This window comes from Stomoxys calcitrans, chromosome 2 (assembly GCF_963082655.1).
Source record: "Stomoxys calcitrans chromosome 2, idStoCalc2.1, whole genome shotgun sequence".
Taxonomy (NCBI): domain Eukaryota; kingdom Metazoa; phylum Arthropoda; class Insecta; order Diptera; family Muscidae; genus Stomoxys; species Stomoxys calcitrans.
In genome coordinates, this window is record NC_081553.1 from 10,472,782 (window position 1) to 10,544,870 (window position 72,089).

Genomic DNA, 72,089 nt, shown 5'->3' on the forward strand with positions numbered 1-72,089 from the left:
AAGTTAACTTTTTGAAATTTGAAATGGTTTGAGCTGAGGTGCAATCGAGATCATGTGCAAATTTTCAAGGCCGCAGGTGGTCCGGGCGCCACTGGCAGGGCTCTAAAATTGGTCCCCTCGGTGTTTGGGCTGCCAAGTCTTCACCGTAGCGCAGAGGTTAGCATGTCCGCTTATGAAGCTCAAAGCCTGGGTTCGAATCCTGGCGAGACCATCAGAAAAAATGTTCAGCCGTGGTTTTCCCCTTCTAATGCTGGCGATATTTGTGAGGTACTATGCCATGTAAAACATCTCTCCAAAGAGGTGACGCACTGCGGCTCGCCGTTCGGACTCGGCGATTAAAAAGGAGACCTCTTATCATTGAGCTTAAACTTGAATCGGACTGCACTCATTGATATGTGAGAATTTTGCCCCTGTTTCTTAGTGGAACGTTCATGGGCAAAATATGCAATTTGCAAATCTTCACTTTTGGTTCGATATTAATTTTTGGCTAATGTTTCTCGTATAGAGGTTCAAAAGTTTGCAACGGTTTATGCTGATATCAGCAAACTTATTTCTCAAAGGGTTCATAAAAAATTTCAAAAAAAAATATTCTAAAATTAAGTCTTAAGTATAAAAAATAATTTAAAATTTAGGTATGAAACAAAAATTGTCAGTCTTTAAAAATTGTGATTTTTTAATTATAATTTTAAATTAATTTTTTGTTTAAATATTTCGCTAAGAGATTATTAGATATTGTTGTACCTCACTTCAACCGCTTTGCCAACGTTTCACCCCCCCAAACATACATAAGTTGAAAACTATAAAAAATCTTATTTGTAATCTAAAAAGTAACACTATGACTAGAATTCATTCTATGAATAATGCAGGAGAGAAAAACTTTATTTGTTTATTTTTGTTGTCCTATGAATTTTTTTCATATGATATATAATAGATTAAAGGATAACTTATTCAAGTAAAAATATTCTATTTTACAATATCACTTTTGCGTTGCATGCATTTCTTTGTCTATGAAATTCCTCAACGATATGAGTTTGCCAGTGTGTCGGTGTGTGCGTTTGTGCATACGTGCAAGTCATTCATCCTTGAATATCGGCATTGGGAAAATGATTGATACAACAACTCCTTTTATGTAATCAAGTTTACAGGATATTCAATAAACTGAGAAATATTCGATACAGATTCGAATGGTTATAGCGCAATATTTTTTCATTGTAATTGGTTTAAAAATAATACAAATGTTGAAAATTTCGAATGAATGGAATGAACATGAATCAAGGATGACATTAAACTTGGAATCAGAAAAAAAAAACTATTAAGAGCGTTATATCATGAAGGTGCCAAAAAAAAGAGAAAATTACCTTCCTTGGAAGTCTCCGGTGCAGAAGAACAAAATTTGAATTCTTTAATGTCATCTGTTCTTGTGTCCCTACCAAAAACTGTTTCCAAATTGGGGCATAATAATATCCGCACCTTAGTTTCAACCTAACCTAACCTTAACAGGAATTTGAATTTTTATGTTTTTTTAAATATAGGTACAAATGACTGTAAATTACAGAACTCAAAACCAGACCCCATATTAATTAAGAACAAGTAAAAAGGCGTTAAGTTCGGCCGGGCCGAACTTTGGATACCCACCACCTTGGGTATATATGTAAACCACCTTTCGTCAAAATCCGGTGAAAAATGCATACCTTATGCCTCATAGCAGATATATCGAAATATGTTCCGATTTGGACCAAATACAAAATATTGGTCTTTTAAGTACCTATATCTAAAAATAAACCCATTTGAATCATATACGACACGGATGACGAAATGCCTAACATAAGTCACTGTGTCTAATTTCAGTGAAATTGGATTATAAATGGGCCTTTTATGGGGTCAAGACTTTTAATCGAAATCCCAAATTTCGGCGAAATCGGACAATAAATGCGCCTCTTATGCCAACAAAATCTTAAATCGAGAGTTTTTCCTCACGAATCCAACGGTGTCTGAAAAATTGTGAAGATTGCAAAACTAATGAAGTTACAGCACTTGCAAACTCACATAGTTTTTATACCCACCACCGAAGGATGGGGGTATATTCATTTTGTCATTCCGTTTGCAACACATCGAAATATCCATTTCCGACCCTATAAAGTATATATATTCTTGATCAGCGTGAAAATCTAAGACGATCTAGACATGTCCGTCCGTCTGTCCGTCTGTCCGTCTGTCTGTTGAAATCACGCTACAGTCTTTAAAAATTGAGATATTGAGCTGAAATTTTGCACAGATTCTTTTTTTGTCCATAAGCAGGTTAAGTTCGAAGATGGGCTATATCGGACTATATCTTGATATAGCCCCCATATAGACCGATCCGCCGATTTAGGGTCTTAGGCCCATAAAAGCCTCATTTATTATCCGATTTTGCTGAAATTTGCGACAGTGAGTTGCGTTGGGCCCTTCGACATCCTTCGTCAATTTGGCTCAGATCGGTCCAAATTTGGATATAGCTGCCATATAGACCGATCCTCAGATTTAGGGTCTTAGGCCCATAAAAGCCACATTTTATATCCGATTTGGATGAAATTTGGCACAGTGAGTTGTGTTAGGCCCTTCAACATTCTTCGTCAATTTGGCCCAGATCGGTCCAGATTTGGATATAGCTGCCATATAGACCGATCCTCCGATTTATGGTCTTAGGCCCATAAAAGCCACATTTATTATCCGATTTTGCTGAAATTTGGGACAGTGAGTTGCGTTGAGCCCTTCGACATCCTTCGTCAATTTGCTCCAAATCGGTCCAAATTTGGATATAGCTGCCATATAGACCGATCCTCCGATTTATGGTCTTAGGCCCATAAAAGCCACATTTATTATCCGATTTTGCTGAAATTTGGGACAGTGAGTTGCGTTGAGCCCTTCGACATCCTTCGTCAATTTGGTTCAGATCGGTCCAAATTTGGATATAGCTGCCATATAGACCGATACTCCGATTTATGGTCTTAGGCCCATAAAAGCCACATTTATTATACGATTTTGCTGAAATTTGGGACAGTGAGTTGCGTTGAGCCCTTCGACATCCTTCGTCAATTTGGCCCAGATCGGTCTAAATTTGGATATAGCTGCCATATAGACCGATCCTCCGATTTATGGTCTTAGGCCCATAAAAGCCACATTTATTATCCGATTTTGCTGAAATTTGGGACAGTGATTTGCCTTAGGCCCTTCGATATCTTTCTTCTATTTGGCCCTGATCGGTTCAGATTTGGATAAAGCTGCCATATAGACCGATCTCTCGATTTAAAGTTTTGGGCTCATAAAAAGAGCATTTATTGTCCGATGTCGCCGAAATTTGGGACAATGACTTGTGTTGGGCCCTTCGATATTTGTCTTCAATTTGGCTCAGATCGGTCCAGATTTGGATATAGCTGCCATATAGACCGATCTCTCGGTTAAACAATGACTTGTATTTATAAGCATTTGGTCTAAATCGGATGATATCTATAGAGCTGCTATGGGGCTTAAGGTATGCATTTTTTACTGGATTTTTACGAAATGTGGTTCACATATATACCCGAGGTGGTGGGTATCCAAAGTTCGGCCCGGCCGAACTTAACGCCTTCTTACTTGTTTTTTTTTTGTATTTTCTGGATATGAATTATGCGTTATTGAAGCAATACTCTAAAGTTTTTAAGGAAACAGAAAAGAGTATTGCTTCGTCCAGCACCATTACGGAAAGAGATTTTCTTCACGAATCCAACGGTGTCCTCAGAATTTTAAAATTCGCAAAACTAAAGATGTTACAGCAATTTCAAATGACCTTGATTTTTTTTTGCATTTTTCGGATATTAATTATGAGATTTTGAGCTTGTTTTTTGGAGAAAAAACGTAGGAGTTGCACTAATCCCAATTTTTTGCCATAACCTTCAATACTGTATACTCAACTCGAAAAATTTTTTCGCATCAAAAATAGAAAATTTTCATAATTTCCAAATCTGGACCTATCTGAGCCAAGTTGAAAAAAAAGTCGAGGGGCTTAACGTAACTTACTGTCCCAAATTTCGGCAACATCGGACAATAAATGCGCCTTTTATGGGCCCAAAACCTTAAATCGAGAGATCGGTCTATATGGCAACTATATCCAAATCTAGACCGATCTGGGCCAAATTGAAGAAGACTGTAGAGGGGCTTAACGTAACTTACTGTCCCAAATTTCGGCCACATCCAACAATAAATGCGCCTCTTATGGGCCCAAAACCTTAAATCGAGAGATCGGTCTACATGGCAGCTATATTCAAATCTCAGGCGATCTAGACCAAATTGGAGAAGACTGTCGAGGGGCTAAACGTAACTAACTGCCCCAAATTTCAGCAAAATCGGACAATACATAGGCCTTTTATGGGCCCAATACCTTAAATCGAGATATCGGTTTATATGGCAGCTTTATCCAAATCTAAACCGATCGTGTCCAAATTGAGGAAGACTGTCGATGGGCTTAACGTAACTCACTGTCCCAAATTTCGGTGACATCGGACAATAAATGCGCCTTTTATGGGCCCAAAACTTCAAATCGAGAGATCGGTCTATATGGCTATATTCAAATCTGAACCGATCTGAGCCATATTGAAGAGAGACGTCGAAGGGCCTAACACAACTCACTGTCCCAAATTTCGGCCACATCGGACAAAAAATGCGCCTTTTATGGTTCCAAAAACCTTAATTCAAGAGATCGGTCTATAGGCAGCTATATCCAAATCTGGACCGATCTAGGCCAAATTGAAGAAAAATGTCAGAAGCCTAATGCAATTCACGTTTTTTCAATTTTTAAAATTTTTTTTGCCTGTTGGGGCGAAGATCATTAAATTTTACAATTTTTGTTTGTTTCTCTTTCGAGACGAGGCTCAATGATCGGAGATGCAAATGGAAAAGGAAAGCCAAAGATAGCAACACACACCAACCACTATGGGACAGGTTTCGTCTTTGGTTAGAAGACTTTTCAACCGCATACGGTGTGATGGCTTCAAGGGCCGTGCGTTGGTATGTTATATTTGAATCGTATTAATAACGAGAACGCATCTATGATACAATTACCACATTAACCTTTCTCGACAACCCTGTCTATTAGCTGTAATTTTCCCAAGGCATGTGTTTTTGTGTAATGATAGACATTCTTTCTGTGACAAAATTACACTTCTTCTGTACTACAAATGATTTTGTGCATCTGTTGGAAGTTCTATTGATGGCTTCGAACGCTAAGAAAACGGCAATGACTCTCGCTGTTGCTCCGTGCGCCCAGGTTCGAATCCTGGCCGGGCTCTGCCGAATTTTTAATTTTTCAAGTTTTTTGCCTGTTATGGCGAAGATTATTAAATTTTACAATTTTTGTTTGTTTCTCTTTCGAGGCGAGCTCAATGATCGATGAGATGCAAATGGAGAAGGAAAGCTTTTGTCGAATAATAACAATGTGTCTTTTATGGGCCTAAGACCCAAAACGGCGGATCGGTCTATATGGGTCCTATATCAAAATATAGTTCATCTTCGAATTTAACCTGCTTATGGACAAAAAAAGAATCTGTGCAAAGTTTCAGCTCAATAGATTTCAACAGACAGACGCATAGACGGACTGATATGTCTACATCGTCTTAGATTTTTACGCTGATGAAGAATATATATACTTTATAGGGTCGGAAATAGATATTTCAATGTGTTGCAAACGGAATGACAAAATCGACTTTTAATTGTTATATTTTGGAATTTTGGCCGAGTCCGGCTTGGTACATTGCGTTTTACGAAAGCATTTATAGTCCGATTTACATAGACTTTGGTGCAGAAAGTGTCCACATCCGATAATTCTGTTAATAGTTATACAGTTTGAAAGTCATGTTTGGATAAACGAAGTATTGTTTATTCATGGTGTAGCCTTCATTGAAAATCCTTTAGCTGGTTTTACTCTAAAGAAGACATTGTAGATGTGTTTTAAGTGAAATTTAAACAACATATATCAACTAAACACTAAGAAGTAACATCGAAAAAGGAAATCTACATTTTGTTTGTAACAAATCGAAATATTGGTCTGAGACCCAACAAAATATATATATTTTTGATCTGACTCTATTTAGCCATATCCGTCCGACTGTTTGTCTTTCGAAAGCTCGCTAGCTTTGTTTGGAGTAAAGCTATGCACTTGAAATTTTGCACAAATACTTCCTATTATTTTAGGTCAGTTGGGATTGTAAATAGGCCATATCCAACCATGTTTTAATATCGCTGCCATATAAATCGATCTCGGATCTAGACTTCTTAAGTCCCTAGAGGACGCAATTCTTATCCGATTTAGCTGAAATTACGCATGAGGTGTTTTGAATGAAGAATTATCCAAATCGGTTCACAACTTGTTATAGCTGCCATATAAACCGATCTTGGCTGTGCTAAGTATGGTCTAAATCGGTTCATAACCTGATATAGCTGCAAGATTTGACTTCTTGAGCCTCTAGAAGGTGCAATTATCATCCGATGAGGTTAAAATTTTGCACGTAAAGTTTTGCCAACAGCCGAACCCAGTTTAGACCAAATAGTTTTGTAACCTGATATAGCTCCTATTTAAACCGATCACCTGATTCAACTTCTTGAGCTTCTAGGGGGCGCAATTATTTAAATGAAATTTGATATGTGATATATTTTATGATTTCTAATAGCCATGACAAGTACGGACCACCTGCATCTGTAGATCTATCTCTTGTAAACTTCAAAAAGTGATTCAAAGAATGTGTTAAAGGCGATCCATGGTGGAGGGCATATAACATATGGTGCGGCTTGTTTTTGCTTAATTTGTTTGCTAAACGTATGCTAAGTTACTGGATAATGCCGATGTGTTTTTGCACAGTCATTAACATGAAAATCGAACTACATATGCCTTCGTAAATAGCAAATAACCAAACCAGTGTCGGTGAAAATTCCAAAAAATAAAAATTAAAAGTCGAATATCTCCGAAACCAGGAGATATATCGTAGACCTCATGCAAACTTTTTTCCTTGCCAAGAGGTGCCGCACCACCTAAGACCTTCAATTTTTGCACTTGATCTCGATAAAACTTCATTTTCAACCATTCCAATTTTCAAAGAGTTATCTATCCGATCTCAAATAACAGATTTTTACTGTTATCGAAAACATATCTATGTGTGTCGTTTATATGTATACGCGAGGTGGTGAGTACACAAATTTCGTCCAGGCGGTACTTAAGTATTCGCCCACGCGGTGTTTACTACCTCGAAATATTGGTCTCCGATCCTATGAAGTATATACATATATTCTTGATCGTCTAAACATTTTAAGTCAATCCGTCTATGGAAATCACGACAGCGGTCGAACGAATAACGATATCCGATCGATAAATTAAAGATTCAACCCCAACGAGCTTAGTCAACTTGGGTTGAATCTTTAGTGCCCAACACCACTAATGAACCCAATTTATATTTAAATTATTTAGAAGATTTCAAATCGTTCAATCATTATACTCAACATCACTACTTAGTGAATTAGCTTGTAACACCCAAAAGGATGAGAGATAGGCCCATTGATAAGTATACCGATCGACTCAGAATAACTTTCTGATTCGATTAATGTCTGTCTGTCTGTTCGTCTGTCCATGTTAATTTGTGTACGAACTACAAGGCGCAGTTTTCATCTGATCGTCTTAAAATTTGGTACAGGCATGTTTTTTGGCCTAGACATGAAGCCTATTAAAATCGGAAAAAATCGGTTCAGATCTGGATATAGCTCCCATATATATGTTAGTCTGATTTTCAGTAATAATACAATAAAATAGTCATTTGTTAACCGATTCTCTCGAAATTTGGCAGGAAGGATTTTTTTACTACTCTCGATATTACTGGTGAATTTCATCTAATTTAGATATAGCTCTTATTTATATATATATAGCCCGATTTCCACTCCTAGAGCCATTGCAAGTGCATTTATTGACCAATCTTTCCAACATTTTGTACAACGCCTTCCTCATCGACTACCACAATATATGAGAAGTTTGTTTGAAATCGGTTCAGATTTAGATATAGCTCCAATATATATGTTCGTCCGATTTGCATTAATAATGTAATAAAATGGTCACTTGTTAACTCATTCTCTCGAAATTTGGCGGGACGGATTTTCTTATGACTCTCGGTGAATTTCATAGAAATTGGCTCAGATTTAGATATAGCTCTCATTTATATATATCGCCCGATTTTCACTTCTAAAGCCATTACAATCGCAGTTATTAACCAATCTTCCCAAAACTTTGTACAACACCTTGCTCGACGACTTCCACATTATCTGAGAAGTTTGCTCGAAATCGGTTCAGAATTAGATAAAGCTCTTGTATATATGTTCGTCAGATTAAAGCATTTTCAAATAATGTTGTCATTTGTCAACCGTAGTTATAACAGTTTGAACATATTTGCTCGCCGAGGTCGATCAAAATATTTTCAGAATTCGATATAGCTTCCTCATTGTACTTATAGGGTAGGTGTAGGGTATTATACAGTCGGCACCGCCCGACTTTTGCCCTTCCTTACTGGTTTTTTACCTATCAGTGTTTTTTGGAGGGCATTAATGTTTCAATTTCAAAATAAATTAATAAAAAATTCAAAAATCTTAAATCAAGCATAATGGAATCTCAAGTCGTTTGACTTTGTGCAACACATTAAATGTAATTCGCTTTTATTCATTTGTACTTTCCCACACCGTAAGACAATTTTATTTGCGTTGTAGAAAATACTCCGGAAAAGCGTATCTGCGTTATGACCCTACAATGAGAACAGAAATTAAATGAAGAAGACAGTAACAAGTATTCTTCATTCTCATTATTAGGCATATAGACATACTCGTACATTGGTAATGTCGATTTGCGCTGTTAATGTCGTCTGCATTTCTTTTTATGATTTATGACAATTTATTGTCCTTCTCTCTCAACGTAGCACTTCGTCTCACTCTCAATGTCAAGGACAAATGACTTGTATGGACACTTGGCTACACAGAACATATTGTTGTGTGTTTATGATGGTGGTAGTGGTTGTGATAACAACAGCGACAAGGACTATACTGAGGCAAAGACAACTCGACACATACACACACACATACTAGGCGTACACCATAACTCATAAATATATCCATTGAATTGGGCAAGTGCGACTTATTCCAGCTAGTCACATGCATATATCCTTCCATATGCACTTAATCGTTAGAATACAAACTATTGCAATTTGATGCACAGTGGTTGCAAAAAAATTAAGCAAAACTATTGGCATACAACAAATGAAATTTTCTCAAAAATACATTTTGATGCATTGCTCATAGTAAAGAAAAAGTTTAGAGGATTTTGTGTGAGGTTTAAATTTCATCTTGCGATGAAATTTTTTACGCAGCTTAACTTTTGTCAATAAATTTTGGAGCCAAAATACTCATCCAAAGCTATGTCATTTAAAAATTGTCTTTGAATTTTCTATTAGGAAAATCTATTTTAGAACAAAATCTCAAACTTCCCACCTTTTTATTTCCTTTTGTAACCACTGTGTAATCATTTTAATGTTTCACGCCCACTCTCTGAGTTATTTACTTAGTTAGTTAGATGTACCATGTGTCCTGTTGTTTCATAGTTTCTATAGTTTCGATATTTTCTTGTTTTATTTTGTTTTTTTTTTTTTTTGTCTACGGTATTTCATTTCTTACTTAATGTGTGTTCTTTTTGCAGTCTTATCTAAATTGATTCATTTCCAGTTCTTCTTCTATCTTCACTTTGTGAACATTTTCTTTGTTAGCTGCCACTAAGTCATGGGGGAAGGCAGAAGTCACGATAACATCGATACCACCTGCAGCTCTTGTGGTTCCTGCAATCTGGCCATGACACTCTGACACTCTCAGCAAAGAGAAATCATTGACATGTCATCATAAGGCATGAGGTGAGCGATAGCCCAGCGATGTGTCCGAATGATGTGGGCATGGGTGTTCAACACTACCAAGTCCTCCTACTACTCCGTTGCCATCTAGATCGGCTGCAGCTATGGGTGAGGTGGTGTAGACCACCTTCATAAGAGCCGTTGTGGGGGTCTTTGCTCCTGGACCCAGAGATTCGATTGCATCGAAAGAGTCTTTGGTGGGACTAGAGACTGCTCTCTTTTTGGAGAGTTTTCGTTTGGTGCGCCATTTAAATCTATCCGCCAGCGAATTGAGGGTCCGCGAGGAGCGTTCCATTTTGTAGTGTGGCTTCATAAGTTCCACTCGGGGTATGGATTGCACCACAAAGGCATCATCCTGGCGGCGGGTAATAATGCGCGATAGTTTTAGTCGCGAACGTGTGGGTCGATCCAGACTCAGCTCCGCTATGGAATTCATGGGTTGTATGGGCTGGGTGGCCACCAGTGTGGCAGCCATTATATGAGGACCCACAGGCTTCGAGTACAACTCGGTTTCGTGCATGGACACACTGCGCTTGTTGCTGTCCCGCCACAAGGGCGCATTCGCCTGCGAGGAGTCTATTGACAGGCAATCTTCATTGCCCCTTGATCTCTGGCGTCGTATACCCTTCAGGCGACAGTTGCCCGACGCCCCAGTGGCTATATCACATTCCAGCAGTGAGTTGGCATCACCCACCGACGAGAGTTGGGAGATTTGTGTCTGCAGCATACGATGATGGGCTGGGGTATTGGGACCCAGTGTCGACTGGGAGCCCATGGAAACACAACGACCACGATATTGGGAATTCCGGGAATTACCGCCGCCACCATGATGATGGGCCCCCCTGAGGGTAGAAGTCGCACTATCGCTACCTCCTCGCCCTCCTGTTCCAATGCCGGCGCCACCTCCACTTCCGCCGCTGCCACTGCCTCCACTCGCACTGTTAATGGTCGTCGTTGTTGTGGTCGTCCTTATGCTATCCTGTAGAGAAAGATGATGGCTTGGGTCACGAAATTGCAATTGCACAACACGATATGAGCTGTAGTGCTCAAGGGCATTATTATTCACCGTGGTATGATGCAGGCGCAGTGATCCATTACCATGCCTCAGCAGAGCGCTGTAGTTGTGGTGTTGGGCTTGATTTTTGCCGCTCGAGAAGAATTGGCGGGCCAGGGTGACCTGTAATGACATCGGGGAAAAGAGACAAAGGCAGAGAGAAAAAACAAACACGAACACACACATACACAATCATAAAAATCCAGCAAAATTGCCATGGGCCGAGAGTTGTCAATGAAGGAAAGGAAATGGGAAAGAGGTTGCGGAAACGGAAATTAGGCAAAAGCATTGTATGGAATTCGGTTGCACATGCCATTGATGTTGTTGGTAATGAGTAAAATTTTTGAATTAAATTTTATTGTTGTTGGATTTGTTTTATTTTTGTAGATTTTTGTTAAAATTGTCATGCCATTATTGTAATTCCAAAAGTGAAGTGCATAGTGAAAAGGGATTAGTAAGAGTGGAGTGGAGAAGAAAGATAAAGAAGAAAAAAATTGGAAAAAAAGAGAAAAACAAGTGTCTCATGTTAGAGATTTGCATGTTTTAGTGGGTGTAGTTTTCTCGCTACGCCATACCTTGAATGCTTCTCGGAACTTGTGGCTCATCAAATTGTACAGCAGCGGGTTAATGCAGGTCGACAGGAAATACAACACTGCCGAAGTGTAGTCCAGTATGTGGAAGATGTTGTTGAATATTTCCGATTGTATGCCTGATGTTGAGCCATACACCGCCATCAGTCGTTGCGCATGGAATGGAGCCCAGCACAGGAAGAAGGCAACAGCCACAGCGACTGCAATGAGAACAGAACAAACGAAGCAAATAAATAGCAGGAAATTAAATTTTAAAATTCTTTTTTGTTGATGTTGAAATGTGGATCATCCAACGCACAACAAATCAAATAATGGCAAATTTTAGTCGAATTGTACTACACTAGTGGTGTTTACGGTATAACAAATTTTGTGCATTAATGGGGGGGAGAAGAGATTGACCCCTTGTAAACTTGAAATATGGTTAAGATTCCACTTCGCCATGTTAATCTCTCTACACTTATTGTTATAGTCATAGTACAGATTTATTTTCGCATTGCTTTTGCTTTCAAACCACTCTAAGGTGTAGTGTATATACGATAATAAAAAATTAAGTCTATTATTTTATATTTTTGCCAAATTTGTTGTTTTTCAATTACCAAAGTGTTTTATTATTGGATAGTGTGAAATACCCTACAAAAATAGGTCATTTTGTGCTAAATCCTTCATACATCTTAAAATACAGGACAGGACATAGGCCAAAATTTCAAAAGAACTACATGCTAGTCAAAAATCTTTGAAACTTTTAGGGACATACCACATTGCCCAACGGTAATGAGATTCAAAATTAGGTAGACAATTCACATTTTCGAGCTCAAACAAAACTTCGAGGGACAAAAAATTCGTTCTCCCTTGGCCGAAAATTACATAAATAAAGGATAATTTTTTAAGATTTTTTAGGAAAGTTAAAAAAAAAACAATAAAAAGCCATTAAGTTCGGCCGGGTCGTACTTTAAATACCCACCACCTCGGGCATTTATGAAAACCCCCTTTCGGCACAATCCGGTGAAAATTGGATAACTTATGCACCCAAATTCGACACGGATATTGAGTGGGCTAATAAATATAATTCACTGTTGAATTTTGTATTTAAAATTTCAACAAAATCGGATAATAAATAAAGCTTTTATGAGCTTCAGACCCATAATCGGCATATCGGTCTATATGACAGCTATATCTTTACCATATTTGGGTCGGATAGCGGGTGGTACTTACTGTTTAAAATTTCAGCGAAATCGGATAAAAAATAAAGCATTTATGGGCTTCAGATCCTTTATCGACAGATCGGTCTGTGTTGCAGACATATCTAAATATAGTCCGATCTGAACTACTGAACTACTGCTACTACTGAAACTACTCAATTTTGAAAAATTCAGTGAAATCGGTTAAAAAACAAGTAAAGAGGCGTTCAGTTTGGCCGAGTAGAACTTTGGATACCCACCTCCTCGAGTATATATGTAAATCACCTTCGAGTATATATGTAAATCACAGATCGTCTATATGGCAGCTATATCCAAATATGAACCGATCTGAGCCAAATTAAAGAACAATGTCGAAGGGCCGAACACAACCCACTGTCCTAAATTTTGGTGACATCGGACAATAAATGCGACTTTTATGGGCCCAAAACCTTAAATCGAGAGACCGGTCTATATGTTAGCTATATCCAAATCTGGACCGATCTGAGCCAAATTGAAGAGAGACGTCAAAGGGCCTAACACAACTCACTGTCCCGAATTTCAGCAAAGTCGTATAATAAATGTGGCTTTTATGGTCTAAGACCCTAAATCGGAAGATCGGTCTATATGGGAGCTATATCCAAATCTGGACCGATCTGTGCCAAATTGAAGAATGATGTCGAAAGGCTTAACACATTTTACTGTTCCAAATTTTTGCAAAATCGGATAATAAATGTGGATTTTATAGACCTAAGACCCTAAATCGGAGGGTCGGTCTATATGGCAGATATATCCAAATTTGGTCCGATATGAGCCAAATTGATGAAGAATGTCGAGGTGCCTAACATGACTCACTGTCCCAAATTTCAGCGCAATCGGATAATAAATGTGGCTTTTCGGCCTAAGACCCTAAATCGGTGGGTCGGTCTATGTGACAGCTATATCCAAATCTGGACTGATCTGTGGCAAATTGAAGAAGGATGTCGAAAGGCCTAACGCAATTCAATGTCCTAAATTTCAGCAAAATCGGATGAAAAATGTGGATTTTATGGGCCTAAGGCCCTAAATCGGCAGATCGGTCTATATGGGGGCTATATCGAGATATAGTCCGATATATCCCATCTATGAACTTAACCTGCTTATTGGCAAAAAAACAATCTGTGCAAAGTTTCAGCTCCATATCTCAATTTTTAAAGACTGTAGCGTGATTTCAATAGACAGACGGACGGACATGGCTAAATCGTCTTAAATTTTTGCGGTGATCCAGAATATATATACTCTACAGGGTCGGAAATGGGTATTTCGATGTGTTGCAAACGAAATAACAAAATTAATATACCCCCATCCTTCGGTGGTGGGTACAAAACCTTGAAAGTACTTGATTTTAAGGTAAAAATTATTAATATAAAATCACAGCACAATGTTCGCTGATATAAACAAAATTATATTTCTGAGTTAATGGAATCGAATTTCGGCTTTATTTTCTTTCTTTCTTTTATTATGGTAAAAATAAATGATTTTAAGTTTATGATTGCGGTGCATAGTGAGCTGCAGGCAATTCCCTTTGTAAACCAATAAATATTAATTGGACATCTTAAAACATTTTTGCACAAGAAAGGATTTTTGAAAAACGAAATTTCTCCGAAAATCTTACATCCATAAATGCAAGTATGAAGAGCTGCTGTATATACAGTTTATACTGCGTATTTACCTCTATCCAAATTAGGTTACTGGAATTTGACAAGCATGTCTCAAGTTCCTCATAACCCAAATTTTTATTATTTCTAATAAAGTTTCTTAAGTATGACCAGTCATTGACCACAAAGACTTCCAAAAATATCTCGAGGAATTCTTAGAGAAAATATGAAGAAAACAATTTCCCCTTTAAATCCCCTAAGGCAATGTTTATCATATCTTAGAATCAATGACAGCCAACGTTTTTCAATAAACTTTTCATTATGAAATATTTATGTGGGTTATGTCAAGAGTATTTAAAAGCAGAATATCGTCAACATATAAAAGTTGTTAAGCTCTAGTTGACGTATCTTCCCAATTATGAGTTTATATTGGTTTTAATTGTGATTGTTTTTATACACTTCACCATAGGATAGGGGTATACTAATTTCGTCATTCTGTTTGTAATAACTCGAAATACTCGTCTGAGACCCCATAAACTATATATATCCTTGATCGTCGTGACATTTTATGTTGATCTAGCCATGTCCGTCCATCCGTCCGTCTGTCCGTCCATCCGTCCGTCTGTCCGTCCATCCGTCCATCCGTCCGTCCGTCCATCCATCCGTCAGTCTGTCTGTCGAAAGCACGCTAACTTTCGAAGGAGTAAAGCTAGACGCTTGAAATTTTGCACAAATATTTCTTATAAGTGTAGGTCGATTGGGATTGTAAATGGGCTATATCGGTTCACGTTTTGATATAGCTGCCATTTAAACCGATCTTGGGTCTTGACTTCTTGAGCCTCTAGAGGGCGCAATTCTTATCCAATTTGGCTGAAATTTTTCACGAGGTGTTTTATTATGACTTCCAACAACTGTGCTGAGTATGGTTGAAATAAATTCATAACCTGATATAGCTGCCATATAAACCGACCTTGGGTCTTGACTTCTTGAACCTCCAGAGGGCGCAATTATTATCTGATTGGAATGAAATTTTGCACGACGTGTTTTGTTATGATATCCAACAACTGTGCCAAGTATGGTTCAAATCGGTACATAACCTGATATAGCTGCCATATAAACCGATCTTGGGTCTTGACTTCTTGAGCCTCTAGAGGGCGCTATTATTATTCGGTTTGCCTGAAATTTTGTTCGATGGATCCTCTCATGACCATAAACGTACGTGTTTATTATGGTCTGAATCGGTCTATAGCCTGATACAGCTCCCATATAAATCGATCTCTCTAAATATTTTACTTCTTGAGCCCCCAAAGGGCGCCATTCGTATTCGAATTGGCTGACATTGTACACAGGTCTCCAACATATAATTTAATTGTGCTCCGAACCGGACCATATCTTCATATCGCTCTAACAGCAGAGCAAATCTCTTCTTTTATCCTTTTTTTAACTTAAGATGAGATGTCCGCAAAAGAACTCGACAAATGCGATACATGGTGGAGGTTATAAAAGATTCGGCCCGGCCGAAATTTTTTTAGACTTCAATGGCGTCTGATGTAATTGCGAGATGTATGTTTTCTTTTGTTTCTTGTATCATGTCCGTTTCATTTCATATTTTTCGTTTTTGGCATAGAGTTTTCTCAAATAATGGACACGCATTTCAATTTTTGTACCCTTCACCATACTAATTTCGTCATTCTCTTTGTAACACCTCGAAATATGCGTCTAAGACTCTATAAAGAATATATATTCTTGATTGTCATATCATTTTAAGTCGATCTAGCCATGTCCGTCTGTCTGTCGAAAGAACGCTAATATTCGAAGGAGTGATGCTAGCCGCTTGAAATTTTGCACAAATACCACCTATTACTGTAGGTCGGTTGGGAATTGTTCCATAACCTGATAGAGCTGCCATACAAATCGATCTTGGATCTTGATTTATTAAGCCACTAGAGGGCGCAATTCTCATCCGATTTTGCTGAAATTTTTCATGGGGTGTTTTGTTATGACTTCCAACAACTGTGCTAATTATGGCGCAAATCGGTACATAACCTGATATAGCTGCCATATAAGTCAATCTGGAATCTTTACTTCTTAAGCCTCTAGAGGGCGCAATTCTCATCGGATTTAGCATGACCTTCAACATACATATCCAATTTGGTCTTAATCGACCTATAGCTTCATAAAGCTCTCACATAAACCGATCTCCAGGCCCATACAGGGCCCAATTTTTATCCGAGTGAACTGAAATATTACACATTGACTTCTACAATGTTCAGCATTCAATTCATTTATGTTCCTAATCGGATTATAATTTGATATAGATCCAATAGAATAACAGTTCTTATTCATTATTCTTTGTTTGCCTTAAAAGAGATACCGCGCAAAGAACTCGCCACATTCGATCCATGGTGGAGTGTATATAAGATTCGGCCCGGCCGAACTTAGCACGCTCTTACTTGTTTCTTTTGTTTTTATTGTAGATTGGCAAATCCTCTGGGGAGATTACTAAACGAACTTAAAGAATGTTTGTTTTGTTTGTTTTTTCTAAATCATGTCTCTGCCTTGACTTTCTAATAAGTCATTGATGACATTATTTGTTCCAGCATTGGATAGATATTCTATTGGAGCTACACGCAATGTAAGCGATAATGGCATCAACTTTGCCACGTGCCATAGAAATTGAATTGCAAATTTTTGTCTTTTGTCTTTACATGTACAAAGTTTGGTTGTAATAATCAAAATATTTTTTTTTGTTTTTAACTTTTGCCAAGATAACAATTCAATTGTTTTTGCTATATTGATGCTTTAAAACAAACATTTTTGTTCTACATTTTTTTTTCAAACGTTTTGTTTGGATTTTAAAAGCAAGTAATAAATTAAAGCCAAGTAAGAATTTGATAAGTTCGGCAGAGCCAAAATGTATATACCCTTTAAGATGTCAAAGACACACTAAACTAATGAAACTTAAAATTTTACACTAATTTTGAATGTGACTTTCTATTATTACTTACATTCAAATATGGGTAAAATTGAGTAATAAGCTTGTATTGTCCACATGAAAATCGATTGGAGGTCTTGAATCACTAGAGGCTGTTCGATCTGAAACTGGGTATTCCTTAGCGATAAACGAAACCAATGTAAGATATCAACAAGTAAAATGCCATTAAGTTCCAGGGTAGAACTTACCCACATACCCACTACCAAAGTTCGTCAAAATATAATAGAAGTCACCCTTTGTAAAGCTCAGAAGTTTATTCAAGAAAAGCATTTTTGTAGATATTTATCTTTATTTTTATACCCACCACCGAAGGATGGGGGTATATTCATTTTGTCATTCCGTTTGCAACACATCGAAATATCCATTTCCGACCCTATAAAGTATATATATTCTTGATCAGCGTAAAAATCTAAGGCGATCTAGACATGTCCGTCCGTCTGTCTGTTGAAAGACTGTAGCTTCAAAAACAGATATTGAGCTGAAATTTTGCACAGACTATTTTTTTGTCCATAAGCAGGTTAAGTTCGAAGATGAGCTATATCGGACTATATCTTGATATAGCCCCCATATGGACCGATCCGCCGATTTAGGGTCTTTGACCCATAAAAGCCACATTTATTATCCGATTTTGCTGATATTTGGGACAGTAAGTTGTGCTAGGCCCTTCGACATCCTCCGTCAATTTCGCCCAGATCGGTCCAGATTTGGATATAGCTGCCATATAGACCGATGCTCAGATTTAGGATCTTAGGCTCATGAAAGCCACATTTATTATCCGATTTTGCTGATATTTGGGACAGTAAGTTGTGTTGGGCCCTTCGACATCTTCCGTCAATTTCGCCCAGATCGGTCCAGATTTGGATATAGCTGCCATATAGACCGATCCTCCGATTTAGGATCTGAGGCTCATAAAAGCCACATTTATTTTCCGATTTTGCTGAAATTTGGGACAGTGAGTTGTGTTAGGCCCTTGACATAGTTCTACATTATGGCACAGATCGGTCAAAATTTGGATATAGTTGCCATATAGACCGATCTCTCGGTTTTAGGTTTTGCGGCCAGAAAAAGCGCTTTTATTGCCCGATGTCGCCGCAATTTGGGACAGAATGCCGAAGGGCCTAACACAACTCACTGTCCCAAATTTCGGCCACATCGGACAATAAATGCGCCTTTTATGGACGCAAGACCTTAAATCGAGAGATCGGTCTATATGGCAGCTATATCCAAATCAGGACCGATCTGAGCCAATGTGAAGAAGAATGTCGAAGGGCCTGACACAAGTCACTGTCCCAAATTTCAGCAAAATCAGATAATAAATGTGGCTTTTATGGGCCTAAGACCCTCAATCGGCGGATCAGTCTATATCCAAATCTGAACCGATCTGGGCCAAATTGGACAAGGATGTCGAAGGACCTAACACAAGTCACTGTCCCAAATTTCAGCAAAATCAGATAATAAATGTGGCTTTTATGGGCCTAATACCCTCAATCGGCGGATCAGTCTATGTGGCAGCTATATCCAAATCTGAACCGATCTGGGCTAAATTGAACAAGGATGTCGAAGGACCTAACACAACTTACTGTCTCAAATTTCAGCAAAATCGAATAATAAATGTGGCTTTTATGGGCCTAAGAACCTAAATCGGCGGATCAGTCTATGTGGCAGCTATATCCAAACTGGGACCGATCTGGGCCAAATCAAAGAAGGATGATGAAGGGCCTAACACAAGTCACTGTCCCAAATTTCAGCAAAATCAGATAATAAATGTGGCTTTTATGGGCCTAAGAACCTTAATCGGCGGATCGGTCTATATGGCAGCTATATCTAAATCTGGACCGATCTGGGAATTGAAGAAGGAATTGAAGAAGGATGTTGAAGGGCCTAACACAAATCACTGTCCCAAATTTCGTCAACATCGGTTACCTAGGACCCTAAATCGGTGGATCGAACTTAACCTGCTTCTGGTTAAAAACAGAATCTGCGCAAAGTTTCAGCTCAATATTAAGCGTGATTTCAAAAGACAGACGGACGGACATGCCTAGATCGTCTTAGATTTTTACGCTGATCAAAGATATATATATTTTATAGGGTCGGAAATGGATATTTCGATGTGTTGCAAGCGGAAGTTTTTAGAATTGGGCTGATAGTCTAAAATTTTCCAAACTATTTAGAACTTGAATTCTTAATAGCTGCACTTCAGATCCGTAATATGTGCATTTGGAAAATGTTTATCAAATTAATCCAGAATTTGCATTCAAATGTCATTCGTTCTCTTTGTTCGAGTTCATTTGCAGTTTGTAGTTTAAATGTCCTTTAGGGATTGTGTTAGCAAATAATGTGTTGGAATTTTCTTTCTGCCCTCTATCCTATTCAGTAATGGAATTGTTTTCCACAGAAACTATTTACTATGTCATGCCATGACTATAGAAAATATTTCAATGCCATAATCACAGAAAAAAATGCTATGGCAAAAACTTTGCCACGTGTCATCGAAATCAAATTGGAGCTTTGTCCATTGCTGTTGTTTGTCAAGTAAATTTCCATACAAGTGCTTCAACATTTCATCTTTTGCAGCTTCTTTTTTTGGGGTTTTCCTAAATATTATAAAAATTGATTTCTATGATGACAGATTGTCTTGGAACTTTCTTCCTGTTGTACTCTTAAATAGTAAGTATGAAGATGACCTCCAGAAATAAAAAAAAAAAATAACAATCTATGCGAGGCAGTTGAAAAAGTTTGGCATAAGGATGCCTTATAGGTCAATTCTGATACTCCCCTTAAAAAAGCATATTAAGAGGAAGACTTTAAAGAGAAAATTGAAGGGAATTACAATATTTCCTAAGAAAAACATTTAATTAAATTTTTCCTTTGGAGAGTGATTGTCTTTAGAACAAGTAAGACGGCGATAAGTTCGGCCGGGCCAAACTTTGGATACGCACCACCTCGGGTATATATGTAAACCACCTTGCGTCAAAATTCGGTGAAAAATGCATACCTTATGCCTCACAGCAGCTATATCGAAATATGTTCCGATTTGGACCAAATACTAATAAGTACAAGTCATTGTTCATTTGTGTATAACAAAATATTGATCTTTTTAGTAGCTATATCTAAAAATAAACCGATCTGATCCATATACGACAGGGATGTCGAAAGCCTAACATAAGTCCCTGTGTCAAATTTCAGTGAAATCGTATTATTAATGCGGCTTTTTTGGGGCCAAGACTTTAAATCGAGATATCGATCTATATGGCAGCTATATGGAAATCTTGATCGATCTAGACCAAATTGCAGAAATATATGGAGGGGCTTAACTTAACTCTCTGTCCCAATTTTCGGCAACATCGGACAATAAATGCGCCTTTTATGGGCCCAAAACATTAAATTAAGAGATCGGTCTACATGGTAACTATATCCAAATCTGGACCGATCTGAGCGAAATTGACGAAGGATGTCGAAGGGCCTAACACAACTCACTGTCCCAAATTTCAGCGACATCGGACATTAAATACGCTTTTAATGACCCCAAAACCTAAAACCGAGCGATCTTTCTATATGGCAGCTATATCCAAATCTGGACCGATCTATGCCATATTACAAAAATATGTCAAGGGGTTTAACTTAACTCACTGTCCCAAATTTCTGCGACATCGGACAATAAATGCGCATTTTATGGGCCCAAAACCTTAAATCGAGGGATCGGTCTATAAGGCAGCTATATCCAAATCTGGACCGATCTGAGCGAAATTGACGAAGGATGTCGAAGGGCCTAACACAACTCACTGTCCCAAATTTCAGCGACATCGGACAATAAATACGCTTTTTATGACCCCAAAACCTAAAACCGAGCGATCTTTCTATATGGCAGCTATATCCAAATCTGGACCGATCTATGCCATATTACAAAAATATGTCAAGGGGTTTAATTTAACTCACTGTCCCAAATTTCTGCGACATCGGACAATAAATGCGCATTTTATGGGCCCAAAACCTTAAATCGAGGGATCGGTCTATAAGGCAGCTATATCCAAATCTGATCCGATGAAGGCAAAATTAAAGAAAGATGTCGATGGGCCTAACACAACTCATTGCCCCAAATTTCAGCAAAATCGGATAATAAATGTGGCTTTTATGGGCCTAAGACCCTAAATCGGAGGATCGGTCTATATGGCAGCTATATCCAAATCTGGACCGATCTGGCCCTAATTGACGAAGGATATCAAAGGGCCTATCACAACTCACTGTCTCAAATTTCAGCAAAATCGGATAACAAATGTGGCTTTTATGGGCCTAAGACCCTAAATCGGCGAATCGGTCTATATGGGGGCTATATCAAGATATTGTCCGCTTTATCCCATCTTCGAACTTAACCTGCTTATAGACACAAAAAGAATCTGTGCAAAGTTTCTGCTCAATATCTCTATTTTTAAAGACAAAGTTTTAGCTCAATATATACGGGGGCCACCGTTGCGCACAGGTTAGCATGTCCGCCTTTGACGCTGAACGCTGGGTTTGAATCCTGGCGAGACCATAAAAAAAAACATTTTTCAGTGGTGGTTTTTCCCTCCTAACGCTGTCGACATTTGTGAGGTACTATGGTATGTAAAACTTCTCTCCAGAGAGGTATTGCACTGCGCTTAAACTTGAAACGGACTGCACTCATTGATATGTGAGAAGGTTGCTCGTTTTCCTTAGTGAAATGTTCATTGGCAAAATTTGCATTTGCATCTCTATTTTTAAAGACTGTAGCGTGATTTCAACAGACAGACGGATATAAATACATTTCAATGAAATTTGTTTTCTGTGAAATCTTCCTTCAAGACAAAACATCATTGAAATATTGTGCTTTGAAATCTTTTCTGAAGACAAACATTTGTTAAAATGCTTTCTAAAAAGAAAATTTAAATGAGCATTTGATTCAATAGAAAGGTACAACAATAAATTTGTTCGGTATAGAAGTGGAACCTTATAGTGGTTTTTTCTGGGACTTAAATATGCTGCGATACCTGTAAAAGTTTTTTTTACCAAGTTAACCTTGCCACATTTAGCCTTATAGTTGGCCTAAAGTTTATGAAACACTTCTTTATATAGTTTCGGAAGTGTTGGCGTCATTGGCTTTCTTCATAGTCTTTGCTATTGCCTAAGAATTTTTTAGTGAATTCGGAATGCCTTGCATGTTTTCGTTTGAAACAAAAGTTTACCACATCCTTGGCAATAAATAAGGATAATGTTAAACATAACTGCAGGGCAAACAATGGTCATTTCTGTAGAGAACTTGTTTGCATAGCATGTGAACATTTTCAACATGGATTTCTATCTGGGATAAGCAAATCAAACGGAGGAGAACTATGCAAACATTCGTAGAGTTCTAAATGCTGCAAAATGGTCTTTAGGCTTAACACTTTCATGAAAACCTATCCATACCATTCTTAGTTAGTATAGAGTATATGTTGATGGGAAAACTTTTTTCTGAAACTAGATGGTCCTCCACATGTGTGGGAGCCAATGGGCAGATTGTGTTTACTGATGAAGTAGCCATGAAATGAAATGGAATCTAATTTCTTGGTTCCATTTCAAAAGGGAAATGGTTTTAGGAAATTCATATGAAAACCACATAGTTTTGAGGTTTGGAAACAGTTGCAAGATTACAAACTAAGTTGTAAATGTCTTTTTTTTTGTTGTTGAATGTTGTTCATTTTCTAGAAAAACTATGTCAACCATATCGAGATAGATGTTCATCCAAGATGGATGTTTACCTAACATAATTTCAACAGTTAATAGCAATTGAGTTGTCTTTGTCTTCTTCAAACTAGGATGAAATTTTGCATTTCTGCCTCTTAAATTGCTTAGATGGAATGACTTTAGGAAATCATGCATTTGGACTCGCAGCACAAGAGGTAGCCGGAAGGCTTTCAAAGTGATGCGTTAATTGAATTTTAGGGATTTGAAACTAAGTAGCTCTTAAATGAGTTTAAATAAGTAAAAGCGTACTAAGTTCGGCCAGGCCGAATCAAGTTTTTTGCAACGATTTATCCATATAGTCATATGAGCAATAAATAGATGAGAATTGCTTTCCGTACTTGCTTAATAGGTCTAATAAAGAAAAAAGTTATATGGGAGCTATATCAGGTCATGGACCGATTCAGACCATTCTTCGTACGAATGTTGGAGGTCATGCTTAAAAAATCGAATCAAGAAATAAGTTATATGGAAGCTATATGAGGTCATGGACCGATTCAGACCATTCTTCATACGAATGTTGGAGATCATATTATAAGACATTGTGCCAAATATCAGCAAAATCAAAATCCCCCAAAGAGGACAAATTTACGACAATAGCAATATGGGGCTCAAATGAAAGGTATTTGGGAGTAAAGAACGAATTGGATATCAATATTCGTGAAAAAGTATCCATGGGGCCACCCCACCCCCATAACACCAGCCATAAAGGACATTTTAACTGACCATTCCAATATGGGGATGTAGTAAGAGGTCCTTCAGAGCAGAACACGAATCTGAAATATATTTTCAAAGCCAAGTCACTTAACGACCGCCCCATCCCCCAAAACACCCCCCAATGTTTGCCGACTATGGATATATGGCGCTCCAATGAATTTTGGGAATAGACCGAGAATCTGATATCAACACTCGGGATCAAGTGCCTAGGGGACGTCCCAACCCAATAACAACCGCCCAAATAGGACGCTTTTGCTCACCATGACAATTTAGATCTTAAAAGGAGTGGTTCTCGATATTGATAGTTTTTAGGGTCCATAACCCAAACCAGAGATATTTGCTGACCTTTGCCAAAGGGGTTCAAATGAAAGATATTTGAGATTAGAAAAGTAATTTGAAATGCATTTTTGAGGCCAATGGCAATATGGGGTTCAAATAAATAATATACAGTTATATGAGAATAGCGAACGTTTCTGATGTACTTTTCGGGCTTAGTGTTTGGGGGACCACCCCAATCCCCAAAACACCCCTAAATCGGGCATATTTACTGACCATGTCAATGTGGAGCTTAAATGAAGGGTATTGAAGAATTGATACCCACTTTCGGGACCAATTTTTCCCAAAATACCCCACAAACAGCAATTTTTTACTGACAATCACAATATGGGGCTCAAATTAAGGTATTTGCGAGTAAAATACGAATTTGATATCCAAATATAGGACCATGTATTTAAGGCATCACCTCTTCCCCAAAACACCTCCCCAAAGGGTAAACATTTTTCGACCATGCCAATATGTGGCTCAAATAAAAGGTATTTGAGATTAGAAAACGAATTTGATAACCTATTTTGGGGCTGATTTAGAATATATTTATGGGGTCATAGACCAATATTTCGATGTTTTACAACTGTAATGAGGGTATATGAGGGTATAAAAATTATATGGTCAGATTCAAATTGGTCGAATTTATCTCATTAGATAAAACAAGCGTGCCTAGTTCGGCCGGGTCGAATCTAACCATGGATTGAATTTGTCAAGTCTTTTTCCGATATCTCTTTATAGGCAATCAAAGGATAATGGATAAAAATTGCCATGCTATTCGATCTATTTCAGGTTATCTACCCAAATTGGAAAAGAATTGAGTCCTACAGTGGCTCAAGAAGTAAAATCGGGAGATCGGTTTATATGGGGGCTATATCAGGTTATGGACCATATTTGGCACGTATTTAGAAGGTCATGGTGGAGAAGTCGTTGAAATATTTTTTGGCCAAATTGGATAATAATTGCGACTTCCAGAGGCTCAAAAAGTCAAATCAGAAGAACTGTTTTTGTTATATTTATATCAGGCTCTTATCCGATTTGGACCATAGTTGTGGAAAGTCAAAACAAAAGACTTCATGCAAAGTTTCAGCCAAATCGAATAATAATTGCGCACTCTAGAGGCTCCAGAAGTCAAGATCCGAGATCGGAATATATGGCAGCTAATTTAATGTTTTGAACCGATTTAGAGCATACTTTGCACATTTGTAGGAAGTCATAATAAAACACCTCATACAAAATTTGAGACAAATCGCATAAGAATTGTGCCATCCAGAGGCTCAAGAACTCAAGATCCAAGATCGGTTTACATGGGAGCTATATCAAAACATGAACCGATTTGGCCCATTTAAAATCAAAACCGAACAACACTAATGTTGTCGCTGTTGTAGCAGTGTGGCGCACACTAAGGCAGCAGCCCTTGCCGATGAAGGATTCCATAGGGTCAATCCGATACGTACAACCAGCTGCCATGGGAATGCCTACACTAGTATTTGTAAAATATTTCAAGCGGCTAGCTTTATCCCTTCGAAAATTAGCGTGTTTTCGATAGACGGACATCGCTCAATCGACTTAGAAAGTCAAGACGATCCAGAATCTATAATTTGTGTTTGTTTGTTTGTTCCGTATAGACTCAAAAACGGCTGAACCGATTAAATTGAAATTTTCACAGATTGTGTAGGTTCGTCTGGAAGGAAACATAGGCTATATAATTTTTTGATATCGGGAGGGGGGCGGACCCTCCCCCTTACCCCAAAAGTACTACCCAAAAATAAAAGTGGACCGATCGGGACAATATGGGATTCAAGTGAAAGTTATTCAAGAGTAGAGTACCAATTTCATAATAAAAGTTGGGTCCAAGTACATGGGGGGCCGCCCCAGCCCCAAAACCCCTTAAAATAGGTTTATTTGACAGTCATGACAATATGGGACTCAATGAAAGGTATTCGGGATTACATTACGAATATGGCCAGGAAATAGGATAGGCTTTATAATTTGATAACGGAAGGGGACGGACCGTTACCCCAACAACACCACCCAAAATCAAAAGTGGATGGATAAAAACAATATAGGTATCAAATGAAAGGTATGCGGGAGAATGAATCTGGCATACAAATTCATGTCAAAGTACACCCCCACGAAAACGCCCAAAATGGGCAGATTGGCCAATCACGGATATATGGGTCTCGGTTTGTTTGTTCCGTATAGACTAAAAAACGGCAGAACTGATTTTCTCGAAATGTTCGCATATTGTGTAGGTTGGTCTGGAAGGAAACATAGGCTATATAATTTTTCGATATCGGAAGGGGGACGGACCCTTCCCCCTCAAGCCAAAAACACAACACAAAATCAAAAGTGGACCGATCGGGACAATATGGGTATCAAATGAAATGTATTGGAGAGTAAAATATGAATATGGTATTAAAATATGAGTCTCAGGACCCATCGGTCCGCCCCAACCCCAAAACTCTCCCAAACAGACACATTGGATGTTCTTTTCAATATGGGGCTCAAATGAAAGGTATTCGGGAGTAGATTTCGAATCTGGCATACAAAATCAGATCGAAGTATAGGGGATCCCTCCACCCCTCAAAAACGCCAATAGGCCCATTATGACAATATGATACATGGCTGAACCGATTTTCTTAAAATTTTCGTAGATTGTGTAAGTTCGTCTGGAAGGATGCGGGTGGAGGCGGACCCTCCTACTTACCCCAAAAACGCCACCCACATCCGAAAGTGGTCCGGTGGGCACAATAACGGTATCAAATAAAAGGTATTGAAGGCTAAAAAACGAATATGGTTTTAAAATTTGGGTCCAAATAGCCAGCGGGCACACCCAACCCTAAACTCCTCCTTCTATATATTCGAAGTTCATGTCAATATGAGACTCAAATGAAAATTATTAGGCATTTGATTAGAAATATGGCATAAAACATTAGATCGAAGTAATGGGAGGTCGCCCACCCCCAAATACCCCCAAATGGGCATATAAGCCGACCTTGGCTATATGGGACTCAAATAAAAGGTATTTGGGAGTAGATTACGGGTATAACATTAAAATTTGCGTTTAAGTCAAGGTGGAACTTTTCCTCACAAAGGTACGTCAAATGGGTTTTTTGTGACATTATAACAATATGGGACTCAAATCAAAGGACTTGAGAGTAGAAAAAGAATTTGAGATTCAATTTTGAAGCCATGTGTTTTGGGGTACGCCCTAAAGCAACCCCCAAACTGAACTTCATTCCCCTTTGGAATTAAGAACAAATTTGGTATGTGTTGTCAGTGCAAAGTGCCGGTAGCCGCCCCAGCATTTGAAAGTTCAGCACGAATTTGATATCCATATTTGAGTCGAAATGTCTGATGGTGCCATCCCTCCCCTAAAAAGCAATTCTCATTTTTCTCAATTTTTGAAAACACCAGGAATCTAGCAGGGGCAAACTTCTCACACATCAATGAGTGCTTTCCGATTCAAGTTTAAACCCAAAGTTAATAGACCTTTTTTTATAACAGAGTCCGAACGGTGTCCCGCAGTGCGACACCTTTCTGGGGAAAATTTTTCAAATGATCATGTATGGCATTGTACCTCGCAAATGTCGCCAACATTAAGAGGGGATAACCACCGCTTTGTCCGATGTTCTCGCCAGGATTCGAACGCGTTCAGCGTCATAGACTATAATGGCACGAATTCGATATCCGCATTCAGGACAAAGTGTCCCAACCCTATAAGGATATTAGAGAGTTAAAGAAGGCGCAGCGAAGCGGGCCGGGTTCAGCTAGTACATATTTTGTATATTGTTTGGTCTCAGATGAATATTTCGATGATTGACGGACGGAATGGAGAGTATAATAAGATACAATTAGATAACATTTGATATAAAATTTGTTGAGAATTGTCAAATTTTTTTCTAGGGTTTTTATTTTTTGCGCGTAGTCCCAACACGATCAGAAATCCATTAAGTTATACCACTTTAAATATTTAATGGCTGCTTTAATTTCCTTTTTTGAGAAATTACGGGAGTTGTCCAAGTTTTCAAAACCAATTTTTTTCCTTTAGAAATTTAGTGTCACTCCATCAATTCCATTAATTCTATACATTTTGTTTCACGTTTCCAGCCACTTTGGCACTTAGTTTGAAAATGTCTACATTTTTTTGTGTACATCGTCAAATCGAAAACGCAAAACAACTAAAAAACGCTTTTAACAGTTTGTGTGGGATTAAACAGGCGATTTGTTTTTGTCCATTTTCCATAGCTACGTTGCTTTTGCGTTCTAGTAGTAATGGTATCGAGCATGGAAACCATGGTGACACTTTAAATACTACACATTCTCCAAATTCCCTGAAAAAAATAGTGCAGCGCATATTTTTTGGGTTGATTCATTGTTTGCAGATTTTTTCCCATGTGAATCTATGAAAAATTGTTCGTTTTACACTCTAAAGATTAGATGGATTTTTGAAGAAAAAAAAACCAAAATATTTCTATGGTGTGAATCCATCAAAATGAAATATCCTTTAAATAAAAAAAAAAAAAAATTATAGACTAGCAGAATATTAAAAGAATTATTTTAAAATTTTATGTTTTTTCTTGGTGTATGGATCCAATAGGAAAAAGATTTAAATTGCCTTTTCTGTTGTAATGGTTCACCATAAGAGAAGAAAACCAACAAAGCTAGCAACTAAGAAAATACATGAAAGGCAACTAAGCATGCAAGCTGGGAATGCCATCAACTCGGCACTATATGTGTGCTGACTGTTAACGACAATGGCTCCAGGACACACGTGTAAGTGTAAATCTCTGACACAAAACACTTTGATTTAGTCAAAACTTCCACTCCCTCTTCTACTTCGCACTACTGACCAGCTCAACGCTTACACCGACCTCAATGCCACTTTCACAGCTTAAATCTACAGTGCCTAGCAATACAACACAGAGTAGTTGGAGGACAGCTGGCACGGGACAGCTGTTTCTCCCCTAGTGTACTTACTTAGCATCCGTATCACCCGGGTTTGAGCACTGATGCCACGATTCACAACATAATAACGCTGGGGAGCGGTTTGCAGCAAACGGCTGCGCTTAAGCTTAACTCCTATTAAAACGTACAGCACACAGATGGCAGTCATGGGTCCACCGAAAAATATAAACCCCGACACAGCAAACACATGGGCGAAAAAATCGTTGTTTATCTGTAAGGCATAACAAAGAAAAAAAGGAAAAGAATGAATGAAAGAAGGAAGGAAAATTGAAAAGAAATGCAATTTAATAAACATTTTCAAATAACAACTGTATTAAATAACAACATGTGCATATCAGGTGTATATTAGGGTGTGTGTACGATATAAGGAGCAATCGAAAGTGAAAAGGGGCAAATTATATACAAAATTGTATTCAAATCCATATCTTCAAGCTAATTTGAAAAGTAATTTGACTTAAACATAACAAGTAAAAGCGTGCTAAGTTCGGCGGGGCCGAATCTTGTATACCCACCACCATGGATTCCACTAACAAGTAAAAAGCCGTTAAGTTTGGCCGGGCCGGGATGTCTAGAGACCTTAAACCACCCACTGTTTCAAATTTCAGCGAAATGGGATAAAAAATAAAGCTTTTATGGGCTTCATATCCTTTATCGGCAGATCGGTATATATGGCAGCTATATCTAAATATAGTCCGATCTGAAACATATGTGGGTCAGATGCAGGGAGGCCTAAAAGCAACTCGCTTTTTAAAATTTCAGCGAAATCGGGTAATGAATAAAGCTGTTATGGGCTTCAGACCCTTTATAGGGAGATCGGTCCACATGGCAGCTATATCTAAATATAGTCCGATCTGAACCATATGTCGGTCGGTCGGATGTTGGGAGGTCTAAAACTTCTCACTCGTTCAAATTTCATCGAAATCGGTTAAAAAATAAAGCTTCTATGGTCTTCAGACCCTTTATAGGGAGATCGGTCCAAATGACAGCTATATCTAAATATAGTCCGATCTGAAACATATGTCGGTCGGTCGGATGTTGGGAGGTCTAAAACTTCTCACTCGTTCAAATTTCAGCGAAATCAGTAAAGCTTTTATGGGCTTCAGACCCTTTATCGGCAGATCGGTATATATGGCAGCTATATCTAAATATAGTCCGATCAGAGACATTTATGCATCAGATGTCGGGAGGCCTAAAACTACGCACAGGTTCAAATTTCAGCGAAATCGGTTAAAAAATAAAACTTTTATGGGCTTCAGACCTTTAATTGGGAGATCGGTCCATATGGCAGCTATATCTAAATATAGTCCGATATAAACCATATCTAGGGGAGATGTTGGGAAGCCTAAAACTACTTACTAGTTCAAATTTCAGCGAAATCGGTTAAAAAATAATGCTGTTATGGGCTTCAGACCCTTCGGTTAAAAAATAAAGCTTTTATGGGCTTCAGACCGTATATATAGAGATCGGTCCACATGGCAGCTATATCTAAATATAGTCCAATGTGACAAATATTTGGGTGAGATTTCGAGAGGCCTTAAACTACTCACTCGTCCAAATTTCAGCGAAATGGGTTAAAAAATAAAGCTTTTATGAGCTTCAAACTTTTATAGGGACATCGGTCCACATGGTAGCTATATCTAGATATAGTCCGATCTAAGCCATATTTGTCGAAGATGTTGGGAAGCCTAAAACTACACACTGGTTCAAATTTCAGCGAAATCGATTAAAAAATAAAGCTTTTATGGGCTTCAGACCCTTTATCGGGAGATCGGTCTATATGGCAGCTATATCTAAATATAGTCCGATTTAAATCATATTTCGGTCAAATGTCGGAAAGCCCTAAGCTACTCACTGTTTCAAATCTCAAATTTCCGACCCTATAAAGTATATATATTCTAGATCAGTATAAAAATCTAAGACGATCTAGACCTGTCCGTCCGTCTGTCTGTCTGTCTGTCTGTTGAAATCATGCTATAGTCTTTAAATACAGATATTGAGCTGATATAGCCCCCATGTAGACCGATCCGCCGATTTAGGGTCTTAGGAAAAAACCATAAAAACCGCATAATTATCCAATTTTGCTGAAATTTGGGACAGAGAGTTGTGTTAGGTCCTTCGACATCCTTCGTCTATTTGGCCTAGATCGGTCCGGATTTGGATATAGCTGCTATATAGACCGATCGTCCGATTTAGGGTCTGAGGCCCATAAAAGCCACATTTATTATCCGATTTTGTCGAAGTCTTGGCCCCATAAAGGGATCATTTATAGTCCGATTTCACTGAAATTTGGCACTGTGAATTATTTTGGGCTTTTCGACATCCGTGTTGTTTATAGTTCAGACTGGTTAATTTTTAGATATAGCTACTAAAAAAATCAATATTTTATTATACACAATTGAACAATGACTTGTACTTATTAATATTTGGTCCAAATCGGAACATGTTTCGATATAGCTGCTATGGGGCATAAGGTAAGCATTTTTTTCCAGATATTGACGAAAGGTGGTATAGCCAAATCGGTTGGAAATTTTGGTTTCTAAGGGCTCAAGAATTCAAATCCGGAGAACGGTTTATGTGGGGGCTATATCTGTATATATACCGATTCGGATCATACTTGAGATCCGGGGATCGATATTTATGGGGGCTATACCTGTTTATAGACTGATTTGAATCATACTTGTCATGGATGTTGAAAGTCATAATTCTAGTCTTTGTTCCAAATTCCAGCCAAATGAAGTGAAACCGAGGCTGATTTGCCAAAGCTTTGGGCATTCTTTTTGTTAAATAGCCCATAAGGAAAAAATGATATGTCTATTATTGAAATATAAAGTTTCTATTATTCATTTTCTGCCTTCCATACTTACACAAAGTAAGGGCATATGAGGAAAGTTGTTAATTCTTTTTAAAAAAATATTTTTTCAAATTATAGTCCTCTCATTGCATCCCATTGTTCTGTTTTTTTACCTTTGTGACTTTGTGTTTTTTTTTCTAATCAAAATTGTTGTTTGCTTACTTACCGAGCATTCGGTGCCGCCATAAGAGGCCACTACAGAAAATTGCATTGCCTGTGGCATTGCCAGGACGAAGGCGGTCAACCAGATGGCAAATATAAATTTAACAGCGCGTGATAATTTCGACATGGTATGTTGTCTGCAACGAGAAAAAAAGGAGATAAACACAAACAAATGTCTCAACTAAATGAAAACTAAATGGGTGGAACATCGACGACAACAACAAGAACAAAGTGCGACTGAAACTGGAAAATACTCATATTCAAAGAAAATGTTCTGAAAACATAAACATGTACCGACAGCTTCCAGTTACATTCACTATTAAATAAATAAATATTTTTACATGGTCCAAAGGCAACACAAGTCAATGTATGTAAGCAAATTACGGGAGATTTGTTTTTCAAAGAATGTTAAATGTAATTGAAAATTCTTAGAATAAGAGTTTTTTTTGTGCCTTGCCCACCTATGTTAGACATGCTTACGAAATACCGATATATGAGCCTTTTAAGTATAATTACGAGCACTGGTATAGACAATCCAATTTGAACTGTCATCCCCGTTGGAGTGAATAAACCAATCTATCTGCAAGTAAGAACTAGTGTCCATAATAGTTGCCAGAAAAATGATAGGTCCTGCGGCATGCCTTTCAGACTCGGCTCGAAAAAGGTGGGCCCTTATCATTGAACTTAAACTTGAATCGGATAACACTCAGTGAAGTGTGAGTCTGCCCTGTTTCTTCATGGGCAAATTTGCTTGGGTGTTCAATGCATATTTATAGCCTACACCACTACTGTGGTACAGGGTATTACAACTTAGTGCATTTGTTTGTAACACCCATAATGAAGAGATAGACCCATTGATAAGTATACCGATTGACTCAGAATGATTCGATTTAGCTATGTCCGTCTTTCTGTTCGTCTGTCTGTCTGCCCGTCTGTCCATGTTAATTTGTGTACAAACTACAGATCGCAGTTTTCATCCGATCGTCCTCGAATTTGGTATAGGCTTGTTTTTCAGCCTCGAGACGAAGCCTATTGAAATTGGAAAAAATCGGTTCCGATTTGGATATAGCTCCCATATATATGTTCGTCCGATTTCAGTAATAATTCAATAAAATAGTCATTTGTTAATCGATTCTCTCGAAATTTGGCAAGAAGGATTTTCTTATGATTCTCGTTATTACTGGTGAATTTCATAGAAATCGGATCAGATTTAGATATAGTTCTCATATATATAAATCGCCCGATTTTCACTCCTAGAGCCACTGCAAGCGCATTTATTGACCGATCTTCCCAAAACTTCATACAATGCTTTCCTTGACGACTATCTCAATGTCCGTAAAGTTTGCTCGAAATCGATTCAGATTTAGATATAGCTCCCATATATATATTCATCTGATTTGCAGTAATATTGCAATAAAATGGCCATTTGTTAACCGATTATCTCGAAATTTGGCAATAAGGATTTTCTTATGATTCTCGTTACTACTGGTGACTTTCATAGGAATCGGTTGAGATTTAGATATAGCTCTGATATATATAAATCGCCCGATTGTCACTTCTAGAGCCACTGCAAGCACATTTATTGACCAATCTTCCCAAAACTTCATACAACGCTTTCCTTGACGACTTTCTCAATGTCCGTAAAGTTTGCTCGAAATCGATTCAGATTTAGATATAGCTCCCATACATATGTTCATCTGATTTGCAATAATATTGCAATAAAATGGTCATTTGTCAACCGATTATCTCGAAATTTGGCAAGAAGGATTTTCTTATGATTCTCGTCATTACTGGTGAATTTTATAGAAATCGGTTCAGATTAAGATATAGCTCACATATATATAAATCGCCCGATTGTCATTTCTAGAGCCACTGCAAGCGCATTTATTAACCAATCTTCCCAAAACTTCATTCAACGCTTTCCTTCATAACTTCTTCAATGTCCGTAAAGTTTGCTGGAAATCGGTTCCGATTTGGATATAGCTCCCATATATATGTTCGTCCGATTTTGAGAAATATTGCACTAAAGTGCTAATTTTTTAACCGATTCTTTCGAAATTAGGCAGAACGGATTTTCTTATGACTCTAGACATTACTGGTGAATTTCATAGAATTCGTCTCAGATTTAGATATGGCTGTCATATATGTATATCGCCCCATTTTCACTTCTAGGATCACTGCAAGCGCATTTATTGACCAATGTTGCCAAAATTTTGCACAACGCTTTCTGCGGCACCTATCACATTATCTGAGAAGTTTGTTCGAAATCGGTGCAGATTCTTTAGATATTGGGTAATTTTCAATAATGTTGTAATTTGTCAACCATAGTTGCAGTTTGAACATATTTCCTCGAAATTTAATACGGATTGCTTAACAACCCATCCGAAAGCATTCGCCGAGGTACATCAATATTGGTTCAGGATTGGATATAACTCCTACATTGTATTTTTAGGGTAGGTGGTGGGTATTATACAGTCGGCACCGCCCGACTTTTGCCTTTCCTCTGTGTTTTTGACTTAACATAGCCATTTACTACTAAGACGGATCAAATGTATGTTTAGACAGACTAACTTTAATATCCACAAAATTATCCTTTAACTTTCAAAATTTACAATTCTACAAGTTTCAATTTGTTTTCATCACACTCTTGCAAAATCTAGATATTCACAAAAATGTGTATGGGATTCATATTGGTTTTGCATATTTTCAAAAGTTTTATGATTTTGTACCACATTCGTTTCATACTGTTTTCAATGATCCTTTTCATCTTCAAGTTGAACTACTGCCAAATTTCATTCCCTGTCATACTTAACATAAGCACTGAAGTCAAATGTATAAGGCTATGCAGCTAACCAAAGCGATGAAAGTTTGCTAACACCTCTTCGGCAATGCTCTCATTGCCTTAGTGCACTTGAGTGCGTATTCGCAATTTGCCTTACGAACAACATAACTCATACGCGCAGGGGGATTGTGGTTGGTGGGTGGAAATGCATTCCCATGAACCAATTAACTGTCCCTAAGATGGCTGCCGAATTACGACAGTTGGACATGTTTGTAGACGTGTATGTATGTGTGCCTTCAATAAATTGATTGCAAGTCAAAGAAGCTCTTGTGCTCGTGCCATTAATGGAGGCTTCTCCTTGAGCACACAAGCCAATGGAATAAGTGATGTATGATGGTGTAGCGATGGGGGAGCTATTTCAGTTTTATTTCGCATTTTGATTTGGAAGTTCAAAGCTGATTTCACATTAATTTGCAATTTAGGGGAATTCATGTTGATTCCCAAAGAATTATGAAAACTTGACCTTATGTTTGCTGTCAATAAGATTTCAAAAAAGTTTCTTACGTTTCATGTTCAGAAGAGCAACAGCAATTTAAGTTGTTTTCTAGGACACAAGAAAATCAAAAAGTCTCTTAGCAATATTTTGCGTAATTCTATATTTGTATTTTAATGCTATTCCTTTAAGAAGCTTTTGTTGTTTGCAACCTACGTGCCATGTTCCGGTTTTAGATATACGTTGTGTAGGAGGGCCAAATATATATCCTTCGCAATTAATATCTATCGATACAAATAATGATGGCTGTCTTTTTACAGTTGTGTCGAATGTTAAGTGTGACTTTGTGACATTTTGCAGTTCAAGTAGCTTCAACATATTATTGTTATATTCCTAATTGGATACTTACCGAAATGGATGGCAGATGGCTATGTAGCGTTCAACTGTGAACGCAGTGATGGTCAGTACGGTGGCATTGGCTGCTGTCTCTGAGAGAACTCCCTCCATGACACACAGAACATCACCAAAGGGATATGAGTAGGGATACCAAAGGTTATATAAGTCTTGAGGCATACCTGCAAGAAAAAAAAAAAACAATGTAAAGTTAACAAAAAGAAAACTACAAAGTCAAACAAGTAAAAAGGCGTTAAGTTCGACCGGGCCGAACTTTGGATACTCACCACATCGGGTATATATGTAAATCAACTTTCATCACAACCCGGTGAAAATTGCATACCTTATGTCCCATAGCAGTAATAACAAAATATGTTCCGATTTGGACCAAATACAAATAATTAAAAGTCATTGTTCAATTGTGTTTAGCAAAACATTGGTCTTTTTAGTAGCTATATCTAAAAACAAACCGATCTGAACCATATACAACATGGATGTCGAAAAGCCTAACATAAGTCAATGTGTAAAATTTCAGTGAAATCGGATTACAAATGCGCCTTTTTTGGGGCCAAAACTTTAAATCGAGATATCGGTCTATATGGCCGCCATATCCAAATCTTGATCGATCTAGACCAAGTTGCAGAAATATGTGGAGGGGCCTAACTTAACTCTCTGTCCCAAATTTCGGCATCATCGGACAATATATGCGGCTTTTATGGGCCCAAAACATTAAAACGAGAGATCGGTCTATATAGCTGCTATATCCAAATCTGGACCGATCTGAGCCGAATTAGAGAAGAATGTCGAAGGGCAAAACAAAACTCACTGTCCCCAACTGCGGCGACATCGGACAATAAATGCGCTTTTTATGGCCCCGTAACTTAAAACTTAGAGATCGGTCTATATGGCAGCTATATCTAAATCTAGGCCGATCTGTGGCATAATGCAGAAGTATGTCAAGGGGCTTAATTTTTCTCACTGTCCCGAATTTTAGCAAAATCGGATAATAAATGTGGCTTCTATGGGCCTAAAACCCTAAATAGGAGGATCGGTCTATATGGCAGCCATATCCAAATCTGAACCGATCTGAGCCAAGTTGACGAAGGATGTCGAGTGGTCCAACATAACTCACTGTCCCAAATTTCAGCAAAATCGGATAATAAATGTGGCTTCTATGGGCCTAAAACCCTAAATAGGAGGATCGGTCTATATGGCAGCTATATCCATATCTGAACCTATCTGGGCCAAATTGACGAAGGATGTTGAGGGGCCTAACACAACTTACTGTCCCAAATTTCAGCAAAATCGGATTATGAATGTGGCTTTTATTGGCCTAAGACCCTAAATCAGCGGATCGGTCTATATGGCAGCTATATCCTAATCTGGACCAATCTGAGTCAAATTGATGAAGGACTTCGAAGGGCCTAACACAACTCAATGTCTTAAATTTCAACAAAATCGGATAACAAATGTGGCTTTTATGGGCCTAAAACCTCAAATCGGCGGATCGGTCTATATGGCAGCTATATCCAAATCTGGTCCGATCCGGGCCAAATTAACGAAGGATGTCTAAGGGCCTAACGCAACTCACTGTCCCAAATTTCAGCAAAATCGGATTATGAATGTGGCTTTTATTGGCCTAAGACCCTAAATCGGCGGATCGGTCTATATGGGGGCTATATCAAGATATAGTCCGATATAGCCCATCTTCGAACTTAACCTGCTTATGGACAAAAAAAAGAATCTGTGCAAAGTTTCACCCCTTAAGTCTATTTTTAAAGACTGTAGCGTGATTTCAACAGACAGACGGATAGACGGACGGACATGTCTAGATCGTCTTAGATTTTTACGCTGATCAAGAATATATATACTTTATAGGGTCGGAAATGGATATTTCGATGTGCTGCAAACGGAATGACAAAATGAATATATCCCCATCTTTCGGTGGTGGGTATAAAAACTGCAAGTCAAAGCCGTATACGATGGTATGGTGGACTTTTTTACTCAGTACAATCCCAAGAATCAGAAACGCGAAGGGCGCCCACCTTAATATAAAGGGTGATTTTTTAGTTAGTATCTGGGCGGACTTGCTAACTTCTGAGCTACAGTGGCCTCTAATTCTTGTTTGACAAAAACTACCAGTGAACTTGGCAACATTTCCTGTGAGCTACCATGTACTGCGGTATGGCCTATCACATGTTATCAGGAGAAGCAGTGATTAAACGACACTGGAACACACTGACATATTTAGGTACACCCACGTCGATATGCTGAACCTTTTGGAACTAAGGGGATAATGGTTTCAAAGTGAAAACTGTATTCCGGGGTGATTTAGGGTGGGTTTATTGCTGATTCCGATGTAGCCCGACTTTTGGCCAGGGACTTAATCGTAAGATGCGTTCAGCAATTCAATTCAATTCAGCAATTCACTTCGAACATAATGCTCTTTTACTTTTGTATTTTGGTTTATTTAAAACATTTTCTCTTATTTAAGTCTCAAATGTGCGTATTTTCCTTTACCATACCCAACGAGTTTCAATTATTTTGTTCCCATATCATTGTCTGGTATTTTTGTATTTCCTGTCCGTAATGGATTCTATTATTCTCACAAATTGAATTCAACAAGTTTCATTTATTTTTACCTAATTCTTTGCAACACACGCAACCATTAGGAAAATTAAATAAAGTCAACCAAAAGGAAAAAAAAGTCTTTTTTGTTTGCCAGAAATTAGGTTGAGTTGAGCTTTTGGCCATGACTAATTGCTGACCAAATTAGTATTTGTTGGTTGGTCAACTATGACCGAAATGTCCTGCCACTTTGGCATGTGTTGTGATGCCATCACTATTTTATGGTGATTGCAGACTTAACAATGAACCCAAAGGACATGAGAACGACGTTTGAATTGACCGGCAAATTGCCGCGAAAAATGAGCACATGGCCATAGCTTAATATAGGGGGATATGTAGTCAAACATTGACTCATTTATAATGGTTAGAGGAAGTCAATTTTGTGTGATGTCCAATATGTCAGAACTATAATGGATATTAAAAAGTGTTGAACACCAGGACACTAAAGTTTGATGTATTGGCAATAGTAGGAGGAGAGAAAGTGTTGAATGGATATACGGTAATGATAGAAAGGATGGTTTTGCTTGTATGTTTATTAGAGTGTCCCAAAAAAGGAAAAGTATTTTTTTTTTTTTTGAAACACACTGGAGACAATTTTTTCCTTTTGATCCTAATAAGAAAAATATGATAGCCAAAATAACGATAGCCAATGGGTAACGATAACCACGTTGGGAATTTAAGGTATCCATGCCATGAAATACGCATTACAAAACCACAAACTGTATCCTGCACCACTACTGCGGCTGTCATTAAATGTGTAGTACGACTCAGAAATTCCTGGTGATCCGGTTAATCATATCCGTCCGTTTCATGTGATCGTCATGAGACTTATCGTGGAATTGAGGCAACTCTAGGCATTAGAGCGCATACATTCGATATTGCACGAACATTTTACCGTCAAAAAAATTGGTTTCCGTTGGATCCCACACAATTTGTCAATCGCTCAAAAAAAAGATCGTGTCGATTGGTCGAAAGAAATGCTCCAAAAACGCGAAACAATTGCATTTTTATACCCCCATCACGATAGGGGGTATATTCATTTAGTCATTCCGGTTATCGTCGTAACATTCTAAGACGATTGAACGATGTCCGTGTGTCTGTCCGTACGTCTGTTGTAATCACTCTACAGGCTTCAAAAATTTAGATATTGAGCTGAAATTTGGCACAGATGTCTCTTTTTGGTGCACGCTGGTTTAGTTCTTGAACGGGCCTAATCGGGCCATATTTGGATATTGCTGCTATATAGACCGATCTGCCGATAAAGGGTCTTATGCCCATAAAAACTTAATTTCTCATGCGATTTAGCTGAAATTTAAAACAGTGAGTACTTTTAGGCCTCGCGACATCTGACCTATATATGGTTCACATCGGACTTTATTTAGATATAGCTGCCATATAGACCGATCTGCCGATAAAGGGTCTGAAGACCATAAAAGCTTTATTTATTGCCCAATTCCGCTGCAATTGTGGGTTATTTTAAGCCTCCCGATATCTGAAGCAAGTATGGTTCACATCGGACTTTATTTTGATATAGCTGCCATATAGACCGATCTCCCAATTAGGGATCTGAAGACCATAAAAGCTTTATTTATAGTCCAATTTCGCTGAAATTTGAAACAGTGGGTTATTTTAAGCCTCCCGATATCTGAACTAAGTATGGTTCACATCGGACTATATTTAGATATAGCTGTCATACAGACCGATCGCCCGATTAAGGATCTGAAGCCCATAAAAGCTTTATTTTTTAACCGATTTCGCTGAAATTTGAAACAGTGAGTAGTTTTAGGCCTCCCGCCATCCGACCCAAATATGGTAAAAAGAGGACTGTATTTAGATATTGCTGTCATATAGACCAATATGTCGGTTAAGGGTCTGAAGCTCATAAATGCTTTGTTTATTAACCGATTCTGTTGAAATTTTAAATACAAAATTCAACAGTGTCTTACATTTATTAGACCATTCAATGCCTGTGCCGAATTTAGGTGCATAAGTTATCCAATTTTTACCGGATTTTGATGAAAGGTGGTTTACATATATACCCGAGGTGGTGGTTATCCAAAGTTCAGCCCGGCCGAACTTAATGCCTTTTTACTTGTTGAGCACTCAAAACATCGACTTGATGAGTCATCCGCCGTATTATTCTGACTTGGCACCGAACGACTTCTTTTTATTTCCGTACATAAAAAATGAAATGAGAGGTCAACGTTTATCGACACCTAAAGAAACGGTTGATGCGTTCAGAATGCATATTTTGGAGATACCTCAATCAGAATGGCAAAAGGGTTTCGACGATTGGTTCAAACGCATGCAAAAGTGCATAGGTCTTAGTAGGGAATAATTTGAAAAATAATAAAGCGATTTTCGATGATTGTATATTTGTTTTGTGTGCAACCTTCATATTCTTGGTCGTCTCGACATTCTGAGTCGATCTAGCCATGTCCTTCTTGAGCCCCTAGAAGTCGCAATTGTTGTCCGATTTGGCTGAAATTTTGCACATAGTGTTCAGTTATGACTTCCAACAAATGTGCCAAATAAATCGGTCAAGAACCTGATATAGCTCCCATGTAAATCGATCTCCTGATTTGACTCAAAATTGAAGCTTCCAGGGTCTCAAGAAGTCAAATCGGCAGATCGGTTTATATGGCAGCTATATCAGGCCATATACCGATTTGAACCGTTCTTGGCACAGTTGTTGATAATTATAACAGATGTGCAAAATTTAGGCCAAACCGGACAAAAATTTTGGCTTTCATGGGCTCAAGAAGTCAAATCGGGAGATCGGTTTATATGGGAGCTATTGTATATTCAAATCTGAACTTATATGACCCATCTGTAATCCCCAACGACCTGCATCAATATAAGGTATCTGTGCAAAATTTCAAATTTCAAGCGGATGGATGGACGGACATGGCTAGTTCGAATCAGAATTTCGGATGTTCAAGAATAGATATAGTTTATGGGATCCTAGATCAATATTTCGAGGTGTTACAAACGGAATGACTAGATCAGTATTCCCCCAATACTATGGTGGTGGGTATAAAAATGGAGGGTATGCGCTTCTCGATTAAAAAAAAATCCTAATAGGATGGGACGGTCTAATGTATGTCCACTACATCACTGTGAGAGGGGGTTTTGTAAAAGGCTGATTGACAGAAACTTATGCAGATTATTTTAGAACAGTTGTGGGCACACTAACTCACTGTGCACTGTATATCCAGACCCAACTGCTTACGTTCCTCAGTTCGTACTCAATAATGTACAGTGGTGTCCAAGGCAGGTTTAAAACCACAATAGGTGTTTATTTACTTTTGTTTAAATTTGTTAAAATTTATACACTGATAGGTTATACCATTGTAATAGTTGTTGTATAGTCTTCTAATGCTTAGTTTCCACTTACCCGATAATAACAGAATCAAATCTGACACAGCCAAATTAAAAAGGTAAAAATTCGTTGCCGTATGCATAATTTTGTTGCGCGATATCACAATGCACGTTATTAGATTGCCTAGGACTCCAGCAATAAAGATCAGCGTATAGCAGACCGTCAGTGTGGCCAATAGGGGCATGGGAGCACGTTCCGGCACAATGTGCTCCCGCTGTATGGCCGTTATTAGATTCGTCAAGTTGTCGGCGGAAATATTCAACATTTGACTCATATTTTGCTGCAGCCATTCGCTGTTCAACAACAGAGCCTTGGGCGAGGGCAGGGCATCCCATTGCCAGTGGATGGAGGATGTGTCGCCCACAGTGGGTAGGTAAATTGTAGAGGCGGAGGGGGCGGATGCAGATGATGGTGAGGCAGCCACGCTCGAAAATTCATCGTTGGCATACAAAATGGAATAGTTCTGATTGCCGTCATTGTTTGTGAGTAGCCTTTCCATGTTGTTAAGTTGGACAACAATTGCAGAGGATGGTGACATAAACACCGCCTCAGTTATTGTTTTCTTTGTATCCGAGTGTGTGTGTATGCGTGTGTGGGAGGTGTGTCTTGCTGCAAATTCAAACCGCTTTATTGGTGGTACAGCAAAGCGCTGTCAAGCCACAGTGGCATTTGTTATGGATTTCATTTTCTGGAAATAGTTGTAGCTCCATGGATACTGCTTGTGCTGAAAATGAGAAATGGGGTAAACAAAATTTCAATTTCATTATTAAGTCTTATATATTAATTTTGCTGCGTTTTAATAATAGAAAAAATTCTTGAGAGTGCTATGCAGATGGTTATATTTTTGTGATTTTAACTTACTATTATGAAGAAAATATTTATTTTTTTGTAAAAGGTTAAAAAAAATTAAAAAAATATATATTTATTCAATTAGTAATATAATAAAATAAAAACAAGTTATAGTCCGATTCGGTCCATAAATGAATGCTGAACATTGTAGAAGTCATTGTGTAATATTTCAGTTCATTCGGATAAGAATTGCGCCTTGTAGGGGCTCAGGAAACAAAACCGGGAGATCGGTTTATATGGGAGCTGTATCAAGCTATTGATCGATTCAGACCATATTAGACACGTATATTGAAGGTCATGAGAGAAGCCGTTGTACAAAATTTCTGCCAAATCGGATGAGAATTGCGGGCTCTATTGGGTCAAGAAGTCAAGATCCAATATCGGTATATATGACAGCTATACAAAATTATGAACCGATTTGAAAAATACTTAGCACAGTTGTTGGAAGTTATAATAAAACACTAAGTGGAAAATTTTAGCCTAATCGGATGATAATTGCGGGCTCTATTGGCTCAAGAAGTCAAGATCCAATATCGGTTTATATGACAGCTATACCAGATTATGAACCGATTTGAAAAATAATTAGCACAGTTATTGGAAGTTATAATAAAATACTAAGTGCAAAATTTTAGTTAAATCGGATGAGAATTGCGCCCTCTAGAGGCTCAAGAAGTCAAGACCCAAGATCGGTTTATATGGCAGCTATATCAAAACATGGACCGATTTAAACCATACTTAGCGCAGTTGTTGGAAGTGATACCAAAACACCACGTGCAAATTTTCAGTCAAACCGGACGAGAATTGCGCCATCTAGTGGCTCAAGAAGTCAAGACCCCAGAATGGTTTATATGGCAGCTATATCAGGTTATGAACCGATTTGAACTTTTCTTAGCACAGTTATTGGAAGTCATAACAAAACACGTCGTGCAAAATTTCAGCCAAATCGTATAAGAATTGCGCCCTCTAGCGGCTCAAGAAGTCAAAATCCCAGATCGGTTTACATGGCAGCTATATCAAAACGTGGACCGATATAGCCCATTTACAATCCCTACTGACCTACAAAAATAGGAAGTATTTGTGTAAAATTTCAAGCGGCTGGCTTTACTCCTTCGAAAGTTAGCGTGCTTTCGACAGACAGATGGACGGAATGATTTTGCTTTTTGAGCCCCTACGAGGCGCAATTCTTATCCGAATGAACTGAAATATTACACAATGAAGTCTACAATGTTCAGCATTCATGTAAGGTCCGAATCGGACTATAACTTGATATAGCTCCAATATTATTTGTTGGCCTAAAAAGAGATATCGCGCATAGAACTCGACAATTGCGAGCCATGGTGGAGGGTATATAAGATTCGGCCCGGCCGAACTTAGCTCGCTCTTACTTGTTAATTTTAATTTTCAAATTTTTCTTAAAAGTCAAATGGCTTTTGTCTCCAACCCAACATTTATTTAAAAACAATATTTTCCCAAAGCACATACAACTTATTGGTCTTTTATGGCTTTTCTTCTTTTGTGTAAAAAAAGATTTAAAACCTCCTGCCCTTTACGGCTTTGATTTAATTTGTCATGTTTGGTTTATGCCATCTTAAAAGGTGTTCCTTTGATAAAATATTCTGTTTTTCTTTTCCATTATGGACCACAAGATAAATCTCGAGTGAGGGATTAAACTTTATTTTAGACCACAAAATGGCTTGTGTTTACAGAAATATTTTTGTTTTCCTGATAAAAAATTTGCATAGTCCATAAAAAGTTATAACTTAATTTGAAGTGGAAACAAGCAAAAGAGCAGATTTAATGTGGTCATTAAAATATATCGTTTTGCTGGGGGGAGAAGTCTAAAATTTTTGCTTGGATTAAGAGGAAACAGTTTTGAGTAATAGGGAAAATGCACCAACACTTTTACTAAGAATTGGATTATTCCCAAATCTATTCTTAGAAATAAGATGGGCATTATATTGTACCATGAAAATTAGGCCCTAAAAGAAAACAAGTTAAAAGGCATTAAGTTTGGCCTGGCCGTGGTGGGTACCTACCACCTCTGGTATATATGTAAACCCCCTGTCGTCACAATCCTGCGAAAATTGGATAATCTAAGCATCCAAATTCGGCACGGACATTGAGTGGTCTAATAAATATAAGTCACTGTTCAATTTTATAGAACAAAATATTGGTCTTTTTGGCAGCTATATTCATATATATACCGATCTGAATCCGCATACAGGGTGAATTCGTGCCATTGTAGCCTATGACGCTGAACGCGTTCGAATCCCCCACCCCTAGGTTCCCCATCCGAAATTTGAATACCAAATTTTTATTTGTAGGTTACTATAGGAGAGCACACAATTTCGCTTAAATTGCACAATCAATCTCCGAGATCTGGCGTTTCTAAAAAATAGGGTAAGGGGGAGGGTCCGCTCCCTCTTCAGATATTAGTTAAAATGTAGCACTCTATTTTCACAACGGGATCGTTATGCACCTTTAGAGAGAATTTCAAGAAAATCAGTTCAGTCGTTTCTGAGTCTATAAGGAACACACAAACAAACCTATAAACAAACACAAATTTATTTTTGTAACTACTCGAAATATTCGTCTGAGACCCCATAAAGTATATATATTCTTGATCATCATGTCATTTTAAGTCGATCTAGCCATGTCCGTCCGACCGTCTGTCCGTCTGTCCGTCCGTCCGTCCGTCCGTCCGTCCGTCTGTCTGTCGAAAGCACGATAACTTCCGAAGAAGCAAAGCTAGCCGCTTGAAATTTTGGACAATACTTCTTATTAGTGTAGGTCAGTTGTTATTGTAAATGGGCCATATCGGTCCTTGTTTTGATATAGCAGCCATATAAACCGATCTTGGGTCTTGACTTCTTAAGCCTCTAGAGGGCGCAATTCTCGTCCAATTTGACTGAAATTTTGCACATAGTGTTTTGATATCATTTCCAACAATTGTGCTGATTGAAATCGGTCCATAACCTGATATAGCTGCCATATAAACCGATCTTGGGTCTTGACTTTATGAACCTCTAGAGTGCGCAATTCTTATCCGATTGGAATGAAATTTTGCACGACGTGTTTTGTTATGATACCCGACAACTGTGCCAAGTATGGTTCAAATCGGTACATAACCTGATATAGCTGCCATATAAACCGATCTTGGGTCTTGACTTCTTGAGCCTCTAGAGAGCGCAATTCTTATCCGATTTGGCTGAAATTTTGCACGTGGTATTTTGTTATGATACACAACAACTGTACCGAGTATGGTTCAAATCGGCTCACATCCTGATATAGCTGTCATATAAGCAGATCTAGGGACTTGACTTCTTGTGCTTCTAGAGGGCGCAATTCCTATCCGATTTGGCTCAAATTTAGCATGACGTATTTTATTCTTACTTTCAACAACTGTGTCAAATAAGGTTCAAATCGGTTCATAACCTGATATAGCTGTCATATAAACGGATCTGGGATTTTGACTTCTTGAGCATTTAGAGGTCGCAATTATTATCCGATTTGCTTTAAATTTTGTACGACGGATTCATTCATGACCTTCAACATATGTGTTTAATATGGTCTGAATCGATCAATAGCTTGATACAGATCCCATATAAACATATCTCCCGATTGTGCTTCTTAAGCCCCAACAAGGCGCAATTCCTATCCGAATGATGTGAAATATTACACAATGACTTCTACTATGTTCAGCATTCATTTATGGTCCGAATCGGACTATAACTTGTTTTGCTTCAATAGCATTACAGTTCTTATTCATTGTTCTTTGTTACCCTAAAAAAAGAGATACCGCGCATAGAACTCGACAAATGCGATCCATGGTGGAGGCTATATAAGATTCGGCCCTGCCGAACTTAACACGCTCTTACTTGTTATATATAAGATTATCATTTATATGCGGAGTGGACTAAAAGCGAAATATATTTTACGATTTAACCCAAAAGTGGTAGACATCATATATTTGCTAACTCTATTCTTCTTAATAATTCTGAGCCACTGTAATATGACAATTAATTTATGACAATTAATTTGAACAACATTCGCCTTCGTTGACATTATTCAGAGTAAATTATTATGTTTATGCCCTAGCCAAGTTTTTAAAAACATAGCATTCATCCTTGCCAAAAATACTACAATAACCATTCACGACAACGCACATATATAAACCGCTCTTTTTTTTTTTGCCACCCACACCCTCATACAGTCTGTAGAGGACAAGATAAAATGAGTCCAAGCATTTGTCCTAGTTAACATATCATTTTGATGTCCATAAAATCTCTGCTTCTGCCTTGTAAAGGTTGACATTGCACATTGTGCTCAACCATTCCTGCGAATACATATATGTTGTGGCATAAGGTAAATCCTCCGAAGCAGGAGAAGTTGTCGGTAAGATAAGACCATAAACAAAGATATTTTTACGACTACACTGCTCGTAAAAGTATAAAATTCGCTGAGTGTTAATTTCTCAAAAAAAAAAGTTAATAATAATAAAAGAAAATTGAGTTAAACATGCAGATTGGGCAGTTGGTATAGTGTGGAAGTGATTACTACTTCATTTTAAACAACAGACGTAAAGGAACTTTTTCTGAGTGGAAGAGATTTGACGAGAAAATGTGCTTAACTCTAGAGATAGTAAATAACTACATTTTACAAGTTTCCATCCTTTATTAGCTGTAAGCCAGACTGATTGTTTTAACTAAATTCCAACTTTTGCAAGAGTTTTTGGTAAAATTTTTGACATTTTTCTTTAAGTTTTCAAGATAATTTTGTTACAACCCTTTGAAAAGAACGATTTGATTTATTTGAAACTATTTAATTACTTAATTTTTTTTTACATTCTTTACGATTTCCTTAAAGCTGATATGATTTTTTTAACCACACTGGCACATTTTAATTCGGACCAATGACATATTATTTAAGTGCCATACAATATTAATAAGTCCTAAAATTCATTAAGCATTTTAACGGCTTATGGCTAGGCATAATTAAATTATAATAAATTCATGTGCTGCTTTACTTCCGTTTATTTTCGTAATGTCGTGCTGATGGTGATGACGGGGCCACGCCTGCGAAACCTTGAAATCGCTTTACATTATGCTCAAAGGACTTTTCCATCTTCTTAATTTTTCAGCCTGGCAGACTTTACACCAAACAATATCTTTAATATTCACCATTTCAATTAAAAAGGGGATTTTTGGTAATTTATTGCCTTCCACTACACTCGAAATTTAACACTTATCACTCTCACTGAGTTCACAGCATGCGCTCTTTTCGATGGTCAGTAAGAGTAAATACATTTTAATGAAAATTAAAATACCAAGCATTGAATTAAGCTTTCTGGTGGGATGGGTTCAGATGATTCAAGTGTAATCGGACGGAGATGCACAGCAATCTTCCATGTTAGGGCAACCTTTAGTGGGATTTTTAAGTGAGGAAAACCACGGGCAGCGAATCCACACTTGAGTGAAACAATATGTGGTTACTTTTTAAATAAATTTTTATACCCACCACCGTAGGATAGGGGGTATACTTATTTGGTCATTCTGTTTGCAACACATCGAAATATTCATTTCCGACCCTATAAAGTATATATATTCTTGATCAGCGTAAAAATCTAAGACGATCTAGCCATGTCCGTCCGTCTGTCTGTTAAAATCACGCTACAGTCTTTAAAAAGAGAGATATTGAGCTGAAACTTTGCACAGATTAATTTTTTTGTCCATTAGCAGGTTAAGTTCGGACTATATCTTGATATAGCCCCCATATAGACCGATCCGCCGATTTAGGGTCTTAGGCCCATAAAAACAACATTTATTATCTGATTTTGCCAAAATTTAAGACAGTGAGTTGTCTAAGGCCCTTCGACATCCTTCGTCAATTTGGCTCAGATCAGTCTAGATTTGGATATAGCTGTCATATAGACCGATCCGCCGATTTAGTGTCTTAGGCCCATAAAAGCCACATTTATTATCCCATTCTGCTGAAATTTGAGACAGTGAGTTGTGTTAGGCCGTTCGACATCCTTCGTCAATTTGGCCCAGATTGGATATAGCTGCCATATGACCGATTCTCTGATTTAGGGTCTTAGGCCCATAAAAGCCACATTTGTATCCGATTTTGCTGAAATTTGAGACAGTAAGTTGTGTTAGGCCCTTCTTTTTATTTCCTTCTACAATTTGTCCCAGATTGGTTCAGATTTGGATATAGCTGCCATATACACCGATCCTCCGATTTAGGGTCTTAGGAACATAAATGCCACATTTATTATCCGATTTTGCTGAAATTTGGGACAGTGAGTTGCCATATGCCCTTCGACATCTTCCTTTAACTTGGCCCTGATCGGATCAGATTTGGATATAGTTGCCATAGAGACCGATCCCTCGATATAAGGTTTTGGGCCCATAAAATGCGCATTTATTGTCCGATGTCGCCGAAATTTGAGACAGTGAGTTAAGTTAAGCCCTGTGACATACTTCTGCAATATGGCATAGATCGGTCCAGATTTGTATATAGCTGCCACATAGACCGATCTCTCGGTATTAGGTTTTAGAGCCATAAAAAGCGTATTTATTATCTGATGTCGTCGAAATTTTGGGACAGTAAGTTGTGTTAGGCCCTTCGACATCCTTCTGCAATTTCACTCAGATCGGTTCAGATTTAGATATAGCTGCCATGTAGACCGATTCGTCGATTTATAATTTTAGACCCATAAAAGCCACATTTATTAGCCGATTTTGCAGAAAATTTGCAACAGTAAGTTGTGTTAGGCCTTTCGAAACCCTTCTTTAATTTGGTCTAAATCGGTCAAGATTTGGATACAGCTGCCATATAGACCGATCCGTCGATTTAGAGTCTTAGGCCCATAAAAGCCACATTTATTCTACGATTTTGTTGAAATTTGGGACAGTGAGTTGTGTTGAGCCCTTCGAAATGTTTCTTCAATTTGGCCCAGATCGGTCCAGATTTGGGTATGGCTGCCATATAGACCGATCCATCTATTTAGAGCCTAAGACCCATAAAAGCCACATTAATTAGCCGATTTTGCTGAAATTTAGGACAGTAAGTTGTTTTAGGCCCTTCGTCACCCTTCTTCAATTTGGTCTAAATCGGTCCAGATTTGGATATAGCTGCCATATAGACCGATCCGTCGATTTAGAGTCTTAGGCCCATAAAAGCCACATTTATTCTACGATTTTGTTGAAATTTGGGACAGTGAATTGTATTGAGTCCTTCGACATTATTCTTCAATTTGGCCCAGATCAGTTCAGATTCGGGTATAGCTACCATATGGACCGATGTCTCGGTTTTAGGTTTTGGGGCCATAGAAGGCACATTAATTGTCCGATGTTGCCGAAAATTGGGACAGAGAGTTAAGTTAAGCCCCTCAATATATTTTGGTCTAGATCGATCAAGATTTGCATATAGCTGCCATATAGACCGATATCTCGATTTAAAGTCTTGGCCTTAAAAAAGGCTCATTTATAATCCGATTTAACTAAAATTTGACACATTGACATATGTAAGGCTTTTCGACATCCATGTTGTATATGGTTCAGATCGGTTAATTTTTAGATATACCTTGTAAAATGACCAATATTTTGTTATACACAATTGAACAATGACTGGTATTGATTAGTATTTGGTCCAAATCGGATCCTATTTCGCATATAGCATATAACTGCTATGGGACATAAGGGACATATAACTGCTATGGGACTTATATACCCGAGGTGGTGGGCATCCAAAGTTCGGCCCGGCCGAACTTAACGCCTTTTTACTTGTTTTTTAAATAATTTTTTTTATATTCAAAAGCAAACAAGTTAGAGCGTGCTAAGTTCAGCCGGGCCGAATCTTATAAACCCTCCACCATGGATCGCATTTGTCGAGTTCTATGCGCTTTATCTCTTTTTAAGCAAACAAAGAATATTGAATAAGAACTGTTATGCTTTTGGAGCTATATCAAGTTATAGTCCGATTCGCAATATAAATGAATGCTGAACAAGTCATTGTGTAACATTTCAGTTCATTCAGATAAGAATTGCGCCTTGTAGGGGCTCAAGAAGCAAAATCGGGAAATCGGTTTATATGGGAGCTGTATCAAGCTATTGATCGTTTCAGACCTATTAGATATGTATGTTAAAGGTCATGAGAGAAGCTGTTGTAAAAAATTTCTGCCAAATCGGATGAGAATTGCTTCCTCCAAAGCCTCAAGAATTCAAGATCCCAGATCGGTTTATATGGCAGCTATATCAGGTTATGTACCAATTTGCGCCATACTAAGCACAGTTGTTGGAAGTCATAACAAAACACCTCGTGCAAAATTTCAGCCGAATCGGATGAGAATTGCGTCCTCCAGCGGCTCAAGAAGTCAAGATCCAAGATCGGTTTGTATGACAGCTGTACCAGGTTATGAACCGATTTGAATTATACTTAACACAGTTGTTGGAAATGATACCAAAACAACACCACCAAAATTTCGACTCGAAATATGCGCCTGAGACCCCGTAAACTATATATTTTCTTGATCGTCATGTCATTTTAAGTCGATCTAGCCATATCCGTCCGTCTGTCTGTCGAAAGCACGCTAACTTTCGAAGGAGTAAAGCTAGGCGCTTGAAATTTTGCACAAATACTTTTCATTAATGTAGGTCAGTTGGGATTGTAAATGGGCCAAATCGGTCCATGTTTAGATATAGCTGTCATATAAACCGATCTTGGGTCTTGACTTCTTGAGCCTCTAGAGGGCTCAATTCTCGTTCGAGTTGATTGAAATTTCGCACTTCCAACAACTGCGCTAACCATGGTTCAAATCGGTCCATGTTTTAATATAGCTGCCATATAAACAGATCTGGGATCTTGATTTCTTCATATTTTGGAGGGCACAATTCATACCCGATTTGGCTGTAATCTTGCACGTGATGTTTTGGTATCACTTCCAACAACTGTGTTAAGTATGATTCAAATCGGTTCATAATCTGGTATAGCTGCCATATCAACCGATCTTGGGTCTTGACTTCTTCAGCCTCTATAGGGCGCAATTCTTATCCGATTTGGCAGACATTTTGTACAACGTCTTTTCTCATGACCTTCAATATTCGTGTCTAATATGGTCTGAATCGATCTATAGCTTGATACAGGTCCCATATAAACCGATCACCCGATTTTGCTTTTTGAGCCCCATACAAGGCGCAATTCTTATCCGAATGAACTATTACACAATGACTTCTACAATGTTCAGCATTAATTTCTGGTCCGAATCGGACTATAACTTAACATAGCTGCAATAGCGTAACAGTTCTTTGTTTGCCTTAAAGGAGATACCACGCAAAGAACTCGACAAATGCGATCCATGGTGGAGGATATATAAGGTTCGGCCCGGCCGAACTTAGCACGCTCTTACTTGTTTACATTTTAATTTAAGCTAAATTTTTATTTAGAAAAATGTTGGATACTATCCCTATAAAATTTCAACATCGATTAAGTGCACTTGTACATTGACTGACAATCCATCTCTGGTATCCTCACATTTATTTAAATTAATGTCCGTTATTTTCTCTTATATTGCTTGAATCTTTTGTACAAGCAAGGTTTTTGGTCAGTACAAAATACTCTTGATTTTGTTGGTTGCATTTTATTAATTGCCATCAATTAGAAAAGTAACTCTTATGTAAATGCAAAGTGGGAGAAAGAGGGGGAGAGAGTGGGTTATTCCTTGCTAGCACATGTTTCCAAAAAATCAATTGAATGCGCACATGACATTGTAATTGATGGCATTTGTTGTGGGGATTTATTGCTGCAAACCAAAAATCGATGGTACTTGTTTTGCCCAACTACCCATGGCGTTGTTAAATTTCAAGCTTAAATGACCATGATAAAGCACTATTGAATTGCCCATAGTCGCTGTGTTCTTTTATTTATTAATAAATTTTATTATGCTACAGAATAAATCAACTCAACCAACTCCCTCGGCTATATGTTTTAACAAGAGAAGAGATAACAATAAAAATGCTGATAAGTAAAATATGTTGTCCACTTTTCGACTTTCATGACCCCTACGATAAAATAATAAAAGCGACATCGTATATATCGCATATAATTGAAAACAAACAAGACATCTAAGCACATTTATAATGGTGGTAGTTTGTTCTCTCTCGATGTTAATTGTTCGAACACCGTGTTCGTAGTCCCTTGTCCTTATAGTCACAATAAATTCCCTTAGACATTTACACGTAAACACTTCGATACACACGAATACGCACCGCCAAGTGAACATACACACACACAGATATCAGTAGACTATCTGGTCATGTAGGATCTGTATCTTCTGCTGTCTGGAATCAGTGTTTGGTCTAACGCTGAGGCTACATACTAAATAAGAATGAAATTACCAGCAATAAGCCACCATCGATTTTATGGCGAACACACATAAATACTTAAGCTTCGAACCTAAATTGTAATACTGACAGTTTTATGTGTGCTGTGGGCAGTCATAGGTCACTGAATTAGTCCATCTGTTGATAGTAATAATAGTAATAATCTTGATCGTCATGACATTTTAAGTCCACCTAGCCATGTCCGTCTGTTCGCCTGTCTAAATCACGCAAATTTTCGAAGGAGTAAAGCTAGCTGCATGCAAAAAATAAAACGTTTGAAACATTTTTATGAGAAACAAAGGTATTTTTATTCAAAAGTTTTTCTTTTATTGCAACTATGTAACGTTTCGCTTCAACATATCAAACGTTAGCCATAAACGTAGTATTATTGAACGTAACTAACTTTGTTTATTGTAAACACTTTAGCAACTTCGCCTACTTTTGTTGTAAAACCAAAAACTCTTTAATTGCAAAAGTGTTTCGATAGAGGCAAACGTTTATTCGTTTACCGGACCAATAATTATTATATTGCGTCTCTCCTACTGAAGAGAGAGAGAGAGGTTGAGACCAGTGATAGATAACAAGTGTTGGGCGGATGGTAAACTCCGAAATTGACAATTTTTAAAGTTTCAATCATAACAAAACATCCCATGCAAAATGTCAGCCAAATCGGATACGAATTGCGCCCTCTAGTGGCTAAAGAAGTCCAGATTCAAGATCGGTTTATATGGCGGCTATATTAGGTTATGAACCGATTTGGGGGATGGGGTGGCCACCCACTGACTTGGCTTTGAAAAAATATATCAGATTCGTGTTCTACTCTAAAATACCTTGTATTTGAGCCTCATATTGCAATGGTTAGCAAATACTTCCTATTTGGGTGGTGTTATCGGGGTGGGGTGGCCCCATGTATACTACTCCCGAACATTGATATCAGATTCGTGCTTTACTTCCAAAAACCTTTCATTTGAGCCCCATATTGCTAGGGTCGTAAATTTGTCTTCTTTGGGGGGTGTTCTCGGGTCGGCCCCTCAAACACTTGGACCCACATCTGGATATCAGATTCGTATTTTACACTCAAATACCTTTTACTTAAGTCCCATATTGCCATGGTCAGTAAATAAGTCCTGTTTGGGGGGTATTTTAGGGAAGGAGTGGAACCCCAAAAACTTTGTCTCAAATTGTGATGTCAGATTCTATTTTACTCGCAAATACCTTTGATTTGAGTCCCATATTGCCATGGTCGGTAAATATGTCCGATTTAGGGATGTTTTTGAGGTTGGGGTGGTCCCCCAAACACTTCCTACAATTGGATATTAGATACGTTTCTAGTGGGTAAAGAAGTCTAGCTTCAAGATCGGTTTATATGGCAACTACATCAGGTTACGGAACGATTTAAACCATACTTGGAACAGTTGTTGGATATCATAACGAAACAAGTCATGCAAAATTTCAGCCCAATCGCTTAGGAATTACGCCCTCTAGAGGCTCAAGAAGTCAAGACCCCAGATCGGTTTACATGACAGCTGTATCAGGTTATTCACCGATTTGAACCATACTTGGCACAGTTGTTGGATATCATAACAAAACACATCGAGCAAAATTTTATTCCCATCGGATAAGACTTGCGCTCTCTAGAGGCTTAAGAAGTTAAGACCCAAGATCGGTTTATATGGCAGCTATATCAAAACATGGACCGATTTGGCCCACTTATAATCCCAACCGACCTACACTAATAAATGCATATGCATATTTCGAGGTTGTAACACCAGAATGACGAAATTAGTATACCCCCATCCTATGGTGGAGGGTATAAAGATGTATAGTTCATTCACTTATTGCCGCAGCGTTATTTACAGAAGCCCTTTTCCTACTCAGAAAACTTTTTTCTTTTCCCGTGGCTTTTATATGCACACAAAGACAAATTACAGGAAGTAAGCAGCAAAAAATGTTTCATGTGTACGATTTGTTCTGTTGTTTAGCAGTTGGCTTTGTTTTGTGCTATTTTACTATCCTTACACCAATAATAGATAAATTTGATTTCATTCTCCTTTATCCCTAGTCTACTAAGTCATTGTGTATGCTGTTGCTATTTGCCAAATAAAAGTTTATTTGTTCTTTATATCCGTGTCAGAATATGGGATTTACTTGGGCAATTCTTTTTGCATGCAATTCATGCTACAATTTTCCCCCTGAGTCCTATTATCATTGGACAAACTAAATATTTGTCTTTATGGTTCAATATTTATCTTATGTTGATATTTTGACGTATATGTCAGAAATGCGATGTGTATATAATTTAATATTTACACAAAAAGTTATGCATTGTATTGTATTGAATGAAATGGTAACATTTTCGAACAGATAAATACCTTCAATACACAGTGTTACAAATGTCTGATCTATCTCTCATGCATTTATTATATCCACCACCATATAGGATGGGGGTATACTCATCTTTTTGTGAAGATTTTTAAAGGAATCCATGGTGGGGAATTCCGAAAATTCGGTCCAGCTTATTTCTATCTCCAAGGTTGTAAAGGTTTTTCAGAAACTTTAATGAATCAAAGAACATCGTAAAGTTCGTTCTTAAATCATTGAATTCATTTAAGTAGGATACGGATTTTTATGCAATATATTGTCATACATTGATTTGTGTACATCATTAAAGCCATTTCTGACAGCAATGTGGAATTTAAGATAGATCATTCGATTATTGCTAAATTTGCTATAATTATCACCTCAACGTTCATTAGGAATACTGGGAACAATTAAAATTTCGAAATCCTTGTTGCGTGTCTAAACTCTCATTCAATCCTTTTCTAAGAAAATGTATCCATGGTTGTGGATAACTGTGCATTACTTATTTTGTGTGTTGTGTTTGTCAAGTGTGACAAAGGACACACTTAAATTATTTCTCAAGGGATTAACACACCAACAATAACCAACCGAAGCAAACTGACAGGTGTTGAGTTAACCCAAATGGGTTTTTCTTACATCATGGTTAATAAGAAATTACATAACAAAGCATTTTGTTTGGACAATGAGAATGACCAAGTGATTGATTGAACTTTTCTGGAAATAAGAAAGTTTATTTTAATTATTTCCAAATGAGAAACTAAATATCAAATTAGGTTATAACGCAACTCAAACAATACGGGATCCAAAAACTTTATTGACATTGATGTTATTGTCATTATGTTGAACTGGGCCCGAAACGGGCCCGCTCCACTGCGCCTTCTTTAACTTTCTAATAATGCAGATATCGAATTCGTGCCATTGTAGCCTATGGCGCTAAACGCGTTCAAACCCATGAGAGAACATCGCACAAATCGGTGTTTATCCCCTCTAAATGTAGGCGACATTTGCGAGGTACAATGCCATACGCGGGACACCGTTCGTACTGGGATATAAAAAAGAGTCCCTCATCATTGAGTTTAAACTTGAATTGGAAAGCACTCATTGATGTGTGAGAATGTGACCCTTCTCGATTCCTGGTGGTAATGTGCTTCCTTAGGGGAGGGATGGCACCTCAGACATTTCGACTAAAATATGGATATCAAATTCGTGCTGCACTTCTAATTCCCTTTAATTTGAGCCCCATATTGTCATGGCTGGTAAATACAAACCGCTTGGAGGATGTTTTGGGGCTGGAGCGGCCACCGTCACTTTGCAATGAAAGTAGATATCAAATTCGTTCTTTATTCCCAACGGAAATGAAGTTCAGTTTATGGGGTGCTTTATTGCGTACCCTAAAAGACATGGCTCCGAAATTGGATATCAAATTCCTTTTCTACTCTCAAATACCTTTCATTTGCGTCCCATATTGTCATAATGGATCAAATAACCCATTTGATGTATCTTAAGGAGGAAAATCGCCACCTTGACTTGAAAGCAAATTGTAAGGTCATATTCGTAATCTATTTCCTTATAACTTTCATTTTCGGGGTGGGCGACCTCCCATTACTTGGACCTCAAGTAATGGTCCAATAGCCTGTTTCAGGCTATAGACCGATGTTGTTTCAGGCCGCAGACTGATTCAGACCATATTTGACACGTATGTTGAAGGTCATGGGAGAAACCGTTGTAAGTCATAACAAAACACCGTATGCAAAATTTCAGCCAAATCGGATGAGAATTGCGCGCTAAATTGGCACAAGAAGTCAAGATCCAAGATCAGTTTATATGAGAGCTACTGGGTTGCCTAAAAAGTAATTGCGGATTTTTCATATAGTCGGCGTTGAAAAATTTTTTCAACGGCTTGTGACTCTGTAATTGCATTCTCTCTTCTGTCAGTTATCAGCTGTTACTTTTAGCTTGCTTTAGAAAAAAAATGCGCGAAATTTTGTTTACATTTGTTTGTTTGGCGTCAATTTTAATATGGGTACCACATGCATTGAAAGAAATTCATTTAACAAACCGAATCAACGCTTGTGATATGCACCTTAAACGCAATGAATTCGATCCGTTTTTAAAACGAATCATAACTGGAGATGAAAAATGGATTGTTTACAACAACGTTAGTCGAATACGATCATGGTCCAAGCATGGTGAACCAGCTCAAACCACTTCAAAGGCTGATATCCACCAAAAGAAGGTTATGCTGTCTGTTTGGTGGGATTGGAAGGGTGTGGTATATTTTGAGCTGCTTTCAAGGAACCAAACAATTAATTCGGATGTTTACTGTCAACAATTGGACAAATTGTATACAACCATCAAGGAGAAGCGACCAGAATTGGTCAATCGTAAAGGTGTCATATTCCACCAGGACAACGCTAGACCGCACACATCTTTGGTCACTCGCCAAAAACTGAGTGAGCTTGGCTGAGAACTTTTGATGCATCCACCATATAGCCCTGACCTTGCACCATCAGACTACCATTTATTTCGATCTTTGCAGAACTCCTTAAATGGTAAAACTTTCGGCAATGATGAGGCTATAAAATCGCACTTGGTTCAGTTTTTTGCAGATAAAGGCCAAAATTTCTATGGGCGTGGAATACTAAATTTGCCAGGAATATGGCAAATGGTTATCGAACAAAATGGCAATTATATATTTGATTAAAGTTCATTCTAAATTTTATTAAAAATGCATTTACTTTCTTTTAAAAAATCCGCAATTACTTTTTAGGCAACCCATATATCAGGTTATGAACCGATTTGAATAGTACTTTACACAGTTATTGGAAAAGATACAAAAATTGCGAGGCTTAAGAAGAATATTAACAACAAAACATGGACCGATTTAAACCATACTTAACGCAGTTGTTGAAAGTGAAACCGAAACACCACGTGCAAAATTTCTGTCAAATCGGATAAGAATTGCGCACTCTAGAGGCTCAAGAAATCATGACCAAAGATCGGTTTATATGGCAACTATATCAAAACATGGACCGATATAGCCCATTTACAATCCCAACCGACTTACACTTATAAGAAGTATTTGTGGAAAATTTCAAGCGGGTAGCTTTACTCCTTTGAAAGTTTCCATGCTTTCGACAGACAGACGGACGGACATAGCTAGATCGACATAAAATGTCACGACAATCAAGAATATATATACTTTATGGGGTCGAAGAAGAAAATTTCGAGTAGTTACAAACAGAATAACGAAATTAGTATACTCCCATCCTATGGTTGAGGGTATAAAAAAGTTATACAGCCTATGTTTCCTTCCAGAGAAACATACACAATCTATGAAAATTTTGAAGAAAATCGTTTCAGGCAAGTATCATATAGTCATAATGGATCTAATGGCGTTTTTGAGGGATGGCGTGACCCCCTATACTTTGATCTGATTTTGTATGCCAGATTCGAAATCTATTCCCGAATACTTTTCATTTGAGCCCCATATTGAAATGAACGTCCAATATGTCTGTTTGGGCGAGTTTTTGGGGTTGGGGCGGGCCGATGGGTACTAAGACTCAAATTGTAATACCATATTCGTATTCTACTCTCCAATACCTTTCATTTTATACATTTATTGTCTCGATCGGTCCACTTTTGATTTTGGGTTGTTTTATTGGCTAAGGGGGAGGATTCGTTCCCCTTCCGATACCGAAATTAAAAATAAATTATATAGCCTATGTTGCCTTCCAGACCAATTTACGCGAAATGAGACAATTTCGAGAAAATCGGTTCAGCCGTTTTTCAGTCTATACGGAAAATATAAACCAAGTCCTATATATCCGTGATTGGCTAACGTGCCCATTTTGGGCATTTTTGTGGGGGTGGGGTGACCTCCTATACTTCGACATGAATTTGTATCCCATATTCATTATCTATTCCCGCATACTTATCATTTGATACCCATATTGTCCTTATCGGTCCACTTTTGATTTTGGGTGGTGTATTTGGGATAACGGTGGATGGTCCGCCCCCTTCCGTTATCAATAAATTATAAAGCCTATACCTACTTCCTCAACACATTCGTAATCTACTCCCGAATATCTTTCATTTGATGATTGTCATAATTGTCAAATAAACCTATTTTAATGGGTTTTGGGGCTGGGGCGGTCCCCCAGGTGTTTGGACATAACTTTTATTATGAAATTCGTACTCTACTCTTGAATACCTTTCACTTGAATCCCGTATTGTCCCGATCCGTCCACTTTTATTTTTGGGTAGTACTTTTGGGGTAAGGGGGAGGGTCCGCCCCTCCCCTTATTTTAACTTATTTCTCAAAATTCTCTTAAAAATTGTATTTATTATTTTCCTGCTTTTCTTCTTTTACACAAAAAAACATATAAAATTTATGCAACCTGCCTTCTTTCATAATATTCTCATAACTTAACCCTCTGCGCTTATGCACCTGAATCTAAATAAAATTTCGGATTTTTATACCCTCCACCATAAGATGGGGGGTATACTAATTTCGTCATTCTGTTTGTAACTACTCGAAATATTCGTCTGAGACCCCATAAAGTATATATATTCTTGAACGTCGTGACATTTTATGTCGATCTAGCCATGTCCGTCCGTCTGTCCGTCCGTCCGTCCGTCCGTCCGTCCGTCCGTCTGTCTGTCGAAAGCACGCTAACTTCCGAAGGAGTAAAGCTAGATGCTTGAAATTTTGCACAAATACTTCTTATTAGTGTAGGTCGGTTGGTATTGTAAATGGGCCATATCGGTCCATGTTTTGATATAGCTGCCATATAAACCGATCTTGGGTCTTGACTTCTTGAGCCTCTAGAGTACGCAATTCTTATCCGATTGGAATGAAATTTTGCATGACGTGTTTTGCTATGATATCCAACAACTGTGCTAAGTATGGTTCAAATCGGTCCATAACCTGATATAGCTGCCATATAAACCGATCTTGGGTCTTGACTTCTTGAGCCTCTAGCGTGCGCAATTCTTATACAGTGCCAAGTATGGTTCAAATCGGTCCATAACCTGATATAGCTACCATATAAACCGATCTTGGGTCTTGACTTCTTGAGCCTCTAGAGTGCGCAATTCTTATCCGATTGGAATGGAATTTCGCACGACGTGTTTTGTTATGATACCCAACAACTGTGCCAAGTATGGTTCAAATCGGTCCATAACCTGATGTAGCTACCATATTAACCGATCTTGGGTCTTGACTTCTTGACCCTCTAGAGGGCACAATTCTTATCCGATTTGAATGAATTTTTGCACGAAGTATTTCGTTATGATATCCAACAACTGTGCCAAGTATGGTTCAAATCGGTTCATAAACTGATATAGCTGTCATATAAACAGATCTGGGGATTTGATTTCTTGAGCTTCTAGAGGGCGCAATTCCTATCCGATTTGGCTGAAATTTTGCATGACGTATTTTATTTTTACTTTCAACAACTGGGTCAAATAAGGTTCAAATCGGTTCATAACCTGATATAGCTGCCATATAAACCGATCTGGGATCTTGACTTCTTGACCCCTAGAGGTCGCAATTATTATCCGATATGCCTGAAATTTTGTACGACTGATCCTCTCATGTCCATCAACAAACGTGTTTATAATGGTCTGAATCGTTCTATAGCCCGATACAGATCCCATATAAATCGTTCTCTCTATTTTACTTCGTGAGCCCCAATGGACGCAATTCTCATACGAATTGGCTGAAATTTTACACAGGTCTCCAACATATAATTTAATTGTGGTCCGAACCGGACCATATCTTGATATCGTTTTAATTGCAGAGCAACTCTTTTCTTATATCCTTTTTTGCCTAAGAAGAGATGCCGGGAAAAGAACTCGACAAATGCGATCCATGGTGGAGGGTATATAAGATTCGGCCCGGCCGAACTTAGCACGCTTTTACTTGTTTTTTTTTTGGGTAGAACCTTTAATATAACTTTTATTTTGATTAATGACCAACAAATACCAAAAAAGGAAATTTAAAATCCTCAAGAGCTTAAAGTCAATCTCCAAAACACTCTAAACTTCCCTGTTATCCCCATGAGCATCACAAGGTCGCATCACTCTTAGGAAACTTTAGGCTCCTAGAGACGCACATCACCACCATCAGCTGTAGTAGAAAAGAGTTGAATAGTTTGAGAATAGTCTGCTTATAATTCATGCATAGCCATGAATTCAAAGCAGAAACCCAAATAAGGCTCAAAATTTGTTATTGAAAGTTTTATTTCATAATGCTAAAACTATGTGAAAGTTTTAAACAAAGTTTAAGGATTTGTTATGCCATAAGAAAATTCTTTAGAATTTTACAGTATATTTAGGATAAAGTTACGAGTGAAACGCTTTAAAACCCATTGGCAATTAAAGAGTACAACACATAAAAATGCATGATGCTCGTCCGGGAACTTTGGATACCCAACCCCACGGATGTATATCAAATTAGACAAGTAAATAGCCATTAGGTCGGCAGGGCCGAACTTTGGATACCCACCACCTCGGGTATATATGAAAACCGCCTTTCGGCACAATCCGGTGAAAATTGGATAACTTATGCACCCAAATTCGACACGGATATTGAGAGGGCTAATAAATATAAGTCATAAATCGTGTAATAAATGAAGCTTTTATGAGCTTTAGACCATTAGTCGACACATCGGTCTACAATATATGACAGCTATATCTAAATATAGTCCGATCTGAACAAAATTTACGTCAGATGTCGGGAAGCCTTAAGCTACTCACTGTTGTAAAATCCCAGCAAAATCGGATGAAAAATAAAGTTTTTATGTGCATTAGACCCTTTATCGGAAAATCGGTCTACATAGCAGCTATATCCAAATATGTTCCGATTTGACCCGTTCAAGAACTTAACCAGCGTGCATCAAAAAGACGTATCTGTGCCAAATTTCAGCTTAATATCTCTATTTTTTTAAGGCTCTAGAGTGATTATAACAGACGGACAGACACACGGACATCGTTAAATCCTCTTAGAATTTTACGACGATCCGAAATATATGGACTTTCTAGGGTCGGAAATCGATATTTCGATGTGTTGCAAACGGAATGACTAAATCAATATACCCCCCATCCTTCGGTGTTGGGTATAAAAAAAAGAATATACCCCCATTCTTCGGTGGTGGGTATAAAAACAGTCGGTAGATATTTTAAAAAATGCTACAAGACCTTCAATAGGTAAATTGGTCTATGTGACCGCTATATACAAATATGGTCCGACCATACCAAGCACGGCGGTGTCGAGAAGCCTAAAATTACTCATTGTTAAAAAAATCGGGAGAAAACCTACCTTTGATAAACCCAGTAAAGAAAGATTAAAGTTGGGTGAAAATATGGAAAATTTGCCCATGAACATTCCATTAAGAAACTGGGGCAAACTTCTTACAAATCAATGAGTGCTGTCCGTGCCGCAGAGCGACACCTCTTTGGGGAGAAGTTTTTACATGGCAAAATACCTCACAAAATCGCCAACATTAGGAGGGGATAACCACCGCTGAAATTTTTCTGATGTACCTGCGAGGATTCGAAACCAGACTTTCAGTTTCATAGGCGGACATGCTAACCTCTCCGCTACGATGGGCTCCGAGGTGCAGCCGACTTTATTAATACACTACACCTCCAAGTCTACCTATTACTTTTAAAAAATAGAATCTTGTATATATATCGAATAGCACAGCAAAGTGTGTGTTTTTTTTATAATAGGACCCAATATTCTAACTACCGCAGTTTTAAAGTTAAATATATTTTGGCCATGAACATTCCACTAAGGAATAGGGGCTTCCTTTTTGATACCGAGTCCGAACGACGTGCCGCAGTGCGACATCTCTTTGGAGAGAAGTTTTACATGGTATAGTACATCACAAATGTTGCCATTAGCATTAGGAGGGGAAAACCACCGCTTAATATTTTTTTCTGATGGTCTCGCCAAGATTCGAACCCAGGTGTCTATCGTCATAGGTGGACCGACATTTATGAAATTTGACACACATAAATAAAGCAACCCTTGCTAAATTTTGTTAAGATTGGAACAAAATTGTGGCTTCTACAGCTTTAAAATGGCATATCGGGATATCGGGCATATGGGAGCTATATCTAAATTTGGACCGATTTTTTTCAAAATCATCATAGTGACTTGTGCAAAATTTCATGACAATCGGACAACAAATGCGTTCTGTGCCTTGATAATAAGAATACGTGGACAGACGGACATAGCTAAATCGAACCAGGAAAAGATTCTAAAGCGATCGGTATAATAATCGAGGGTTCCAGCTCTTATCCTTCTTAGCGTTGCAAACAAATGCACAAAGTTATAATACCCTGTACCGCAGTGAAGGTGTAGGGTATAAAAATCAAAAAAGAACTCATCGAGATGAATTATATCATCTCTATGTGTTATTTCAATACAAGTAAAAATTCATTAGATTTGGTCATGCATGTCAAAAGTTATAAGTCCCATAATGTAAACGATTCCAAAGAAGGGTCTACTTTTCACACCCTGTGCCACTACAGGGTTTCTTAATGTCAGAAAATGAAAATATGTCCGCTGCAATTTTTTCCAATTTCATCACAATCGAAGCACTTTTTTGGGTTTTATCCAATTTTGGCCACATTTTCCCAATTCCGCCCATAGTGCGGCGTAGGATTAATTAACACTTTTAATGCATTACAACATTGTATAATACTTTTTTATATTATCCTTTGCAATTCCAATAATCGTTATGTTAAATCTTTTTTAAAATAAAGGGTTTATGTGAAGCAACTGTACAGAATTAATAAAGCACTTTTGTTTTATGTAAAGAGAGCTTATTGAATAATTGGGGAGGAAAATAAATGACTTTTTTAATGAAATGGCCAATTGGACAAAATTCAATAACCTCTTCTGCCTCTTGATGGTTCCCAGAAACAATAATTAAATTTCCACTTTTGAAATTTTCAATTAACAATAACCACTCAGCAGAACATACCTCAGACCAATGGTTGATGGAAACCACATTGTTTTTTTCATTGTTGAGTTGAGTCCATGTAGGTAAATTATGTTAATTTAACAAAACAAAAATGGAAGAATTAAAGCCATTGTAATTTGTATTCGGATTCGGACCATAAATGAATGCTGAACATTGTAGAAGTCATTGTGTAATATTTCATTTCATTCGGATAAGAATTGCACCTTGTAGGGGCTCAAGAAGCAAAACCTTTAGATAGGTTTATATGGGAGCTGTATTAAGTTATTGATCGATTCAGATCATATTAGACACGTTGCAGGTCATGAGAGAAGCTGTTGAACAAAATTTCTGCCTAATTGGATGAGAATTGCGCCCTCTAGAAGCTCAAGAAGACCAGATCCCAGATCGGTTCATATGGCAGCTATATCAGGTTATGTACCGATTTGCGCCATACTTAGCACAGTTATTGGAAGTCATAACAAAACGCCTCATGCAAAATTTCATCCAAATCGGATGAGAATTGCACGCTCTATTGGCTCAAGAAATCAACATCCAAGATAGGTTTAAATGACAGCTATACTTAATTATGAACCGATTTGAATCATACTTAGCACAGTTGTTGGAAGTGATACCAAAATATTACGCGCAAAATTTCAGTCAAATCAGACGAGAACGATACTTAGCGCAGTTGTTGGAAGTGAAAAGTGGGCACCACTGTGGTCTTAACTCTATGTTCCAATTCTATTTTTCAAATCTTGCACTGAATCAATAAAATTTCTGTTCAACATAACTGCTGCTACTGCTAGGTTCTCTACATTATTCCCATTAACATCCTTGATATGATCTAAGTTCCAAGATGTTCTAACAATTATGTCATTCCAAAACCTCCATGTCTTCTTTGGATCATTACTAAAATTGCCCTAGTTAGTGATATTGTAAATGTTCCTAGTTTCACTGTTGGCATATTTTATGAACCTGCTTATTCTTTGCAATCGTTTCTTAAGATAGCTGTTGTTGGGGCTCGTTTTCTTTCCATTAACAATCGATTCTTGTATGCAATCAATCTTTGCAAGTTCTCATTCATTTATGGATTTTAGTTTGCGTTTTAAAACAACAGTTAAACCACGTTTCTTAGTCAATTCAGCGTCAATACCAGATTGTACACAATTCATCAAGTTAGATGTGTCATGAAATAATTCGATCCTAATCAATATGATAGTTGTGCTTCTTTTCTTTCTGGCAGATGTCAAGAAATCCCTTGAGTAATAAGCCCCATATCACAGCAGTGTCGTAGGTTTTAACAACACAACTCTTGATGTTGCATTTAATTACACTGCATAACTACACAATGTGTATGTCATTTGGTGTGGCCTACACAATTGTGGGAGGAGCTGCATGTTTTAATTGAAAATGGCAGTGGCTTAAATGTTCATTTGTTATACCCATTTTATGCAAATAAAAAACAATTACAGTTTTTATGACGCTGCAATAATCAAAATGTCATTTTGCAAAAAACCTCATTTTAATGAAGTTGAAGTTCATTATCCTAGTGCGAGGATGGATTTAAAAAAGATTTCAATCTCGCTCTCTCTCCCACTTATATCATCCATCCAGGCAATTAAACCAAATTGTCTATTCAAGAGATAATTAAAAAGATTTCCGTTTATTGGGGGATTTTTTATATAACATTTCATAGCAATTTGCACCTCATATGGCTAGGAGTAATATTGAAACAAAAAAAAAAATGAATTGTTGATGGTATAAAGATTTTAAGTGGCATATAGGAAAGATTTTCATTATGAGTCGTTTTCATGTTGGGAAATAATCTTTTTTAATAGGTTGTGATTTCACTTGTTGGATGTGGCAAGTACATGATTTTCTATTTTTGGATTGCTGCAAGTAGTTAACATGTAATATTACTTAATAACACCGAAGGAAAAGAACATGTATTTATTAATAACCATATTATTATAAAAAAAAATAAAGGGTTTTCCAATAAGAGGTCTTATTTTGGTATTTAAAGAAAAATTTCATTTTCTAAGATGAATGATGGGATGTTTATTTCGCAATAAAGAATAAGGTATGCCGTTAATAATGAGAAACTAGAAAAATAAAAGAAACTAGTAAAAAGTTCAGCCGGGCAGAATTTTTAAAATCCACCACCATCGATTCTGGCGTAAAATTAACTCAAAATAAAATTAGTTGAAATGCATAATTCTACTCTACGTACCAGATTTCTGCCAAACCAGGCAAAAATGAAAGTTTCTAGAAAGCGAACAAGTATAATCTAGAGATCGATTTATATGGGAGCTACATCAGGTTAAAGACCGATACTTGGCACAGTTGTTGGAAGTCATAACAGAACACCTGCACGTGCAAAATTTTATCGGGCGAGAATCGGTAGATCGGGTTATATGGGAGCTTTGTCCAAATCTGATCCGATATGGCCCATTTGCAGTCCCCAACGACCTACTTCAATAAGATATATCTGTGCAAAACTACAAGCGGCTATTTTTATGCGTTCAACCGCTATAGTGATTTCGGCAGACTTACAGACCAAAAATGGCCTGTCGGAAATTCCGACGTTTTTCACACAAATTTCCACGCATAATACATACCTTAAAAACGTCATAAACCTAACCAAGACAAGTAAAAGCGTGCCAAGTCTGGCCGGGCCGAATCCCTCCACAATGGATCGCATTTGTGGAGTTCTTTGCACGGCATTTATTTTCAGGCAAACAAAGTTGCATCAAGTTATAGTCCGATTCAGACCATAAATGAATTGAATTCTGAACATTGTAGAAGACATTTTGTTGTTGTTGTAGCAGTTTATTGTGTTCTATCTTTCATCTGCTTGATCCTGTTGAATGTCAGACCGTTGATTCTGTTGAGTTAGAAGACAATGTGTAATACTTCAGTTCATTCGGATAAAAGTTGCGCCTTGTATGGGCTCAAGAAGCACAATTGGGAGATCGGTTTATATGGGAGCTGTATTAAGCTATAGATCGATTCAGACCATATTGGCAACGTATGTTGAAGGTCATGGGAGAAGATATTTCGAGGTGTTACAACCAGAATGATGAAATTAGTATACCCACATCCTATAGTGGAGGGTATAAAAAATAGTTTTTTTTGCAGAATTGAAAAATAATTAGAATATCGTACATTTATTTTCAACTTTTTGAATTCAAAAATATGGGAACACTGGTGCATAGACAAGAACATCCTCTTATAACAGAAAACGTTTAAGTTCCCATCATGGCGGGAACATCAACAACATTTTTTAACTATTATTCTCACTAATACATACTGGCGGTATTTGTGAATATATTAACGTAGTCAAACTGATCCGGAAAACAGAGCTCCTTTTTCTATACCCTCCACCGTAGGATAGGAGGTATATTCATTTAGTCATTCCGTTTGCAACACATCGAAATATCAATTTCCGACCCTACAAAGTACATATATTTTGGATCGCCGTAAAATTTGAAGACGATTTAACGATGTCCGTGTATCTGTCCGCCTGTCTGTTGTTATAACTCAACAGCCTTCAAAAATTGAGATATTGAGCTGAAACTTGGCACAGACAGGTCTTTTCGATGCACGCTGGTTAAGTTCTTGAACGGGCCAAATCTGACCTTATTTGGACATAGCTGTTATATAGACCGATATTCCGATAAAGGGTCTAGTCCACTTTACCCATGTTTGGTAAAGTGCTTGCTTATTCGAAAGAAATTAGTTTAAGTAAAATTACTAAAAACGCCTGAGTTTTTAGCTGTTTCACATATGCTCATGAAAAGTTAATTTTACTTGTACAAAGTTAATTTTCTAACCCCTAGCGAATTTTTAATCAAACGTGAGGAAAGATCGTGAACTAGAGTGTATTAGGTAATCAATCCATATTTCCGATAAGCATTGTTCTGAGCGTATAGACCCCATTTAAACCGGTCCTCAGTTTTGCCATCTTGAGCTACTAGAGGCACAAATTTTCATTCATTCATATAAACTGATATAGCCCCCATATGGATCGATCTCCAGCTTTGACTTTTTGAGCCCCTAGAGGCGGCAAGTTTCATCCGATGTGGCTTACATTTGGCCCAAGGGCTTCTGCCTCGACTTTCAACATATGATCGGTTAAAAACCTTATGTATCCCCCCTAAAAACCAATCTCTGGATTAAACTTCTTGAGCCCCGAAAAATCTCAGTTTTCACTTGATTTGGCTAAAATTTGGTACGTTAAGTACATTTGTATTCTTCAATATTAACAAAGAATCGTAACCAGATAGGCTCATAAATACATAGAGGCCCCTTAAAAACCGATAACCCCAATGACTTTATGAGACTATAGAAGACTCAATCGATTCCCGATATGATTCAGCCCTGCCGAACTTGGCATGCTTTTGCTTTTTACTACTGTTCACCTTTTTAGTGAATTTTATCAAAATCGATTCAGATCAAGATATAGCTCCTATATACATATATCACTCCAACTACTCTTATGGAGTAGATATAACAAATTTCATAGATTTTCTCAAAATTTTAACGGATTGTTTTACTACCCATCTGAAAACCTCTACCAAGTCTATTTAAATCGATTCAGCCCAATTTCCATTTATTGGGTAGGTGCAGGATATTACATGGTCTGCAACGGCCGACATTAGTCTATCCCTACTTGTTTTAATTATAATAGTGCTATGAAAAGTCCATTTCCCATTTTTCCTAATTCCCCAAACCATTGGTCAACGAAAATGTTTTGTTCACATTTGTCCATTTGGTTTATTATTCATCACATCATTAGGATAGATACCATTGACATTTCTTTTATGGTCTCCACTTTTTTTTTGGTTTTTTTTTTTTTTGTTGCAATGGTGGAAATTTTTTATTGGATGTGAACAAAAAAAAAGTAAAATTGACCAGTGCAAAGAATTGCAAAATAATCTCAGCCAGTAAACGTCACAACATGGCCACAGCCACAAAGTTTAGTGGAAACGGGACATGGTCGTAAAATAAAATGTGGTGTTGGCTAAGCATTGCTGCTTAGTGATACCAAAAGAATGGAAAACTTCATGGCATGGCAATAATTGTCTGCAGCCAATGGCTATTGCCATGGGGGGGTCAGCAGCAGCAGCATCATTGTTTTGTGTGGCCTTTATGAATTTATTCAACTTTCATTGGAATCGAACTCAGAGGTCATTTGTTTTTAGAGAAGATGAAGAATGCTTGTCAATCATATGAATCGTTGACAGCACTACATATGTCCTTGCTCCCTCATTTCTTTTGATTATTTTGACAGAAGTTTTTTCGATTTATGTGTCTCTTGGCAAAAATTGATTGAGGAGAGTTTCGTAGAAAATCATTTCAATGATTGATTTCGATTGTCATCATCCATGGAATTGGCCAAGGCAAGCAAAAATCCTGAAAGACTACTCCTAAACCATATGAAATATTAATCATTTTGTTAATTCGATTTGCTGGAAGGCATTTTTTCTTAAAAAATTCCCTTTGTACATACATTTTAGCACATGAGATAAACATGCATTTCCAATAATTTGTACTGGAACAGCATAATATGGCCAAAGGATTTCTCTTGCTCTTAGAGGTACACATTTTTGCGGCATTCAATTAATTTCGATTTGCCCCTAATTGTTGCTTTAAGTGCGCATTAGCTTCAATGTTTGCTAATTAAGGCAATTAAATTGCTTTGAATTAAAAATTCTGCTGCTTCAAGCGTTTCCATTTACTTTTAAACTCTTAATGCTGCTCGAATTCGGAACTATGATGATATTTACTTTTAATGAACACTGATTTCTAATTATGAAATATTCATTGTTTAGCGCATGACATTTTCAAGTATCAATATACAGTGAAGTTATTTTATAATTGGGAAAGGTTTAAAGTTCAAATGCTTGTTTAGTACAACTTTTCCAAATCAAAGGGTTTATAGGCGAAAATTAACTTAAAACAGGAAGACTTTAGAATAAAATTAATAAGAGCGAATAAAGTTAGGCCGAACAGAATCCTCATTATACTCTCCATCATAGATTATCAATGATTTGTCTGCATTATTAATCGCAATATTCATTCAGATAACTGATAAAATTAAACAAGTAAAAGCGTGCAAAGTTCGGCTGGGCCGAATCTTATATACCCTTCACCATGGATCCCATTTATCGAGTTCTATGCGCGGTATCTCTTTTTTGACAAATAAAGAATATTGAATAAGAGCTGTTATGCTATTGGAGCTATATCAAGTTTTAGTCCGATTCGGATCATAAATGAATGCTAAACATTGTAGAAGTCATTGTGTAATATTTCAGTTCATTCGGATAAGAATTGCGCCTTGTAGGGGCTCAAGAAGCAAAATCTGGAGATAGGTTTATATGGGAGCTGTATCAAGCTATGAATCGATTCAGATCATATTGAACACGTATGTTGAAGGTCATAAGGGAAGCCATTGTACAAAATTTCAGCCAAATCGGATGAGAATTGCGCGCTCTATTGGCTCAAGAAGTCAAGATCCAAGATCGGTTTATATGGCAGATATACAAGATTATAAACCGATTTGAATCATACTAAGCACAGTTATTGGAAGTGATACCAAAACACTACTTGTACAATATCAGTCAAATCGGATAAGAATTGCTCCCTCTAGAAGCTCAAGACCCAAGATTGGTTTATATGGCAGCTATATCAAAACACGGATCGATTTGAACCATATTTAGCGCAGTTGTTGGATGGTCATGAGAGAATCTGTCGTACAAAATTTCAGGCAAATCGGATAATAATTGCGACCTCTAAAGACTCAAGAAGTCAAGATCCCAGATCGGTATATATGGGAGCTATATCAGGTTATGAACCGATTTGAACCAAAGTTGTTGGATATCAAGAAGTCAAGACCCAAGATCGGTTTATATGGCAACTATATCAGGTTATAGACCGATTTAAATCATACTTGGCACAGTTGTTGGATATCATAACAAAAATTCCGTGCAAATTTCATTCCAATCGGATAAGAATTGCGCCCTCTAGATTCTCAAGAAGTCAAGACCTAAGATCGCTTTATATGGCAGCTATATCATGTTATGGACCGATTTAAATCATACTTGGCACAGTTTTTAGATATCATAACAAAACACGTCGTGCAAAATTTCATTCCAATCGGATAAGAATTGCGCTCTCTAGAGGCTCAAGAAGTCAAGACCCAAGATCGGTTTATATGGCAGCTATATCAAAACATGGACCGATATGGTCCATTTACAATACCAACCAACCTACATTAATAAGAAGTATTTGTGCAAAATTTCAAGTGGATAGCTGTATTCCTTCGAAAGTTAGCGTGCTTTCGACTGACTGGCGGACGGACGGATATGGCTAGATCGACATAAAATGTCACGACGATCAAGAATATATATACTTTATGGGGTCTCAGACGAATAATTCGAGTAGTTACAAACAGAATGACGAAATTAGTATACCCCCCATCCTATGGTGGAGGGTATAAAAATCAACCGATCTGAACCATATACGACACGGATGTCGAAAAGCCTACCATAAGTCACTGTGTCTCAGTGAAATCGGATTATAAATGCGCTTTTTATGGCCCCAAAACCTAGAACCGAGAGATCGGTCTATAAGGCAGCTATATCCAAATCTGGACCGATCTGTATCATATTGCAAAGGTATGGCAAGGGGCT

At 37.7% G+C, this 72,089-nt stretch overlaps 1 protein-coding gene across 2 annotated transcripts; it reads right to left on the minus strand.

Annotated features, from left to right (window-relative positions):
• Positions 1 to 9,592: 9,592 nt before the first annotated feature.
• Positions 9,593 to 42,527, minus strand: LOC106082525 (neuropeptide CCHamide-2 receptor). Of its 2 annotated transcripts, XM_013245084.2 has the most exons (7): positions 41,841 to 42,527; positions 35,832 to 35,997; positions 32,152 to 32,284; positions 29,147 to 29,345; positions 11,565 to 11,779; positions 11,002 to 11,112; positions 9,593 to 10,914 (listed from the first exon to the last, which is right to left on the minus strand). In XM_013245084.2, exons 1-7 carry the CDS (start codon positions 42,361 to 42,363, stop codon positions 9,925 to 9,927), a joined length of 2,337 nt encoding a protein of 778 aa, XP_013100538.2. In that variant the 5' UTR covers positions 42,364 to 42,527; the 3' UTR covers positions 9,593 to 9,924. The 2 variants fall into 2 exon arrangements, with proteins under 2 accessions (XP_013100538.2, XP_013100537.2); XM_013245083.2 differs by having other exon boundaries at positions 9,593 to 11,112.
• Positions 42,528 to 72,089: the final 29,562 nt, after the last annotated feature.

Coding starts and splice junctions, on each gene's coding strand:
- LOC106082525 (XM_013245083.2), bottom strand. CDS start 42,363: ATGTCACCATCCTCTGCAATTGTTGTCCAACTTAACAACATGGAAAGG. Junction 29,346..32,151: donor ATGGCGGCACCGAATGCTCG/GTAAGTAAGCAA, acceptor TATGCCTTACAG/ATAAACAACGATTTTTTCGC. Junction 11,780..29,146: donor CCGGGTGATACGGATGCTAA/GTAAGTACACTA, acceptor TTCTCATTGCAG/TCGCTGTGGCTGTTGCCTTC.